This window comes from Cyprinus carpio, chromosome A22 (assembly GCF_018340385.1).
Source record: "Cyprinus carpio isolate SPL01 chromosome A22, ASM1834038v1, whole genome shotgun sequence".
In the NCBI taxonomy this organism is placed as follows: Eukaryota; Metazoa; Chordata; class Actinopteri; order Cypriniformes; family Cyprinidae; genus Cyprinus; species Cyprinus carpio.
This window is the reverse complement of record NC_056593.1, coordinates 12,409,096-12,481,184: the sequence shown is the minus strand read 5'-3', so window position 1 is coordinate 12,481,184 and position 72,089 is coordinate 12,409,096. Positions and strand designations below refer to the sequence as shown.

Below are 72,089 nucleotides of genomic sequence, written 5' to 3'. Positions count from 1 at the left end.
AATGGTGAATCAATTAACAACCATGACAACTAAGAAAAATGGTGTAAAGAATGAAAACACAGTCCAAGCAGAGAATTTTTTTTCCTTTTATAAAAAAAAAAAAATCCAGACTGCCAGAGAATGTCCAAGGGTCAAGAGCATGGATGATGAAAAGCTTAAACAAGTCTGACAACAAGTCTAATACAATCTTTCATGTCGTCCATGCCACATTTACAATAATCATCAAAAACACAAGTCTTTGAAGTAGCCTCAAATGCGTTTGATCTGAGCAGCCTCCATTATTTAAAGGCTTTTTAAACTTGGCTTTCTCCGAAAACACGCTGAATGACACAGCAGCAGTATAATGTGAATGTAAAAAGCTCTGGCGGAGGACTAAAACTTGTTAATTTATAAAAAAGACATCTCTCTGAGTGGGAAACATGCTCTCAGAAGACAACCTGTTCTGCACTTATTTTAATGAGACTCCCAAGTCAAGGCATCTTCTTTTATTCAGTGTTGAGGAAATGAAGGAAACGAGTTGGAACATGAATGGTAACTGTCATCAATATTGAGCCATCTTTCTCTCTCTGATCCTCTTATTAAGAGCACAATTACCAGAGACTCACTAAACTCGGCTGAATAAGAATGCGTCATTGTTTTTTTTGTTTTTTTCTCTCTGAAAACTAGTGTAATCTCTTCAAAAGCACCACACATCATTAGCTTCTGCTCCAGTGACAACATGTGTTTTGTACAGACAGCGGATTTTGTTTCACTGAAACGACTGTGTTAAGCTCAAGGGATAGCTCTTACTTGGGGTTAGTTGTTTTATTTTTTAGTTTCTTTTTCAGTATATATTGAAAAAAAAAATCATCTGTTATTCTCTTTACTAACACATTTATCCCACCCTCAAGCAACTCAGTGCAAGCATGCTACATTCTAGTGAATCACTGGCACATGACCCGCAACATTTCCTGGACGTTTGGCATTGACTACAAGCTGGAATGGAAGCGATAATGGCATTGCATTGTGGGAAGCAGTGAGCTCTGGTTGTTGCAAAGAGGAAGTTATTGCATATAGTATATCATCAGGAGGAAATACCCTTCATACAGACTATGCAAAAATACATGCCTTTGCATTATTATTTACAGTACTACTCCTAAAAACATTTTATTCATTTATTATTATTCTTGTAAATATTCCTTATTTGCTTCATAAAAGCAAGCAAAACCAACTCAACACAGACACCAGAACTTTCTAAAACTGTCACTGCACAATAGATTCAGCCGTTGACATAAAGGTCAGAACAATTGACTGAAGTGAACCAGAGCTTAAGAACTGAGATGAATTCACTTGTTGTTGTAAATATAGTACAAAAGCTTCAGTATATTCAGAGATATACAGTAATAGTGCTACTTTTACATTATGCATGTTTACAGCTTGTTCTAGTCACAATACATTCAGCATTTTTAAAATGCTTTTTGGAAACATGATTCATAATTAAAACCAACCATATTTTGTTAAAAAAAAAAAAAAAAAAAAAAAAAAAGCTCATTTGCAAATCAAAAAATGTAATTACTTTCAAAAAGGCTTTGAATAGAGCATTCCTTTTTCTGTGAAGACACGCTGTTTGGTCCTGATAGGAGCAGAGCTTAATTTGAAACTAAAACACTTTGATCTCTGATGCATGCTCAGTTGGCATACGCTTTCGTCCAGAAAATTGCTTAGTTTCTCTTTATGAAAGAAATTAGGTAGTATTTTATAAGTGACAACAGTGATAACCAGTGATTAGCTGGTTTTATTTAGTATTAATCTCTATAAATCCAGCTAGCGATAAATACAGTACCAGCCTTTGAGGAATAATTAAGAAAAAGCAGCAGCAACTGCTTTAAAGGAGTAGTTCACTCAAAACCAAGTCCTCTATCCATAATATTGCTTTCTCCAGTGACAAAGTCGTCTCGTCTGAATCAGGAGAGAAATAGGCACTGATTAGGTTTACAAGGGAAAACAATCCAAAACTTTTTTTTTTTAACAAACATGTCGGTGGATTTAAAGTTAAAACACCTTAATGATGGATTTGTTTATTACAAACACACAGCTTTTCACATCACAAAACATTAACTGATGGACTGGAGTGGTGTGGATTATTGTGATGTATTTAACAGCTGTCTGGTCTCTTTTTCTGACGGCACCCATTCACTGCAGAGGATACATTGGTGAGCAAATGATGTAAAGCTACATCTCTCCAAGGCTGTTCTGATGAAGAAACAAACACATGCATATCTTGGATGGCCTGAGGGTGAGTACTTTTTCAACAAACTTTCATTTTTGGGTCAACTATTCCTTTCCTATAACATACATTACAATAACAACACCTCTCCATCTCTCAAAACCTCTCTCGCCAGAAAACCGAGTCTCTCTCTCTCTCTCTCTCTCTCTCTGTATAGTTTCCACATGCTCATATAATCTAGTCTGCAACACTGCGAAATCAGTCAAGGAAATGTCTTAATTAAATACACTTATATATAAATGAGATGATGAAATTACTTGTGATTTTTGTCTGTTATATTACATATATCTGCCAGTGATGTATAATGCTTAAAGCCCAATTTACCTCATTTTTCAAGGACAGAAGAAAGCAAAGCGATGTCATTAGAGCGGGTACAGTGCTCTTGAATTATTGCTTGGCTTTATCCGTTTTCTGTGATGTACTGAAGCACCGGCAGAGTACAAAAGCTCTTACATGGTTAAGCTGGAGAATAATTTGGCTGGAACTAATTTATTTATTGAAACGACAGAATGATATAGCACCGCTCCAGTGGAAGGGGGATGAGGCAGGTACGGATCAGGCAACTGGAACGTTCAAGAATAAATGATGGTGAGGAACGAGAGACTGGGAAAAACAGCCTCCACTGACACCCACATCTCAAAGCAATTGACTGTGCAGCTGAGTTATTAACAGGTAATATTTTGGTAAGTGCTGGTGTGTTCACATCATGTCAGAATTACCATAATTAAGAGTTTCAAACTTGTCAAGTCTTTGTGAAACTTGAAATTATATGGTGCAAACGTACGAATCTGATGAAAGTGCTGGCTTTTCTAACTTGACCATTGAGAAAAAAGGCAGCAGCTTCAAATGTTAAAAGTAGCTGAATACCTCTAAAGATGTATAGAAAATATTAATGCAAAATTAATTGCTACATTTTTTAATTTGACTTTTTACAGTAAAACTATCTAAATATCTTTTAAAAACATCTGAATTTACCTGAGAAGCAACAATGCTTGAGACCTTGCAGAAAAAAAATAAAAAATAAAAAAAGATAATATATATATATATATATATATATATATATATATATATATATATATATATATATTCAATTTTCACTCACTTTAAATATAACTTAATATACTTAAAACAACTATCACTGCTGTGTGTGTGCACTTTGGATTTGTTAAATGCAGAGCATGAATTCTGAGTATGGGTCACCATACTTGGCTATACGTCAAGTCACTTTTCATACTTTTTTTTTTTTTCAATCCAAGGCTTCAGAATCATACCATGCATATCACTGGTGTTTAATATAACTTTTTTATAAAAACTGTTTTAAAAAGTGGGAAAAGTAGACAAAATACACTCAAAATAGTCATAAGAGCTTCAAGAAAAAATCTCTAGAAATATATATTTTGACTGGAAATTAGACAAATTTGGCAGTGTTGCTGCCATTTACTGTGGCTTTAAGTGTTGTCATATATATATATATATATATATATATATATATATATATATATATATATATATATATATATATATATATATATATATATATATATATATATATACATATATATATATGTGACAATACAGTATATAGATATATATATATATATATATATATACTATATATGTATATTCATTTATTTATCTTAAAGTACTCTTTTTGACTTGTTTCCCAGGAAAAATAAAAATAAAAAATAAAAACAATATATACAGTGGTGTGAAAAAGTGTTGGCCACCTTCCTGATTTCTTATTTTTTTTTCTCCATGTTTGTCACACTTTAATGTGTCAGATCATCAAACAAATTTAAAATATTAGTCAAAGATAACACAAGTAAACACAACATGCAGTATTTAAATGAAGGTTTTTATTATTAAGGGAAAACAAAATCCAAAACTAAATGGCCCTGTGTGAAGAAGCCACTGTGTGTGTGTGTGTGTGTGTGTATGTATATATATATATATATATATATATATATATATATATATATATATATATATATATATATATATATATATATATAGATATACTGTATATAATATATATATATATATATATATATATATATAATATATATATATATATATATATATATATATATATATATATATCAAACTTTTTTAAACCCACTAAAACTTACCTGAGAAGCAAAGATGCATTAGATATTATAACAATTAAAATATATATCTTTATGTTTTTATAATACTTTTAAAAAATATATGACATATAGGCTACATGTAGATTCAGCAGCCTGTAGATTTAAAAGAACCTAAAAATGGCTTGCTGACAAAATTGGTTCGTTACACTAGTCAGAATTGATTTAGTTAAGACTATTAAGGATTACTACTATCTATTCCTGCGTTTCCCAAGAAATGGTCAATGAACCTCATTTTGAGGGTCATTAAATCCTGTTAAATAGATTATATGCTGTTGAAAATCAGCTGGGTGACGGTGAATCAGTGGAAAAGGATTATCCCAGTTCATTCCATTAGTAAAATAATAATGTTTTCAAACAGACATAATCCAAGGCTTCAAAATCATACCATGCATATCACTGGTGTGAATGAGCGAGGACGGTAATACAGAAAATGTCTTCCATTACACACTGTACTATCAATAAACGCTCTTTTTTGTGACTGCAATACTTCGGCACTGCAGATCAATACATGGAGCGCATCTTTAATGAGCCTGACCTTTAAAGACAGGCAAGGAAGAGCAGACCTCAACAGGGTGCACATAAATATCTCTAGCACCTCTCTTTCTCTCTCTCTTGGTCCAATATTCCTCCATTTTAAAACATCCAAGGTATGTCAACTGCTGTAAAATACTTTTTGCAATACTGAACTGTGAGTCACCAGTCTCCGACACATCTGTAATTTTTCTGACACAGTGACAACACACCATCGAGCTGTGCAGAGCACCCGGGGACGGCACCTCCCAGGAGTTCACAGCCTGCTTTTAGCAGCTCCTGCGCAGGACAGTGAGATGAGTCTGTCTGATAATCTATGGAAAGTGATTCTTTGCCCTAAAAAGAGTAAAAGTCAATTCTCCTAGCACAGCAAGAGAAAACAACATGTTTTTGTAAGCATCTATGTTTGCTTCATAACATTATATTTAGACCTGTACTATCAACATCTCACAGGGACTGCAATGATTCTTTAATGGTTTCCATCAGAAAAATAAAGGCTTCATGAATCATTTGGAAAAACGTATCAGTCCCCATCACATAATAGTAAATTCTGAAACTCACAATAGAAGTCTTTCATGCCAGGTTTAATGTCAATGATGCTAGTGATGCTGGATGCATGAATGAATTATTCGTTTGAGTCTGATCTTTTCAATAAATTCACAAAACCAGTCTAAACATATTGGACTGAATCACTCAAAGCTGTTCCTCAGAGACTTACTGAATCAAGGACAAAAAAAAAAAAAAAACACAATGCTAATATATTTTTATCCTTTTGTTGTTTTTATGAGCTGAATCATGGCTGCAACAAACTGAGAAAAAAAAAAGTTTAGTGTACATGCTATTTTTTGTTTTTTTGACTTCCACAAACTGGAGGAGAGAGAGAGAGAGAGAGAGAGAGAGAAAACAGTGTAAGGCTAATTGTTTTTATTTTTATTTATTTTTTATGAGTCGAATCATGAGTTTTTTTTTTTTTTTTTAAAAGCATAAGTGTAATGCTATTTATTTATTTATTTTATGAGCTGAATTATGACTTCAACAAACTAAAAAATAAAAGTTTAGTGTAATGACAAGTGGGTTTAAATTCTTAAATTCTTACATTTTTTATTTATTTATTTTTTTCCTAAGGGCTACAGCAAACTGAAAAACAAAACAGTATTTTACAGTAAACACCTTCATTATTAAAATGTAATATAAAAATTTTAATAAATTGCAGTATGTCCCTACAAATAACTTCATCTGAATCTAAATAGCTATAGCATCTGCAAAATGGATGGAATATGAAACAAAAAAGAAAATATGCATAAAGATTTGCACAACAAAAACAACAGCATAAGGGTTTGAAAGAACATGAATGTACGTAAATAATAAGAGAATTCTCATTTCTTGGCACACGACTCGTTTAATGTCTTTCTCCCTTACTGTGTTTGTGATGGCTACTCTGGCACTCCATCAGGAAAAAGCTCCTGCGTCAAACACAGCTGCGTAATCTAAAGAAACAGTCACACATGTTCAGCACATCCTGACAGGTCTCACTTTTCTTCTTTACGGTTGATAAAAACACAGCTTGACATTAATGCTATAAGATGAGCCTATTGTAGTTTTAATGAGCCGCATATCTTAAACATAATGTCTAAAGGCGTTTCCCTTTGATGCGTGTCGGACAGCAGCATGCACATTCATGACGATTGTCTTTTCTTTGCATATTTTCACTTGGATTTTCCACCATTTTTGTCATGTGGTTTAGTCAATCATCCTGAGGCGCTGATGCAAAGTTTCGCAAAGTTCCCGAGATCCCCTACCTCAACTGTGCCCTTAAGCAAGACGCCTAACCCCAGGTCGCCCTGAGGGATCCCGACTCCTCGTCGCTTCCAATAAAAATCACCTCGCACATGTAACCGAGCAACACACTGGAGTGAATAAATGCAGTGACTTCTTAAAGTGTGACAGGAAGGCAATTTTCAATCAGCTGTACATGTTTCACAGCTCTGACAGGGTGTCATGTCTGAGAAAAGGCATCTGTCTTCGCGATATCCTCGAGGACGGGGTGATGATTGGCCGGCTGGCTTTATAACTCCTTATGAAGTCTGACTGATCCCGACCTCTCATTCCAAGAAGTTGCAATCACAGCTGAGCCCGTCTATCAGATCTACCACCCAAATATCTAAAAGCTTAGCTCAGAGATCTGTTTGTGGAAGGCCTTTGCCCTGCGTCGTACATCGATCATTTAACACCTCTGTCTCTTCTGCAGAGGCAAACCGAGGGTGAGAGGGTTCAGACTAAAATTGGCAACGAGACTGACAGTTAAGGGAAATCAGACACATAGACTTGTCTGTTTACATCAGGCGTGTTACCACTCAAAAGTCAACTTATGAATTTGGGTCGCATTTAACAACGCTGCCAAGTTTGGAGACATGCAAATGTTTAAAACCCTTTGAGGTTCACAGAACATTTAGTGTATTAACTCATGTGCATTATCTTTTCACTTCTACTCTTTAAATATTTATCTAATATTATTTATGTATAGTCCATAATGGGCAACAGTTTTTTTTTCTTCTATTATTTCTTCTATATTAATATAATGTGCTATATTATTTATTTTACTACTTTTTTTTTCTGTAAAGCTGACTCTGAGAAACGCACAAGAATCCTAATACTGTAACTTACCTGTGCTAGTAATAATAATAATAATAATGTTATTGTGTTTATAATGAATTAGATTAATTAGTTTAACACCATCAAATTATTTTTACTATCATATATTTTTGATGATATTTAAAGACTGGTTGGAACCATTATGACAGCGCACACACTCATAAGGTTGAGCTTTGATGATAATTAGATTCATACAAAGACTGCAAATTATTATCAGGCCCATCTGGATTTTGTTTCTAAATAAATTTGCCTTGTTAAATTAAAAAGGTCATTTTCTGACATTTCAATGAGATCCAGATGCTACTGTCAATTTTCAAACAGCTGTTAAAAGATTAAAGATTTATATGTACAGTATCTGAGGATGTTCTTACCTTCTGTTTAATATGGTCATTATGTATATACCTTTGCGTACAAAATAAATTAATGACGTTTTTAAAGAAATTAATAGTTTTATTCAACTAGGACGAATTAAATTGATCAAAAGTGAGAGTCAAGACTTTTAAAATGCTAAGAAATAAGCATGTATTTCAAATAAATGCCGTTCTTCTTAACTTTATATTCATTTAAAAATCTTTAAAAAGATTGTATCATGGTTTTCAACATTATTAATAATACAAAATGTTTCTTGAGCAGCAAATCAGCATATCAGAACGATTTCTGAAGGATAATGTGACACTGAAGACTGGAGTAATGATGCTGAAGCTTTGCATCACAGGAATAAATCATATTTAAAAACACATTTAAATAACAAACATTGTTAGCCATCAGTTTCAATGTCATTTTTATCCTCAAAATATTTGTCACAAGGTTTCATGGGATAATTACAGTTATAGTACAGTAAAGATAAAGCTAGGACTCCTCTCATGTCCAATTCTTCATTCGTTTCCATGGTACTAATGTCGAGACCAGTGAAAGCGAGCCTGCTGTAATTGAACACACTTGCAGGAAAATCAATCTGCCGCTGTTTGAAGTCAGAACCCGGAGTCCAATCCGCACTCCCTCCTTAGGAGTACTTTCATCCCAGCTCCCATTTCATAGTTATTATCACTCTCCCACTCTGACATTGGCGTGAAAAAAAAAAAGCCTTGTCCATTATCGACTCAAGTGTTGAGAAGTAGTTTTATCTGCAGAAAAAGCAGCACGCTGGTTAAAACACACCAGCCATTTGATGAATCTTTAGCAGTCACTGATTTATACACGTAACCATTTTAAATTTACATTCACTGCAATAAAACTATCTAATTGACAAATGTCTAAAGCTGTTTGATTCCAGACGTTTGGAATAAACTCAATATAAAGTTTTTAGTGGATTTTTATTTTAATATACAAATTTTAAATTAGTGCTGTTATGGTGTTTTAGTCATGCACAACTGTGTTTCTAAACCAACCAGTATCACTGAGGTTCAGTTTGTTAACAGTTAATGCTTTAGGCATCATCTAATTTAGGTTAATGTGATATTATAAATATGCTATGGTTTATTGGTATTTTATATTTATTCTACATTTATACAACTTGAAAATTAAGTACTTTCAAAAGTGTTACCAGCAAATCTGCTGAGGGAATGAATGAAAGAAGCACTCATAATTGTCACCTGCAGAAAGAGTCACTGAAACAATCAATGAACGAATCTATGAAAGGTGTCTTTTTGGTGAACTGAGTTAAAAGATTCAGTGAGTCAATCAAATGAATCAAATTCCACCTACAAACGACTTCCAAAAATCAAAAAAAAAAAAAAAATTTTTACTACCCTCAAACTAACTAAAAGGGAAATGTTCTTGTTGCATTACATGTAAGTCAAAGGTGTACATAGTCATGACATGTTTTTCAATAAAAGCTATTTCTGAGGCGGAGGGTAATTAGCATGAGGGTCTGCTTTGAGTGATTTTACACCATTGGACTGGCTTTTAACATCCAATGTCATTAAAGTTGAGGCCCACAAAATGATTACTCAGTGATAAACTTTTAATCGCTCGGCAGTCTCCAGGCAGAGACGGTGGTTGCAATTAACGAATCCAGGGAAAACACAAAGCACTGCAAAGCCCCATCATTTTTATCTTCTGGAGAAGTGTCACATACTGTGGAGAAGAAACTCAAATTGAATTTGGCTGTAGCGTCTCCTAATCACCACAATACAATGCAGGAGAGCTCTTTTGAATGGCAGCTATTCAAGTCGTATGTCCTTGATTACGGATGCATTGTTATACATTACTGGCAGACTTCAAAATACCTCTAGAATCTTAATAGGCAAAAATGGTGAGGGAAAAACTCATATTTGTGTCATTCACGCTGCCTTCTCCCTCTGCAGGACTCCAGCTGTAATTGCGAACAGCACTTGCATTACTGCCATGTTTTCGCCTGAAACATATTGTCGTTTTTTAAATCCATCGAGTTGAACCCTGCATAATGTATTTAAATCCATTAGGAAGCATAACACAGTCTATCTTAAGTTGTGTAAATAATGTTAAAATAACTGAAATGTAATGCTTTCAGAAGTTTGACTGTATAGTTAGCTTTCTTCCTTTTAAAGATGGATATTGCTGAGTCCCTCTTTTCTCATCAAAAGAACCAGCCCCAAAAGTACATCTCAAGATGGCTATACCTCAAGGCAACTTGGTTTCCTGTTTTGGAACAGAGCAAAGCTGCAGGCTGGGCTGACTGATTCTCTTTAGTCTTCATTCCCCAAAAAAATAAAAAAATAAAATGCGTACGGTGAATCATCCTGTAATGCACGACCTGTACTCTGTTCCAAAACCTACTGAGAAGTCTGCATAGAAAGCACTTAAGGTTTTTAGTACACTCTCAACATTGTTAAAGCCAAATAATACGCTGAAAAATTCAAGATGGAGGACAAGGTGAGATAAATGTTGTTTATACCAACCTGACTTCATGAGAAAGTATAACCCTTCGTAAAAAAAAAAAAAAAAAAAAAAAAAAGTACTGAGTACATATTGGGAATGTGTTGATAGCCTGTGCCAGGGGTATTGCTAGACCCTTTTTATGCAAATGAATCAAACTTTTAAAGGATAGGCTAGCAATAGTAAGCTAGCTTTGAAAGCATAAGATCCCACCCTCATTGCAAATCACTCTCCAAAGCCACGCCTCCTCCAAAACGCATAAACGCACACAGGCAGACCTAAGGCTAACCAGTGATACGATGAGACACGACGTTGGTTGAGAGTTGGATGCAATGCTGTCAGATTACCTCAAACACTACAGTACAAAGTGCATAATATTATAATAAGAAAGCCTTCCGTTCTCGCCCGGTCTGCAATAGTGTAATGGAACGTGCTGATGATGTATCATGTCTGCGTGAACAGGGTGCGAAGAGGTATGCAAATACATATGTTGACCGGCAGGTGGGACATTTAGTACTGTCCTGAATAAAATTTTACATTAAAGAAGTTTACATGTAATAATAGTTGATATTATAAAAACGACCCCTTTAAAAGTTTACATGCCCTTGAATCTTAATACTGCGCGTCATTCTTCTTGTTCGTGAGTTCCTTGTTTGTGCTGAACAGTTAAACTGCCCACTATTCTTTAGAAAAATCCTCAAGGCCCTGCAAATTCTTTAACAAGAACAAACTGTCAAATTTAAAATGTACTGCATCAGCAGTGTACAAAATATTTGAGGAGACCGGAAGGATTCTTCAAATGTAGGCCTATTTTCTTGTTTCTGTAAATCAAATAAAGCTTGTCTCACAGAAAACAAGAGTTCTCCACTATAAAATCTGATCAGGGAAATACTCTCATGCAAGTTTTTGTTTATTTTACTGGGTCTTCTTCATCCCAGTGGTCTCAGATGTTATGCTGACATTTATTGCCGCAGATGCACAAGGTTTATGAACTGTTGCCAAGCTGTTTGCCTCTTGCTTTGTTCCTTTTTGTTTTCTTTTCTCCATTTCATACTACATAGATCAATGAAATGGACATTCTTTGATTCAAACCCAAGTACATTTTGTCCATTGTTAAAAGATTGTTCAATGCTTTGGCACATTCGCAAAACCTAGACTAGCCTGAAGAATAGCAAATTTTGAGAAACAAGCTAGATTAACGTATAACTGCAGTCAGAATTTTTGACAAATGTTTTTAAAACTTAATTTGATTATTTTTTTTTCTTCTTAAAAACAGTTCATTTTTGTGTGTGAGTAAAAAAAAAAAAATAAAGAGTGCAACTTCACAAAAGCACTGCATGCTTTTTCTAGCTTGATTGATAGCTGTCACATGTATGATCTGTTTTAGTTTAGCTTTCTGTGTTTCCGTTGCCTAGTTAGTTTCTATGGTTTAGGATTAATAACTCAGCTGCACAGTCAATTGCTTTGAGATGAGCGCCACACCTGTTTCTGTTCTTCTTGATTACGTTCACTAAGTCTTGTGTTCTCCCCTGATACCTTTGTCTGCTATTGATGTTTTCTTCGTTTGGATTTGTGTTTGGTTCCAACCAACCACCACTGAAAAATATTAAAAGAGCTCTTTTGATTATACTCCTTCTTGTGTGCTTTATTTTGCACAACAACATGTGACAATAGCAAAGATTGATTTTGCCAGCCAAGCAACTACCATTGACATAAATGGTCCAATACCAGAAAGGGAAAAATATAAAACTTTAAAAGATTTTATTCCTCCAACTATGTTAAACCATTTCAATTTGATTCAATATGACTCAGAGGAATGATTTTGAACAAAACCCACTTACAATTCACCATTTACAACTATTCTGAAAATGCAGTTTTTCAGCACAGCCATTACATGCTACAATAGTAAAATTAGTTTTCAAAGCCATATATGATTCTTTATTTCTTTCTTTCTTGTTATTGTAGTACTTTTTTCTATTTACCACTAAAGACTTCAGGATGTTCACTTTTGCTACTAGCAGCATTAACTGTTCTTATAGATACAAATACACAGTCTTGTAAATTTTCAGATGAAAAAGCAGAAAACAGTGCCTGATATACCAACCGCATGTAGATATTAAATTATTGAGCATAATAAATGACTCTAAGGATTACAGACACCTGAGAAATAGTGTAAAACAAGCTGTCCAAGAAAATGATTACATTAAGTACGTCAATTTATCTTCCTTATAACATTCGTGTCTAAGATCAGTCTGTACAAATGTAACAAAATGTCTTTTTTTTGCTGGTAGCTTTGCTGCATAATATGAACCACATTAATAAACTAAATAAAAAAAAGAAAAAAAATATTCTTTCACCAAACATATAGAAAGAAACTACTGAACACTTTCATAAAATAAATAAATCTCTCCATTCATCTAACAAACAAATAACAAATAACACTAACCAACCCACCAACCACCAACCAGTCTCCAACACTCTACTACCACAACATCTTTCCTATCAAGCACTCTATTGTCTTTCCTTCTCAAATAATAAAATAACTAGAACTCAAATCAATACTTCATGTCCACTTATTTACTTGTTCGTTACTGTAAGTAAGCCATGTAGAAAGCAGTAAAACTCAAAATAGCCTGATCATTATCACAAAATAAATCCAACTAGGTTTATGCAAGTCCTGATTAATAAGTTTATTTTGCAACTACCTCATCCTTACTTAAAAGTTTTGAGCATACAAAAAACATATTAATAATAATAATAATAATTCTCCCACCTCAAACATCAGTTCAATCTGATTTTGGTTGTGCTTGCTTCAAAACATAATATTCCCTCGGGAAATTACTCAGGATTGATTGTATAATTTAGTTAGTGACGAATTTCAGAGACTATGAAAATGCTTACTCCACCATTGTATATTGATGTCTGCAAAGATCCATTTTACCAATGTGTTTGCAATGTCCTGTTATAGGCCAGCAGCTTAAACTGACCTTGGGTTGGCTGCAGTATATTCCTTTAGGACACATGAAGAGATTCTGTGCAACTTGCATATAATATTTACATTTATATTCTCAGCATACATCTTCCTACCAAAGTGACTTACAATAAGTGAATAAGTCACGTTAAATGCCAAGTACCAGGGCGGGTAGCTGATCATGCACAACATTTGCAAGCCTTAAAGGGATAGTTCATCCAAAAATTAAATATTCTGTCATTATTTACACACCCTCATGTTGCTCCAAACTCATAAGCACATTTTTTTTTTTTAAATAACTAATTACTAATCAATAGATGATTCCCAATTTAACAGAACCTATTGCACTACGGGTGTTAATCTTTCATGTCAATTCAGTTGTCTAATGCAGGATATTTCAGTGTTATACTGAGTCTTCACTCTGACAGCAATCAGCAGGGACATAGCATCCTGAAGTCATTTATTTTCAACACGAGTTGGTGACTCAGTCTCCTGTGAGATGCTTTTAGTCAAGAGTGGGCAAGACGGAGAAGTTAATGCTACTCTGAGTAATTTCACTATTCTATAGGATTTGTCTCCTTCCACATAAAGCAATATAATAATAATAATAATAATAATAATAATAATAATAATAATAATAATAATAATAATTGTGGAAAACTGCACAAGAACCTGCCAGTATTCTTTATTTGTGCATTGATAATCGTTCATCTTGTTCATGACATGATGCATTGCACACTGCTGCAATCTATACACAAATGCATTCCCTGTAGAATGTTAATTCTGGCGAGTAACTAAGCAATACAAAATATATAAATAAATAAAATCATTATTTTATTATTTTTAAGCTCTCTTTTAATTCACTTTCACATTATAATGATTATTTATAAATGTTCAATATAGACTAATACCAGTAAATTAAAAAATAACATTTAATGTCTGCTGTTAACTGTATGGTGCATATCCAATTTTTATGCAGGTTTACTAATCAAACCCAAAACATAGTTACATTCAGACTATAATTTAGTAAGAATGAAATACAAAGAGAACACTCCACTATAGTCGTGCATATTTAAAGGCTGAAGATTCCCCAAAAAAAAAAAAAAAAAAAAAAAGATAGTTAATTCAGTCATTGATCTAGATATTTCTTTACCCTTAAGATATCTCAGAAACCAATTTATCAGTAGCTTCAGCAGGTTTGACATGTCTTAAGCCTCGATGACAGAAAATCAATGAGCCTAATTAGGGTTATCCGTAATTTCTCTGAGAGATGATGACTCAAATAATAAGAACCTCTGAGATTAATAACCCAGAAACTAATACTTAAGGGATTTGTGAGCTAGCGAGAGGTAAAACTGCAGTTAAAAGAGTATGTCTAATGATACAGCAACAGAACTTCCTACCTTTGTGCCATTTAACCAGTTTAATTGGTGTTAAATTTAATTGGCTTTCCTGTTGCTGACACTGACAACACAATTGTGCATAAATCCCACTGAATTACAACATTCATGGAGATAATGTTTTGAATAAGCTTCCAAAATGTGTGAAAAAATCTAGATGTTTCAAAGCAACTGATTGTGACTATGCATTATTTGCACTGCTTCTGAGCTAGCATGATAATTCTTTATTTAAATAGGTGTTTATGAAGTCCACAAAACCCCACTCGCAGAGTCAAAATAAATGCAAGATTATTACAGCTGAGCTGCAGTGTAAATATGCAGGAGGCAGGGGCAGGAGTGGGGTAGTGCTTCATTATCTATCTGTCTGGCCTACACGCGGCCCTTCTTCAATCATAAAATATTGCAATTGCTGTCTCATTTCTGACTATCAATCAAGAGAGCCACAGTTTGCTTCGATAATGGACTGCTCTGACTGATTCTTCTCTGTGCAATCATCTGGCATGGCAGCATTACGAGTCATGGCAAATTAAATTACTGCAAGCCAAACTTCTAACACTATTTACTGGGCAAAAGTGATACTGCGGGCACCGGAGAAATGGGGGTTGTGGGAATGTCACTCAGATTATTTTGAGATATCATTAATTCATAATGCTTACATGGCCAAAGTGCAGGGGAGTGTATCAGAGGGATGCATAAGTCATGTGATTGTCAGAGGCAGATGGTGATGCATGAAGTGGGGGCAGGATGCGAGGTGCTTCAGGCAGGGGGTGTGTCTGATAGGGAGAGAGGCCTCCCTAATTCTATCCGCTGGTCTAATGTGTTTTTAATGCAGCCTGTGACTTATGTTCCTGTCAGAGCATGCTGCCGCAGAGGGATTCCCAGACAGTAGTGGGCAGCAGGCGAAGACTTGGAAAGTTGGCAAAGATTAATCGACTAGCAGGGGTAAACGCAACTTGATCAAATGTGCATTGATGAGGAAAAAACACAGAAGGGGCAAAACCTATGGAGTGGAGATGAGACACTAGAGTCATCTTAGCATTTCTTTAAATGGGCCTGTTGTTCCACTGTGAATTGTCACTACAGTGCTGATTGCCTTGCTTTGGGTCCAAACAAACATCCACAACCCACTTGTTTCCTAAACACACCAATGACGTACCTTGCTTACCAAATCAGCAAAATATTTTTGACCACAAAACACCTTATGCAAACTTTCGAGACTCACTAATACACCTTTTTCCAAGAAAATATTGTTGGTTTTTGTATCGAAGCAATCAGAAAACTGGGGGAACCATTCTCTGCTCTAATAAAAGTAACAGGAGTTTAAGGTGATAGACTATGATTTGGGAACAAATTTTTGCATCAGTTTTGCATCAGTCTTGTCAGACCTGCTAGACTGAAAACCTCACTTGGTAAGGACATTATCCTGCCTCCAATTCTGTGATGTTTGAGGTAATGTTGGGGTACTTGATCCCGGACTAAGGATTAAGTACGCCAAGCGACTCAAGTGCAGTTATGAATAACCTCTGACTTTCCACGCATTTGGGTAAATTTGTACTCTAACATGACATGGAATTTTTACGAGTACAATAGAATCCATGTCATGTGCAACAAGAAAGATAAAAAATAAGTAACAGTATAAAATTAAGATTATAAGACATTAGTGAAAGTCTACCAATCAGACTTGACTGGTTAAGGACTTGGATTCGACAAGGTGGACTGAGTTCACTAGTTACCTGCAGGGGACAGAGAGGAACAAATCTTTCTGGCCCAGGACTACCAGTGGAAACACATTGAACTTTTGGCACCAGCACCCTAATGGTGGACTAAGGGAATAAGTTTGCTAAAAATATTCTCGTTGCAGCACAGTGTGAAGTATACCTGAAATGTTTGAGAGGGACTTCGCTTACCTCTTTGATGTGCCTTCTTATCTCCCCGACCTGATAATACCCTTCCACTAATCATTCAAGTAGGTGCAGCAAGGTGCTTGGTTTCAAGCTGGGTTTTAAAATGCATGTATTCCTTTCTCGAAGGCCCCAGGGATCATCCTTCCCAGGAAGCCGAAAAGTCCAATAAAACTACACACAGAGTAATGACATGCAATACTGCTGCCTGCATGCATGTGATAGATCAGCTCCTGAAGGTGAAAGCAGACCAGGAAAGAAAAAAAAAAGACTCCGCCACTGCTCTACATCTTCAAGCATGCAGCAGGAGAGTTCCAAAGGTGAAGGCTTCACAGTCAGCTGTGGCTTGCACCATCCTCAAATATGATCACAAATTTGCACCCTTCTCACAGATGAGTTCACACTAAGAAAGGTCACTCACTGGCTGTGGTTTTATGGTGGATAGATCCAAATCTGATACACGAGTGCCATTGTAGATGAGCACTATAGACTGCTTTACATTATCTCTTGTCTATTATCATACAGATGGCACAGTCATGATTAGTGTTAGACTGATTTATCGACTAAGCAGATGGTAGAAATGATCAGATGAACTTAACACTCTGAGGTCACCTGCAGGTCAATAGGTCAAAATTATACTTAACTTAAAACTATACATATAAACTGCAGTATCATATACAAATCTAGCATACCAATATCAATTTACCCTTGTTTATTATTCTGCGAAATCGACAAATTGCCCCTAATCGTTTGGCAACGTCTTCTTTAATGTTCCAAAGCAAAATATCAGTCGCCTCATTGGGAAGGGTAATTATGCCCCGTTTTTGGACCCCGTCAAATTCACACAAGAACCAATATCAACCCCCCACCCCCACCCCTCCGCTCTCCAACTGGCTCATCTCTCCACTTATGGGCCATATGCTTCCAAAACCCATCTGAGGTGCAGAGGCTGATGAGCCATGTGGAAAGACCAAGCACAGTCATTCATTTAGAAATGAAATTACAGAAGCCCGGCGCCCACACTGCCTAGTTCTGCCTTTTTCCCCCCTTTCTACTTGTGCAGCCAAAATGTGCCTTAGCATTTCCATAATTGGATTATTCCCCTACATATTCACACCCATTTCCCCACTGTGATATTACATTTGATCTAATGGTCAGTGCAGAACTGCAGGTTGCATATGGAGAACGGTAAAACAGACAAGCATAGTTTGATGAATTCCTGAACAGTAGAAGCTTTTGAAGTATGATTGCATGTGTGTCGAAGCAACAATGGTGCTGGGAAGGGCTAAAGGTTATAAATTGGCCCGTGTGTGTGTGATATCGCTGGAGGCATTTGATCCCAGTGCTGAAATACAAACACTTTTTCTTTTTTGTTGTTTCCCTGCTTTCATATCAGAACATGATATTTGTGTTTTATTGATGTCTTTCTTCTCTGTATTACTCTTGTTGACCTCCTGGGACAGCTTAGTCAAACCTGCCTGCATAATTCAGAAACAGCAGCTCGAAAGGCCCTAAGACTCTAAAAGGTTTGTTTCAGAGTAAATGTCTGTAAAGAAATAGTGATATCTGTAGCATAATTGTGGCCATATATGATGCTGAAACACTTAATAAATGACAACTGAGAAACATTAAGGATGTTTTTATGTGCTCTTAAAATTTTATGGAGCACAATGAAAACAAGCTAAAAAAACCTTATCAAACAAAATTGCAATTCACCCCTCATTCATGATACGAATGGGTATGGGTGATACGAATGGGTTACTTTCTGCACCATTTTCATTAACATCACTATTACTGTTGCTTAGACTTATAGGTTAGAGATTTAAACAAACTCTCAATCCTAAATATTAAACTTCGGCATGTGGGTAATAACTGAAATTGTGTGATTTGTACATCGCATGATTTGCATGATGTACATTAAACAACAAGACAACACAATCCCATACACTTCCACTGATGGAGGGAGCCATATCTAGGAACCAGAGAATTGGCGGTGGAATCTTTTAGGACCCCAGGAGACAACTCAAGCACTCTTTCAACCTAAAGCAACTCTGAACAGCTAGGCATCCACATAGTAGCACCCTGACAAGCACCCCAACAACCAAGAAATAATAAATCAAAAAATCTAAATAATATGCATACTAGCATTAAAAACATTTTTTGTTGATAAAACAATAATTTTATATTTAATCACATGCAGTAACTATTTCCGTTTGTACTAATAGTACTTAAATGACAGAACTTAACTTTATTTGTATTATTATTATTATTGTTATTAGCGCTAAACAAAAACAAATTAATACAAAAGGTAAATAAATGAAACAAAATAAAAAACAAATAAAAAATAAATAGAAAATATTATAAAATTACAATTATTATTATTATTATTATTATTATTATTATATGCCCTAAATAAAAGATAAATACATAAAGCAAATAATAATAACTAAATATATAACACAAATTCAAAAATAATAATAATCATAAAAAATAAGCAAACTAATGTATAAAGGAAAAAGATAAACTAACAAATAAACAAATACATAAATAATAATAAGCAATTAAAATAAAATAAATAAACATAAAAATAATACATTGCACAATATCAGCTTCACTTCAGTTTGAAGTGGGCAGCACTCTACTTTGCCACATTTGACAAATTCGCCATCTTTCTTACATGTTGCATCATCGTAAAGGCCACTAAATGTGTTCAACCTCCCTGAGACACAAAAATGCCGCAAACATGCAGGGACAGGGTCGGATCTCAATTAGGTCAGTGCTTGAGAATGATTTAGATAAGCATTGTAAAAATAAGCAAGCGGATATTCATATATTCTCTTTGATGTGTAACCTCGGCAGAGAATCAAACCCCACGATGGCATATTTTGAGTTCACTGACGGAATGTTGCACATGTTTTGTGTAACCCTGGAAGTCTATTGCTAATGAGTCACAGGTGAGCTCAGCCCCGAGCACCCTCGCCATCACAGGTTACCATGGTTATTTCTGGAGGTTAGGACACATGGACACACACACACAGGCATTTGTGACCTCTCAAACACAAACGCACACTCAAAACACACTTATTGACAAGTATTTCAACGGAGTGACTCACATCTGTTTGCACACATTTCCCAGCTGCAGTCACCTGATCACCAAGCACAACACATACACTGACGCTTAATAACTCAAACATAACTGGACAGTCAAAGGTTCAGACATCCTTACAAGGTGCCTTTAGTAATGTTGTTTCATATTTCAAAGCAGGCTAATTGATTTTTTTAGGTGCAAAAACAGACATCTCAGATGTCTTTCACAGAATTCTATCCAGAAATCCATATTTCAAGAGCCGTCGGAAAGCAGGAAACCTGCTATATTGCTTTTCAAATCGACCTCTGTGCTTCTTAACATTTTACAAACCTAATAGGAACTCATGTACATGTGGATAGGGTTTGCCTTGTCCTTGCTGATCTCACAAAGCAACTGAAGATTCCATTAAGCTTATGTCCTCACCTATTATACTGAATATATGTATATACACACACACACACACACACACACACACAATTGCACATATTTCCATATGTCTCCTATCTTGTTATTTGTATATGAAAAAGTGTTAATTTTATTTGATTTCAGCAATATGCAAACATACTTCTCACATTCTGCAACATACATTTGTGTTTTCCATTTTTATCCATCATGCTTATGAATCAATATCAGAGTAGTCTTGAAGTCTGCAGTCAGACCTTTACGAATCCATTTTTTTTTTTTTTTTTTTTTACCTGCTGTTTATTTTGCAACACTGTAAATAATTCATATGACCAAAAACTTTGTAGTCTTACACAATTTGTAATATATACATGTTGTCTTTTAGCATGTATGTGAGAATGTATTACAGGAAATGGCCTACTAATGAAACTGAATGCTAATGAAAAACAAACAAACAAAACATGAAATGGAACAGTGCCAAAACTGACTGTAGTTAACAGTTGGCTTTGCATCACTGAACTGTTTGAAATTATATGCCGTTTGTCCTACGGTAATGCATTCAACTGCCTGAAGTTATGACTGATGGACCATTCACCCTTCCTGCCACGAATGGCAATAATGCATTGATTATGCTGAATGATCAAATTATTCATTCAACAATCAACAGCTGTTTGCAGGCAGATATGCTTTCATGTACCACAAGAATACTGCCTTGGGCAACATTGCATATTTATGGACTAATCACGTGATTATGGTTCACATGCATTCTTATGCTAAGAAAAACACATACTTTGTCAAGATATTACAGCCAAATAAGCAGAAACCAACACAATGCATTTTATATTAGATGTCACATTCGCTCTGCACAAGATATATTAGTCTACCACTTTTAAAATACATGGTGATGGCGTTATTTATTCGGTGATAGAGTTGTTTATTCGCTGCCTGTGTCATTTAAGCAACCAGTTCAGTAAAGGAATTATGCAAATCAGGTAACTGCAACCCCCCCCCCCCCCCCCCAAAAAAAATAATCTGCGCTAAACACAACTTGCTTGCTGCAAAACCCCATCATTATTTGATTAATATCTGCCCCGTCAACACTTAACATTGTACACACATACTCTTATAAATAACTTTTTTCAGTCTCTAACTTTTTTGGAATTTCAAATAAAGTGCAGTAAATAAAATGCCTTATTTAAATAAATAATAATAAAAAAAAAATCTAAAGTGATTTAATTTAAATGGCTCATTGCAATTCCAGTGGTGGTTGTTGTATAAAGCACACAGTTTTGACTCAAGCGTTGCCTCACAATTTTGTCATTGATGTCTTCAAAGGAACGCTATTTATTCACTCATTCTTAAGGTTTGTTGTAAGTTAAATTGAATTTGCATTTCTCTCCAGTAGTCACAAGTCTTGTCTCCATTCAGTCCTAAGATAAGTCGCAAAATATTTAATTTCACGCCTTTTACGATGGCAAGAATAGAGTGGAGGACATGTTTCATCATTCTTCTGGCTTCACATCTCCGCTTTTGAATTTCTGTCAGAGTTCACTGTAGCATTTCTCAGCTGAGTGTTTGTTCATTTCGAATGCACTCACTCCAGGCAGATGTCTGGATGCTTGAACGCTGCCATCTGTTGAGTCAACAGCATGGAAATGTTCAAAATGCAGAGGCCGCAGCACACGCCTCGTCAACTGGAAAGCCGGGAAGCTCAGCTACTGTACGTTACATCAATATGATTAGTTTAGAATCATTCCCTTTGGTAAATGTGGGACACCCAGAATGATTTAGCTTTCACTTGCTCTATAATGAGACAATTTGAAGATCTCACTGAAACCCCTTAGCACTACAGTAGCCAACAAAAAAAAAATAAAAAAAAAATAATAATAATAATAATATCACTTAATGTTATATCACTTTCTGTATGGACAAGAAATAGAAAGAAAACAAACAAGCAATTAAAAATCATTAAAAAAAACCAGTCATTAAAACCTTACCGAAGTATTTTCAAAATGAATCATCAAAACTGGGTTTTAAAATCTTACCTGTATCCATGAAGAGCTGTTGTTGCAATCCATTGGGAGATGGCAGTCATTTTAACGTGATGAAAAAAAAAAAAAAAAAAAAAAAAACTTGATGACTCCATGTACCATGGACATGTGCAGTTAAACTGATCATTATAGGCGTGCAATTATTTATATCCAAATCAAAACCCTAATATGAAAATAGTATTGAAGAACACCTCCAATTAGACAGTGCATTACAAATAAACCTCAAACAGGGTTTTAACAACATTTCTAGAAACAAACAATATTATCTTCAGCTGTTAATCAGTTTGTTCAGATTGTTTGCTCTTATATTCCTTTCATATTTGAAAGTTATTTAGTTATTAAGCAGGTTTGAGTGGTGTTTTTTTTTTTTTTTTTTTAATGAAAATTAAACCAAAATCAAAAATGTTATGCCTTGGAAACTAAATAGGTTGTTCCTATGTTGATGCAATACATTTACATGGTTATACTTCAGTGTAATAAGATTTGTTGTTTAAAGCTCCTGTTCTAAAGTAATTAAATATCTTTCTGCAGGCATTATCTCCTTTAATTTCCCTGCTGCTTTCATTATGGATTGCTTTAAAAAGCAAGTATTAAATATGTCTTACTGCAATTCATATTAAAATCAGAATCAGACAACTGTCTGTTCAAAAGAAAAGGAAAGTGTCACCACACAGAGAATAGGCCAATAAGAGTGGTTTAAGTATGGTTAGTTTAAATCTTAAACTTAATATGTAAAATGTTTTATATATATATATATATATATATATATATATATATATATATATATATATATATATATATATATATCTAGATATATATATCTATATATATATATATATATATAGATATAGATATATATATATATATAAAATTCTGTTTATTGTTTGCTTTAGGTACTAATAAACAATGCCTAAATGCAAATAGCACTGACTTTCGTAAATAAAGCACAATTTATAATGCTAAGTGCAAAAATGCTGCACTTGTGTAGTGTATTTGCCACTGTGTGTCTTATTGATTTTCATTGATTTCAGTTTGCCACTTAACACATACCCCACACTCATGCAGGCAAAACAAATATCCTGGACTAAACCCTTCTACAGTTGAGTCCTAGACTTTCTATGTGAAGCAAAGAGTCATGGTTCATAACAGGACCTCGTGCTCAACCGTTCTGTGCAACTAGTTCCCCAGGGCTTTGTACTAAGTCCTGTGCTGTTCACCTTCCAAACGGCATTGCTCAACATTAAAGCATAACATCATTAATTCTTCCTTTTTCAGCGGTATTAAAGCATAACATCATTAATTCTTCCTTTTTCAGCGGTATTGGACTCATCGCCCGGAATGAATGATGTCTGGTGCAAGATCAACTTAAAGGGATACTCCACCCCAAAATTTAAATTTTGTCATTAATCACTTACCCCCATGTCATCCACACCACAAGGATGTGCTGTTTCTACATGTATTTAGCCTTGTTTTGAAAGAAAACAGTGCATCCTTGTGGCGCGGATGATACAGAAGAGCATACACAGCATACAGTGATATGGAGAGACACAGAGGAGACTGCTTACAAAGGAATTATTGAATAAAGTCGTTATTTTTGTTTTCTTCACTTACAAAAAGTCTTCCTGTCACTTCATATAACCTAGACTGCATGTCTGATGGCAGATGGAGTATTCTGACGACGACTTTCATACCTTTTATGGACCTTGACACTGTTATTTACTTGGCAGTCTATGGGACAGTCTCAAGCCTCCCGGTTTTCATCCAGCATATCTTAAATTGTGTTCCAAAGACGAACTGAGCTTTTACGGGTTTGGAACGATATGGGGGTAAGTGATTAATGACAAAATTTTCATTTTGGGATGGAGTATCCCTGTTATGACAACAAAACAATAGACATGGTTGTTTACTGCACTACTCCTGAATTTCAAGAGCACACAAAAAAAAAAAAAAAAAAAAAAAATTCAAATAAAAAAAAAAATTCAAATTTCTTCCAAAATAAGACATTTTCACATTTTTAATAGCCCTCCAAAAATAAGGCACTAGCAAAAAATAAACAAAATATAATAAAATTACATTTTTATTAAAATAAACTTACAAAAAAAAAAAAAAAAAAAAAAAAAAAAAAAAAAAAAAAAAACCTACAACAAAAACAGTTCATGGATACAATTTAATTGTGATAAACAGAGAAGGAAGGTTTTTTTTTTTTTTTTTTTTTTTTTTGTCAGCATGGTGGCTAAGTGGCCCATGCTTACTTTGTACAGCAATTAACACTTGAAAAGATTCCTAGAGTGTTTTAAAAATACACAATCATTTAAATGTACATTTTAAAGGAGAAAACATAGGCAAAAGAGCAACCACAGTGCCAGAGTGCTTAAACTTACAACTTTTCACTTTATAAATTGCTTACAGTACTTTTATTAACTCTGGATATGAAATTGGGACAAGCAAAAGTATTTTAATGTCGGGGAAAAATTATAGACTTCAAGTTGTATATAGGGCATTTTATCCTCCCAGCAAAATTATTTGTAATTTAATCATTTTGAAGTGGCTGTGTCTTTTTGTTACAATAAAATTACAGAAATACAGTATCTGAATCAAATAAAAATAACATATTTTGCACTAATTGTATCTTGGGGAATATGTATTTCTTCGTTGAGAATGCAATGATATTTTTCCCTATGACCTTCATTCCTCGTTTTCCTGCCCGTGACCTGTGATAATTAACAGCTACACAGAGCCCTCCAGAGACGTACAGATGTACGCTGTCGATTTCGCACTCTTGTTTTTTGCTTGTTCTATTGGTAGTGTGGAACAGGCTGTAGGCAGCCGGCAAATTAGAAATCCTCTGTAAGCTCAATAATTAGCTGCACACCTTTGAACCTGAGGAAAACTTGTCTGTGACACAAATGAATTGAAGCTTTTTCCAGATATCTTACCCAGAGAGTGCGGTGTAGTACCAACAGATGTCAGTCAAAACTGAGCTCACCAAAACATTTCAAGGACGTTTGGACACAGTGGGACAGTATGTGCTATGCTACGTATATGGAGCACATTATTTTATTCAAAAGAATAAAAATGAAAATATAAGCTGTAGTTAAAGCTTCAGAAGAATGTATTAGAGATAATCCAGACCTTTACTCTGTCAGAATGGTAAGGAGGGGATTTACAAAGCATTTGGCAACAATTTACACAATGTGTACATGAGAAATAAATGTCAGAATATAAGATTACACTAAGAAAACAACTGACACAAGCTCAGAGTGGAAATTTAACATAATTTTGTAGTGGATTTCAATATAGAATTACATGAGGGAATGTAATGAGGGAATTTGCGTTAGGTCTACATCCAGAAAGCTAATAAGCTTAAATCAATATTTTATGTTTAATTTATTTATACGTTAGTAATCAGTGGGATAATTGATCAGATTGATCCTTGAGCCCGTTTGAACAGCAACCCAGTTCACACCAACAATAAATATAACGATAACAATATTAGCATGCATACCAAAAAATCATAACGTTGTGCTTATTAAAAACCAAATCTGCAGCTTTAAATGTTCAGGGTATTTTAAGCAGGGTAGATTCTGATTGGCTGTCAATGATTTTATCGTTCATAAGCTGGGGAAAAAAAAATGTTGATAGTTGAAGTGTGGACTCTGCTATTCTTTTAAAATTAGAATGATTTTTTAAAATATATCTTTATCGTTACATTGATAAAGTTATAGTCCGTGGTGTGAATGGGCCTCAAGTGAAATATGAATTTGCTGATAATAATAATAAAATATATTCCACACAGTCATGTAATTTAAAGAGTCAATTTTATGTCATTTTAATTTTATGTCAATTTAATTCATTGAAATTTTGCTACTCAGTTGGTGGTCCATATATTCAGACACCCTCAAGTAAGGTTGTTGTTAGAAATCACTTTTTCTAGCTTACCAAGAAGCCACTGAGGTTTGCTAAGGGTTTTATTGTACCTCTTCATCAGTGCTGTCTCTTTTAGATAGGTTGCTCTCAAGGTACTTGACATGCATGGGAAGTGCACTACAGATACGTTTCCACAAGTTTAGGACTTCAGTCTTTGATGGACAGGACAATTCTGAAGTTGCAGTTGGTGGCAGAGAGATTGTACTCCAATGGGTTCAGGTCTTTACTAAGCAACAGACTGCTGTGGCCCTATGATTATTGTTTTTTTTTTTTTTAGCTAAAATACAAAGAATTGCATAGAACAGTTTAACAGCACAGGTTTAATATAGAAATCAACAACAACAAATAAATTATATGTAATGTATAATTATGTAGAGATGGTGAACTGATTATATGCATAAATATCTATAATTTTTTCCAGGTTTATGCATATTGTGGATCAAGATGTTTTGCATGAACCATATTTTAAAAAGTAACTGTTAAAGTACCAAAAAAATAAATTAGCTAATAAGCCCTCAGGCTATTCAAGATGTAGATGAGTCTGTTTCAGATTTGGAGAAATTCAATGTTACACACCAATGGATCCTCTGCAGTGAATGGGTGCCGTCAGAATGAGAGTCCAGCTAATATAAACAACACAGTAATCCACAAGTAAACCATGTAACTCCAGTCAATCAATTAACATCTTGGGTCGGGGACTCTATCCATAATATTGCTTTCGCCAGTAAAAAAAGACGTCTTGTCTAAATCAGAAGAAAAATATCCACAGTTTAAGCACAATTTACAAGCAAAAAAGTCCAAAACAGCTGTAAACAAATATATCGGTGGATTTTTGAGAGGACAACAGGGGATGAACATTTTAACTGCATTATTATTGATCATGGACTCATATTGCCAGAAGCGAAAGCAATTAACAAAAAACACATTCTGAGACTGCATGTAACATTTTTCTATTCAACAATATAATTTGCATTAAATCATTTGTATTTAATTAAAAAAGAATGCAAAGCGGCCGCATTTTGACTTGACTTTGGACCCCACTGTAAATAAAAATGCATTAATATGCTGAAAATATAAAAGATCCTGACCTCATGAATCTCCATTGCTTGAGATAGAGGAGCAGCCCGGCATCTGATCCGGTGCTTTAGCTCTGGCTCTGCTGGGCCTTTTCATCTGATGCCATCACTTTCTAAATTGCACTGGCGATAATGGAAGCGAATACAGTCATTTTCAAATGGACTTGCACTTATCATTGATAGTTTCATTTGCTATGGATGTTACTTCTCGCATTGTCATTCACCTCACGCATCAGTCTGGTGGGCTTTTGATCACTGGGCTGTGGGCCAGGTCAAGAGTGTGATTTAAGGTTTCTTTCATAGTTTAAGAACTCCCGGTACATTGGATTTTAGTGTGCCGAGTGCTTCTGGAGGTCATCCGTGTGAAAAACGTGCTGCGTGTCTGCTGATGCCAGCTAACACATCATTAGAAATGCACACCACAAGGATGAACTTTGATAGATGGTTTTAATAAGCAATAAGCCACTCGAGGCCATGCATTACAATTAATTTTACCACAGTTTAGGGTTGTTAAAAAGCCCCTTAATCATGGTAAAAATCAATGTAACAAACAGGTTCAAGTGCCTTATGGCTTTCATTAAACGGAAGCAATGGCAGCATGATAAAAGAGACCAATGTTCAATAAGCTATTAAAAGAACAAAAAAAAAAAAAAGAAAAGAAAAAAAGATAATAATAATAATTTGCCAAATCATTTGTTGGTGTAACTCTAGGCTGCTTTTGGTGCATTGTAAATATAGACGTCAGCTGATGTGCTCACAGTTGTATGAATATCAGCTATTTTACAATGATTGGAACATGCAGTCACAAAGATATAATATTTAGAAAAAATAAAATGTTTAGAAACATTTTTGTTTTTATTGTGACAAGAACCACTTCCCTTAAAGTTTATATTACTGCAATACCAAAATACTGTAATACCATTACTGTACTAAAGTCCCCTTTTCCAAACACAATTATAGTTTTACAAAAAAAAGAAAAAAAAAAAGAATTAAATTCCATAAAATAAAACAAAATTAAAAATAAAATAAATAAAATAATACATTATTACATATCATGTAAATATAAATTATTATTTTATTACTGTTCATATTATTCTCTTAATTTGATATTACAATTGAATCTAATTAAATTAAATTTACAGTAATTGTGTCAGTAATGAGGATATTTTAATTTTGATTAATAATAATAATAATAATAATAATAATAATTATTATAATAATAATATAACATTGCATTAATATAAAAATTAAAAACAACAAAAAAAAAAGCTTAATGGTTTAAAGTAAAATACATCTGCCTTCTAGTCCTTCTGGGAAATAATTATTATAATAGCATGTGTGTACAAGGGATTTTGATTGAAAAAGACTGTGTTGAGATATTTTATGTTTACTATATTTCTTCTTTTTATTTTTCAAGGACGCTCAAAGGAGACACATTAGTTGCAAATGATATAAATGATGTTGTGAATTATGTTTCCTCTGTGTATTTCATCCTTTGTGTACAGCCAGAGCATGATGGGAAATGTAGTTTAGTCTCAAGCTCACAAGTTTGTGAGCTCATAAACAAGCTAAATGAGTATATTCTGGCAAGCTTTATGCCTATTCTTCATTAACAGTATAGAAAATGCACACAAAATTATTCACTATAACAAAATTTAAAATACCAGTTCACTTTACATTACGCACTCCCAACTCAGAGCAGCAATATGGTTTCATATGTGCTCAATTCATAAATAAAATCATTCCACTATTACTTGACCTGGTCAGTTTTTAGAGAGATTCACTAAACTGTGGCCAGACCTCATAATGGCAAGTCCACAAGAAGAGAGTCCCTTTAAAGGCAGCGATAAACAAAAATGTTTAGGAGTTGCTGACAGCTTGGAGTAGGTGCATCTCAAGATGAAGTTTTTTTTCATGCTACAGTCCATAAAGCTCCAGGGACGAGAAGCCCGATGAACTGCTCAGTATCACGTTCAAAGAGCAGTTATCTCACTTATGCTCTGTAACATGCTGTAAGCAGACACACAGCTGTCATCTGCTCTGACAGTAATCCCTTATAAGTGCCACTGTGGGTGTGTGTATCAGGAGCTACATATGTCAAAAGGTAGAAACTCCCACTGCGTGTTTACGTTGCTGCAGCTCATGGACTCTACTATCATGTCAAGAATTAAACCAACGGCTGGACAAAAAATATTCTGAACACTGCAAATTTTAATGACAACCAAACCTGCACATGCTCTGTTAATCACACCAACAAAATGATACCGAAAATGTGCAATGTGAGGATAACTAACAGACTTAATTAATAGACTTCACTGTGCTTCTAATCATTGATAAAGCCTTTGAAATGTTTTTGCATCCATCTCCTGACTTGTGCCTGTCCACAACTTTATCCCAGAGATCATTTGACAGTGCCTTGCCACTTATAGTTGATTGTTTGCTTCAGTTGCACTACCAAGAACTGAAATGCTCCAGGAAAGCTCTTTTCTGAGCTATTCAAAATGACCACAGCTCATCACAGTTGAAAGTCAAATGGCTTTGTGTTCCACACCTGATTGAGTTTACAAGTCATTTTTAATAGGGGTATCTTGAGTCCAAGCTCAAAATAAAACGCTATGGATTACTTGTACAGAGCTGTATGAACCACTGCAGGCTGCAAAGTAAATAGGAAGTGTTTGTCCAAACTCAACTGGTTTTTACATACCATTAAAAATTTTTTTTTTCATATATATATATATAAAAATTTATATAAAAATGCATATAAAAATGTATGTTTCTATATTTCTATAATGTCATATATATATATATATATATATATATATATATATATATATATATATATATATATATATAAATATTTAAATAGAAAAATGTATGTTTCTATATTTCTATAATGTCAACTATGAAAATAGTTATGTTTTTTTTTTATCTCAGTTGGACTGTTTCTTATTGTACTTATTTTTTTTAATTTATTTATTTTTTTTATTATTTTTTTTTGGGAGGGTCATAATAAACAGCAAGGTTTCACTCAGAAGTACTTTAAGTACTAATTCCTCTACAACAGATCTCAGTGCATTTTTTTTTTCACGCTCACTGATTTTCCCATCACTGGTGTAAAGTTCAGCCATGTTTAGTTGCAGTGTCATTTTTCCTGTAGCTAGAATCAAAGGCTAAAACCATCCACAGAGGCCAATTTAACACTGCAGGATACAACGAGAGGATGGAAAGTGTCTTTTTTTAAACTTCAGGTCTGTGGCATGCCAGATGGCCCTCTATGAGATCTGTACAAGTGAGGCTGCTGGGGAAACAACAGTCCTGGTAGTAGTTTTAGCATTAAAATGTGCATATATGACATTGTCCTTCCGCTCATAGGTGCTCCCAATCTCATGTTCCTGAATATCGTTGCAACATGTGCAGGAAATGGTTTAGATTAAGCCGAACACACTTTCAATGCCCGCATGCTCATCAAACAACCAAGCAAACTGGATCAAACTGGGTCTTTTGCACAATATTTCTCTTTCAGGGGTTGGGAAGTGAAGGAAAAATGGTGCAATGCAAATGGACTGAGCGGGACAGATTGAATTCAAGTTGAGCTGCTGTTTTAATGATTGGTTAGAGCAACCCTTATGGTTGCATTCGAGCTTAGACATGCACCGCAGAAGGAAATGAGAAGAGATCCTTTAAACCCAGCTGCTATGTCATAGTTCATTGTTCCACATCCGTGAGAACAATTTGAGCACATCAAGCTCAGTAAGTTGACCGAGGAGTTTTTTAGTAAGCCCAAATAAATACAATTTCCTTTCAATGTGACCTAATAATTGAGTTTAATAGCACAGAAAAAAAAGAGAACTATTTTTATTATTACCTTATGCATCAGCAATCAAATGTGAATTTGAAAGAAGCCACACTTGCAAGTTTGAAGCAATCTTTCATTTTGATTCAATCCTATTTCCAAGACATTTGTTGCATATTTAATGCAAGTCCTCATTCTGAATGAGGGGAATAGCTAATCAGGATATGAATATTTAATTCCTTCAGTTTATTCACATTGAATCCCAATTTACAGGGCATGGAAATACACTGACGTGCAATAATTCATATAATTCCTGATTTTCTTTTTTAAAGCACTTTGTTCTATGATTAGGTTGGGCAAAAAGAACAATAACAGAAAGCTATCAGGATACGTTTCTGCAAAACAGCCAGGTTACGAGCAGCTTTCCTCGTGCACCTGCTGTTTCCATGGTGATTGTGATTGGATAGGTAGTGGGTAGTTAGCAGCAGACTCAATCAGGGTCTATTGGCGGGGAGGGGTGCTGTAAGACAGTTAGCCAACACGCACATGACACTTCGATAAATCAAACGGTGGGCAATCAGAACATGATCTGGGACTAATTGCTCTTGGTGAGGAAGAGACATGGAGAATCAATGGATGCAAAAAGCCTTGTTAGACCTAAGTGAGGTTAGCATCGCATGATTCATATGACTTCATTATAAACGTTACGTTTATGGTGAAGAACATGAATCATTGACACCAACAAAAATGAAACAGAGCTATAACAATTTTATAAAGGTATACAATTGATGCATTGTGACAGAAAAAAAAATAAGCACGTGTGTGTGTGTACATCTCTCTCTCTCTCTTTCTCTCTCTCTCGCTATGCATTTGCAATAAATTCCTCAGACACTGTAATTTCTCTACAAATGTAAGCTTTTCTGAAAATCCAAAGTTAAATTTTTTAATAACAAATTAAAAGTGATCATGTCAATATATAATTTAATATAACTGATCTATTTTATTATATCTATTTGAAGCCTAAAAATAAAACTGCAATAAAACATAAAAATAACTGTTATGGTCTTATCCAGTGTGCAAAATCAGATGACAGAGAGATTCCTGTCAGCACAGAGAGACCACTGACCCATAGTGGGCACTGATATCACTATAATGACAAGCTTCCATGTCAACAGCGCTGGAGAGCACTTGACTGCGAGGGTGAGTAAGAGATGGCCTCGAGGCCTGCGCCAGCACTGTGTTTTTCATTTATCTAAATGAACGGAGGATGCATCGCACTCTCGAATTTGCATTCCTGCCCCACTCTGCTGTTCATTAATGGCTGATGAATGCAGCTGTGTACGAAAAATGTTTGTTAAAGTCCTTTAGCACGGTTCATGAATACTTTCTGGCTTTCATTTTCTCTCTCCTCCTCCTCCTCCCTGCCATCGAGGCGGTGTCTAATGTAGGTCATCTGTCAACCACCCACCCATTATTCTCTGTTACCTTTATGGCAGAGAGTGAAGCAGGAGTTTTCACTTTGCCTCAAGCCAAAGGAAACCTTTAGACCGGGTCTGACTCTGAGGACCACTGTAGCCCAAACCGTGCGCAAGTACCTCCCACGTCCACAGCTGTATGGACTTTGATGGAGCCATTAATCTTGCCCCGCATTTAGCATTTGGCCTTACTGTGCATTACTTGGGCCTGTGTTTGTTGGGCTAAATGTAAATTCATACAGACAAATGAAATGTAATCTTGGATCATAGGTCAACATAAAGTTCTCTTAGCAACCCTAAAACAGGATATTCAACAACAATAATAAAAAAATATAACAGGAATATATTTTATCCTTTGAAAACTGATTGGATCTACGACTGACAAATATATTTAATTTTTAATTATTTTTTTTTTTTAGTTAATGCCTAAAAGAGTTTTACCGCCATATATCACATATTATTTGCTCGTCCAAACAATAATACAACAAATACATTCACAATATATCTATATAAACAGTGAAGCATTTTATGACATGCTACTTTCTGTGGCACAGATACTGTGAGTTCTTGTGGCATCTGGAGAGAGCCCGAGGAACCGATTCCAAGGGTTATTTCTGCCCTCTAGTGGCGAATATAAAGTATTACAACAGCAGTAATGGGGAAAAGACAATCTAGCTTTCCTTATAGTGTATCCACAACAAATAAGCATATTTGGGGTCCTTTAATAATGATGATGATAATAATAATAATAATAAAAATAATAATAATAATAATAATAAATCTATAAAAGTCTATATCTATAATAATTATTGTCATGTTTGATTTTGTATACAACTTTGGGCTCAGATTATTATTATTTATTTATTTTTTTGATAAATTAATAATTTTATTCACCAAGGATGCTTTCAGTTGACCAGCATTTGCAATAATGATATAATATTACAAAAGTTTTTAAAATAAATTAATGATGTTAATTAGAACTCTTGATTCATCAAATAATAATAATAATACTAAGAAGAAGAAGAAGAAGAAGAAGAAGAAGAATTATTACTGTTATTATTATTATTATTATTATTAAAAGATCCACAAATTATAAGGCAGCACAACTGCTGCTAAAAATTTAGCTTTGCCATCACAGGAATTAATTATATTTTAAAATATAATAAAATAGGAACCTGTCATTTTAAATTGTAATTATATTTTGGAATATTACTGTTTTACTGTATGTTTGATCATATAAATGGAGCCTTGGTTAGCTTACCAAATAAGATGGCTTCCACATCAGCCAACAGAAGCTGATTGCACTCTCAGGGAGTGTAATTTTGTCCATGGGACCAAAAGTAGGGACACAGTTTAAGAAACAACCTGATATTCATGTATCAGCTGGTGATGCAACCAGATCAAAGTTCATAAAGGGCTTTAATTTCTCCATACTTAGTATTGTGCCGTGTGTTGACAAATGTCCTAGATCATCTTGTTTGTCTCCCACTGAATAAACTTTAATTTGGTTGCATCACCCGCTGATATGGTTGTTTCTTATGATACTTTTTGGTACCTTTACCAAATTCAATGAGAAAGCGAAAGAAAACAGAGAAAGAAGAGAAGACTGCAGTCATTTTGGATCTCGTCCTTTGTTCCTTCCTGTTATTGTGTGAGATGAAAGTGTGAATCAAGAAGTTTGACTTCTCTTAAATGTAAACATCAGATAAATCTTTATTTTCTTTTAAATGAAAAATCCTTGTGGGCTGTCACAGGGGCGGTCTGGTATAAAAGCTTTCTCCATTTGACTTTGGTAAATGATTCACTTTTTGATCCCCCACTATACAAACAGAGACAAAAAAAAAAAAAAAAAAATTTTTAAAAAAAACTACAGCTCAAGTCAGTTTGTGAGGTGAGCTGAAAATGAGAGTTCCTGTACAAATCTTCCTCTTTTCCTGCTTCCTGTTTTCTGTTACCTTTGTGCAAGGTCAAGGTGAGTTTTTTAATTTTCATATGTAGAATGCTATACATATTATATGCACTTCCAACAATTTTTACTGACCTTAAGTGGTTTTAGAAGGTGATGACTAGTTCATCTTTTTGTGTGTTATTTGTGCTTCTCAGAATGTCTTGGAGAGGACATTACATACGAAAACACACAACCAGTTTTAAATGTTTCATACGCTGATGGTGAAACAGTGAAAGTGAACTGCATGACAGGTTATATCGGCTTTTATAAGTTAAAGTGTAAAAATGGACAATGGCTGACATTCATTGCACGAAGATGCTCAAGTAAGAAAACAGCCAGTGTGACCACATCATTTTTTATTAACTTAAAATTTGCACCTGAACAGATTTGCACTCATCACAGTAACACTTGCTTGATTTCTGTAGAGAAAAAATGTGGTCACCCAGGGGAAACACCAAATGGTGATTTTAAACTTATAGAGGGGAGAGATTACACTTATGGAGCAACAGTGCATAATACTAACAAAACATAAAAAAACAATCACATCATCCTCCCTCCGTCCTCTCTCTCAAATATGTCCTCTCAAACATAACATCTTCAACTAAATAAAAACTTAAAAACTTTGTGTTTGTAGGTACGAAATGACAAGCAGAATCAATCAGCGTCAATGTAGAATCAAAGGGTGGGATAATTCTGTCCCTGTCTGTGAGGGAAGGCTTTATTGCAAATCTGTTTGCACTGTTGTCATTTGATTCATTAAGGTGCTGTAAGCAATTTTTATAGCATGGTACATGGAAAAATGATTCTAATCACTGAATGATAGCAATGAAATATTTCAGGCCAGCTCTGTGACAGCCTAGTCTATGTAAAACAAAAGCATCGTTTAGACAACCAGAAGGTTTTTGAGGCGCTTTCTGCCTGTCAATCATTTTGCGCATTCAAAGCAGGCACTTCATATTTTGTTGGAAATCGTGCACTGAGAGTGTAATAGATCAACTTGGAGTGCTTTGCATGAGTTTGGACAATGAGAAATGTTTATGAACAATGGACAATGAGCATTACTACAGCTTCTTTCACGATCAAGTGAGACGAAAGCTCCAAAGCATTTTAAAACAGATGCTGAGCTTGAGTTGCTCCTGCTTAACTTGGTTGCGCCCAAAAAGGTGGGGGTTGCAGAATTAGGGGGGCATGTCAGTGACAAAAGACCTGCTAACATTACTTACAGCACCACAAGGGTTGCCAGATTTCCCAAAGCACAGCGTAGAACGTTAGCAACATGCTGGTTGGATTTAGGGAACCTTTACACAATAACGTTTCCAACTAAAAACTGAAAATTTTTATGCATTTTGGTCATTCAGTTACACAACTACAACGTTTTGGGGGCACAAACTTTTGAACACAGGTTTCAAAGTGCAAGTTTTTAAAAAAACGATACTAGTACTAGTAATTTACAAACATTAGTGAAAAGAGTGGCTTCATGCACAGAAGTATTACATGTTTAGTATATAGGAATGTATGTGTTTCTTTACAAAGTGACATCACCAACTAATGGCCTGGCATGCGTAACATAACATTTTAGTCATTTTCGCGGATACTTGTAAACAGGGATCATTGTGACAGCGTTGCCACCTGTACGCAAAACTCTACAAAAAACGCAAAGGGAAAAACTTTTCTGTTTTGTAGTGCATCATTGTTGTGTAAACGTACTCTTATCCACAGCAGATTTCTCTGAATCAATGTTATCAAAGTAGCAAATAAAAATGTAGTAAATAAAGTAACTGTAGTAATAAAGTAGAGCATAAAAATGCTTTTTTGTAAAAAAAAAAAAAAAAAAAAAGAGTAACTTAAGAGCAATTTCTACTCCACATTCTGTGCATACCTAATATGTCTGAATTTAGGCTACATATGTAGACCAGCTATAATATTCCACTAAGAGCAGTCAAGGTGTGATATAATTGTTTTTAATCATTTTAATTATTATATAGGTCAGCTTATAATAATAATAAAATCAATAATAATAAATAAAAAACCTGTTAGCAAAGTAAAACTAAAAAATCACTAAAAAAGAAATAAAAATGAAAAATAATCACAAATAACCACCAAAAACTATTAAAAAAATCAATAATAATAATAATAATTATTAATATTAAATTTAAGTTGTAAATAAAATGAATATTACTGGAAGATGTTTTCCAAGAAAATACTACAGTCTTTCTACTTTCACATTTAATTCAGTGTGTTACTTGCATTTCTTTGTATTAACAATTTCTTTTTCTACACAATTGTTCTAGTGTGATCTCTCTTCCCCATCTTCATCCTCTTCATCTTCCAGTGGCAGGTTCAAATCTGCTCCAGCCTTGCGTGTAGCAGGACATTTAAATGTTCTATCTATTCTATATATATGTGTGTGTGTGTGTGTGTGTGTGTGTGTGTATACATATATATTAGTAGTCTATAGACGGTGTATTCTGTAGGTCGCTGCAATGCAGTAGTGCAAAATTTTCACGTTGGGGAGATAAGCATCGGAAGAAATCAGTAGAAAATTGGGACCTGACAGCTCCCGTTAACGATGTGTTTGAGTTGTACTTAATAGTGAGCGGTCTACATGTTGGTTTGGGAAACAGGCATTGCTCCAATGTTAAAATAACATTTCATGGAGAGCGATTTATCAGGAAACCCAACCTAAATCCATTTATTTATTTCACAGAGGTGAGATGCCCTGTGATTCACACAGATGGGGATGTTACTGCATCGGGCAACACAAAGGAAGGAACTTATGGCGATGTTATTCATTTTGAGTGTGTATCTTCTGACAAAAAGCTAGACGGAAATAGTAACATTCATTGTATGGAGAACGGCGTTTGGAGCGGGCCTGTTCCACAATGCATAGGTTAATACCACAGTTTCTTGATTTATTTAAGGCTCAGAACCTAACATAATTAATCCTGGAAACATCATGTATAGCATGAATACAGTCCGAACATACACAAAGCAGTAGTCCGATGTATAGTATGTCTGAATATGCAGTATTCATAAAACAGCAAGCAAAATTTTATTACAGTTTCACAAAAATTTTTGACATACTTGACATTTATTTAAACTTAACTGTGCATTATGTCTTTACAGTAACTTGTCAGCTTGAGGTAACCGAACCTGAAGTAATAAGAACCATTCCACTGGGAAAAACAGTTTTCAAAGCTGGAGAAATGGTGTCGATTATCTGTTCTGGCAAAAACCAGGTCTTTAGTAAACAGGAAACATTTGCTTGCACAAACAATGGGAAGTGGGATTACAAGCCTACTTGTGAGGGTAAGATTGTAGAGAAATACTTCAGGATTTACTGCTGAATTCATTGTGTGTTATCAAAAGCATGTGAATCTTGTTTCAGAGAGTAGATGTGAAGTTCCAATCAACCAGCATGTGTATCTCCCAAAATATTACTTTAGTGGAGATCTGAATTTGGGAGCAAAGAGATCGTACAGTTGTGAGTCTGGATATCGTGAAATAGCAGCAGTGGCCACATGTACACGAGACGGATGGACACCAAAACCACTGTGTGCTGGTATGTTCTGTCCTATGTTAAAATCTTCAAAAAGTAATATAATTTAAATTCTGTGATTATTCAATTCAATTCAATTCAAGTTTATTTGTAAAGCGTGAAGTCCTTTAAAGTTGTCCTAGTTGTAGAAATGAAGTCCTTTAAAGTTGTCAAATTTAGTAGTAGCTTATCAGTGGTGACTGTCAGTTTATGTGTATACGGCAGAAATGTTCAGAAAAATCAATAAAAGACGTAAACAAACAGACGATTAACACTATTAACAGCAATTATGCAATCAAACTTATAGCAAAATGTGTAGTTAATTCAAGAATACAATATAAATTATGTGGATGTTTGTTTTCTAGAAATTATGTGTGGCCCACCAAGACTTCCAAATGCAGAGATTGTGGGACCTCAGAGACCAAGCTACGGAATCAATTCAAGAATACAATATAAATGTCGTCCTGGATTTGAACCAGAGGAGCCTGTACAAATCACCTGTAATCCCCAGGGCCAGTGGACAGGCATACAGCAATGCACTGGTATGTTACATCTTGATTTTATTTTATTGCATCATAAATCTCTATAAATACTTTTAACTTGTAAGATGCAACATACATTCTGATTGAATGATCCATGTTTCAAGTTTCATGTGTGCAACTGTGACCACACATCAGTTGAATTTTATATTAGCGTAATACTAATAAAAATGACTAATGTATAATGTATTGTTGGGTATTCAAAAATAATTTACCTTCTTATACACAGATGGTACCTGTCAAGAGCAAGAACTCAAAAATATAGAAATTCTATTTGCATATCCGAGCATTGCGTTACCTTATACACCTGGACATATCTTAGTTTTTCGATGCACTGATAACAACATGAGGTTTTACGGCCAACGTGCAATTGAATGCCTGCCAGATGGGAGGTGGAATTACCCATATCCACAATGTGGAGGTACAGTCATATTCCACTAACTTTCTGTTCTAAAATGTGTTATAGAGTTCTATAAATCAGAATCAAAGTGTTAATCAAATTTAATAATTGATTACCATCTGAACTACCATCAACATTAACATCTTACATTGAACTAATTGTATCTTGTATATATTTTGCTTCTTCTAGGAAAGGTTCAGTGCTCCCAACCAACAAAGAACTTGCAGTTTGTGACACTGTCAGATGAGAAAACTGAATACAGCAACTTTGAGGTACTGAAATACACGTGCAATAAACCATACAATGAAATTCCAAGAGGAGTTTTGATGTGTCAAAATGGAAAATGGAACGGAACGTTTGACTGCAAAAGTGAGTTGACAAGAAATTTTGCATTCATATTCCATTCCGTTTAATCACAGTTTTAAGTTACTGCAGAAAGATCTGAGACAAACATTCACACATTATCAGAAAATTGCCTACTTCCCTCTTCTGAAGTTGTCATTCGTGTACAATTTTGGACTAGGAAACTTGTTTTTACGATAATTCCAAAAGCATGTGAAGGCAGCATCAATCCTACATTATAGGCTATTTTCTGATGTGAGAACCCTAATGTGTGTCAGTATACTGAGTCTGTGCATTAGCTCTTAAAGTGACAGCAGCCTAATATACCTGCTGCTGTCTGTCATTAAATAATAATTAAACAACAAAGGACAAAAAGAAAATCACTCACAGCTCTTGGCTGAATAACTTTTGTAGCATCAACAAAGATTAACAAATATTTAATTTATAGAGTGAAGAAGACTATACACTGTCATTTTATATTTGATTATTCAATTTTTGTTCCTGAATACTACGAGTCAGATTTAAAAACTTATAACTGTTTATTTAATTTGTAATGTCCCTTTGTTTTGTTGTATTTATTTGTGCTACTGCTACTTTTTTTTGTGGAGGGACCAATGAAAATTTAGATGGGTCAACTTTGACACATGCCCCAGTAAAAAATCCAGTAAAAAATTGTGCTTAAAACATCAATGACAGCTTTAACTTGTCAATGCTCATAAGTGACCATGTTGAGTGGGATAATTAGCTGCGCCTCAAGTGTTTCTTTGTCTCTACGTTGTGAATTAAAATTGTGTAATGCATAACAATAGCTATGGACTATCCCTTACATATATGAAATAACTGAAATTCTGTAAGTCTCCATAAGAATGAAGTGTACAAACTTGCATGGACACTAAAATGCTGGATAATGGATGTAAATGTAAATGTAAATGTGATATTGCTATTTGTTTAGGAAGATATGTCCACCTCCTCCATATCTTCAACATGGAGACTACAGCATCAACAGTACAAAAGATGAAGTGATCACAGCAGTATCTTACACTTGCCAGTCTTACTATGTGCTTACCAAGCAACAGGACGTTTATAAGTGTGTGGATGGGAATTGGGAGACTCCTCCGAAATGCCTGAGTGAGTCATTTTTGTCATTTTAATTTGTAATAGTTTTGTACTGTTTTTAATGTTATGTTTATGTTTGTCTGTGTCGTAGGACCTTGTGAAATTGATGACATTGTCGAGAAGTACAATCTACAGCTTCCTAAAGAAAAGGTCTACATAAGGCATGCAGAAAAGTATAGACTGAACTGTAGAGATGGGTGGAATACTGGAAGTGAGATGAAAACATATGTGGACGTGTCGTGCTCCAATGGGAATCTACAGATTGACAAAAGTTGTGAGTATTATTTCATTTTCAGAACCTGAATTAGTCATATTGGTGATCCATACAATTATTGATTTATTATTTATTTGGTTGTTTCTTTAGGTAACTAGGTATAAACTGGAGTGGTGACCGAGGTACCCCATTCAGTAAAAATAAATTTATTTTTATACAAAAAAGGACATCCCTAAAAGGAGGTCTCAAGAGATTTTGTCAGGTTTAGCTCACTTCCGGTACAAATTTGCCCCATAATACAGTTAAGTATATACTGTACACACACAAATAAGTACATGTATCCCCTTCAGCTACAAATGTAACATATAAATATTATCTTGCAGAAAATGTATTTCTTTGTATTTCTTGTCTGTGTCAACATTCCTTCAACAAACTTTTTTTTTTTTTAATTAAAAAAAATATTATAATAATAATTAGGCTGACTTTGGTGTGGATTTTTAGTTCAACATATTGCTCACATTGTGTTTTATTAAAGCAAAACATATTTTGCTCACAATTTTGAACCAAAGTGACACACTCATGACTGTCTTCTGTGGAATACCAACTACCTTGCAACCTTTATAGTGTCACTGATAGAAAACAGGTGTGGTGTGATAATGAGTTCTTAGGCAGGGGTTATGGTAAACTGGTGTCCGGAGAAAACAAAGATGAGACCCACTGTAACATGTGTACTGTTTTCTCCTCCTTATATGGGTACAGTTTTTCTTCTCATTGAGTGTGTTCACTTTAAATGACTTATATAATCAAATAATGCACACACAATATTTTGGACTATTTTATACTTTGTGACATTAGGAGCTTAAAGGAATATTTAACACAAAAATAAAAAAATTACACACTCTCAGGCCATCCAAGATGTAGATTAATTTGTTTCTTCGTCTAAACAGATTTGGAGTAGTTTACTATTGCATCATTTGCTCACCAACGGATTGTCTGCAGTCAGTGGTGCCTTCAGAATAAGAGTCCAAACATCTGATAAAAACATCACAATAATCCACAAGTAATCCACATGACTCCAGTTCATCAATTAACATTGTGAAGTGAAAAGCTACATGTTTGTAAGAAACAAAACCATCATCAAGATCTTTTTAAACTTCAAACTATTACTTGCAACTAAATATGAGTCCTTTATTCATAATATTGCTTTCTCCTGTAAAAAAGTAATCTCATCTGAATCAGGAGAGAAATACGCACAGATCAAGCATTTAAATCAAACTACTTTCACGTCTGTCCTATCACACCACAGACTGGATCTCTTGTAAATGTTACTCTTGCACCTCAAGTCATCAAGTTCAGAGAAACCATTCTCAGAGAACTCGAGTAAATGTACTGTTGTAATATTGTTGCAGTTTTTGTTGTGTTGCTAGGCATTGTGTTTTGTGCATTGTAATAGACTATATAAATGGTGAGATGAAATATTTTGATATTTTAACTAATCAATATTTTGTGTCCACATATTTATTTGGCAAGTAGCCATGCAAAAAGAGGAATAATATAGCCTACAGTGAATCAGTCATTTTCGCAGAATGGACTCTGCCCTGTAATTATAATTATTACAACACTGAAAGTTTAACTTAATAGTACATTGTAGGTGTAACATCTATATTCTGTTCTGTTTTGGTTTAGTTTCTTTATGTTCCTGTTTGCGAGTTTCCTCATTCGTTTCCATGGTTTCTGATTAATTAGCTCCTCACCTGTTTCTGTTCATACTGATTAATCCATGCCTTTAAGCCCTTAGTTTTTCATTAGGTCGTCTGGTATTATATTTGTTTCTTTGTGACTTCCAGTGCTTTCCTTGTGAATTATTATTAAGAAACTCTTGCTTTTGAATTCTACTCCTTTGTTGTGTGCTTAATACAGTGACATGTAACAGTAGGCCTACTTACAAAACATTTATTTTTCCTAATTTATCAGGAAAAAATAAAGCTGGAACAAAATGTATACTTCAGAATATAATAATATCATAAGACACCTATTTAAATATCCCTTTATGATTTATAATATCTAATTTATAAATGCATTTACAAAAGCTTGGCTGATGCACAATAGCAATGGACATAATTCATTAGAAATGCTGACTTCTGCTTAACCAATAAGAGCCAGTAAAATTTAGGGAGTGCAGTGAATTACTCTAAATTACACCATAAAAAAGATTGACATGATTAAACCTTATCTTTCACAATTGATATGTAATTGTCTTACTTTTTTTCGTCTGTCTGTCTGTCTGTCTGTCTGTCTCCAAACTTCTCACAGGAACCACTTGGTGGTGTAGTTGCTTCATGTAGTATCTGGTCACAAACAAACAGGCCTGTTCATCACTATCACACATTCATGAAACTTACTTTATGTTAAAGCACCAAGACATCTGTAACCGAGTGACAGAGATGTGAGGTGAACGTATCCATCTGTGAGCTATTAATAAACATGGTCTTAACACAGACAGGGTCGAAACAGTAGCAAAGCGGTATGGCATGGGCAAAACACAGGAGTAGTCCTAGGGCAAGTGGGGATCTTCGATCAGGGAACAACATCCAAAGGGCTTGATAAAAGGGGAAATACATAAACATGAGCGATAGTCCAAGCTAGGAGCAAACACAGTCCAAAAAAGCAAGGTAAATGGGTAAATCCAGGATACACAGGCAAGAATCAGAAACCAGGATATACGAGACTAGAATAAGAACTAGACTGGGAATGGCTAGACATGGCTCCGTAATGTTGTTATCGGCTAAAAGGCAATAAACAAACAATACTCGGCAGCTTGGAACTGAATGGGTGTTAAATAGACAGGATAACAAGGTAACAAGGGAGAGGAGCTAATCAATTACCAAGGAAACTGACAAGATAAGCAAAGGAACAATGGAAAACCAAAGAGTCCACAAAACCAAGACAGGGGAACATAGACTGGGATCATGACAACATTATAGTCATAACATTATGATTTTTACAAGGCTGTAATGTCAAAAACTCTATACAAATAAATTTACTTGAATTACATTTACATTTAATCATTTAGCAGACGCTTTTATCCAAAGCGACTTACAAATGAGAACAATAGAAGCAATCAGATCAACAAGAGAACAACAACAGTATACAAGTGCTACAGTATGACAAGTCTCAGTTAGTCTAGTATAGAAAACGTAGCCAGGGGGTTTTTTTTTTTTTTTTTTTTTTTTTTAGAATATGATAGAAAAGAAAAGGTAAGTACTAGTATTAGTTGGTTAAGAGCAGGCGAAAAAGATGAGTCTTTAGATGTTTTTTGAAAATGAGTAAAGACTCAGCTGAGTCCGTGAGAGATTTTGAACCTCTTTGGGATGGCACCACAAGGCGTCGTTCACTTGCAGAGCGCAAACTTCCGGAGTGCGCATAAGATTGAACTAATGACCTTAGGTATGTTGGTGCCGTGCCAGTGGTCGTCTTGTAGGCAAGCATCAGTACCTTGAATTTGATGCGAGTGGCTACTGGTAGCCAGTGTAACCTGATGAGGAGAGGAGTTACGTGAGCTGTTTTTGGCTCATTGAAGACAACCCTTGCTGCTGCATTCTGGATCAGTTGCAGAGGCTTGATAGTACATGCAGGAAGGCCCGCCAGGAGAGCATTACAATAGTCCAGTCTGGAGAGAACAAGAGCTTGGACAAAATGTTGGGTGGCTTGCTCTGACAGGAAGGGTCTAATCTTCCTAATGTTGTATAAGGCAAATCTGCAGGACCGGGTCATTGTAGCAATATGGTCTGTGAAGCTTAACTGATGATCCATCACAACTCCTAGGTTTCTGGCTGTCCTGGAAGGAGTTATGTATAGAGCTGTATAGAGAAGTTGTGATGAAACGATGGGTTAGTTGGAACCACCAGCAGTTCAGTCTTAGTAAGGTTGAACTGAAGGTGATGGTCATTCATCCAGCTAGAAATGTCACTCAGACAGGCTGAAATGCGAGCATCTACCGTCGGGTCATCTGGTTGGAATGAGAAGTAGAGTTGAGTGTCATCAGCGTAGCAGTGATAGGAAAAGCCATGCTTCTGAATGACAGATCCTAATGACGTCATGTAAATGGAGAAGAGAAGTGGTCCAAGTACTGAGCCTTGAGGAACCCCAGTAGCAAGTTGTTGTGACTTAGAAACTTCAGCCCTCCAAGACACCATGAAGGATCTATCAGAAAGGTAGGACTTAAACCACTGGAGTGTGGTTCCAGAGATGCCCATCTTTCTGAGGGTGGACAGGAGAATCTGGTGATTAATGGTGTCAAAAGCAGCAGACAGGTCCAGCAAAATGAGTACTGAGGATTTTGAAGCTTCTCTTGCCAGTCGCAGGGCTTCAGTAACCGAGAGCAGGGCAGTCTCAGTTGAGTGGCCGCTTTTGAAGCCAGATTGGTTGCTGTCCAGGAGGTTGTTCTGTACAAGAAACATAGAGAGCTTGTTGAACACAGCTAGTTCAAGTGTCTTTGCAATGAAAGGAAGAAGGGATACCGTCTGTAGTTTTCTAGAAGTGTTGGATTTAGAGATGGTTTCTTCAGCAGTGGGCTTACCCGAGCCTGCTTAAATGCTGAGGGAAATGTTCCAGAGTGAAGAGAGGAGTTGATAATGTGAGTAAGTGAAGGTATGACTGAAGAACAAATCGCTTGAAGGAGGTGAGTGGGGATAGGATCAAGTGGGCAAGTAGTAGGATGACTGGACAGGATAAGTTTGGAAACGTCCATCTCTGAGAGTGGAGAGAAGGAGGAGGGAGAGAGTGTGCATTAGTCGTTGTGAAGTTATCCTCAGTTTGCGGTGTGGAGAATTGGTCACTGATGGTTCTTGTCTTATTTGTGAAGAAAACTGCAAAGTCGTCAGCTGTAAGAGTCGATGGAGGAGGAGGTGGAGGCGGATTAAGAAGAGAAGAGAAAGTTCTGAAGATTGTCCGAGCGTCACAACAGCTGTTAATTTTGTTGTCGTAGTATGATGTTTTAGCAGTGAAGACATTTGCAGAGAAGGAAGAGAGGAGAGACTGATACACACTGAGGTCGGTTTTTGTCTTGATTTATGCCATTTCCTCTCTGCAGCCTTGAGTTTAGAGCGATGTTCACGGAGAACATCGGACAGCCAGGGGGCAGATGGGGTGGTGCATTCTGGTCCAGATGACAGTGGGCAAAAGTTGTCCAAGCAAGAGTTTAGAGTGGAGCAAAAAGTGTCCGTAGCAACTGTTCGTGTCCAGAGCTGAAAAACTGAGAGAGTGAAGTAAGTGAGGATGAAACCACAGAGGATAGGCGAGATGGAGAGAGTGAGCGTAGGTTTCCATCGAAAGGTGACCTGCGTTGGTGCGTGGTCCGTGTGCCGCTTCAGGAGTAAGTGCTAGGTTAGCAGTAATGAGGAAGTGGTCTGAGGTGTGCAGTGGAGCAACTAAAGAGTTGTCCAAGGAGCAACAGTGTGTGTAGATGAGGTCCAGCTGGTTGCCCGATTTGTGAGTCGCTGTAGTAGACACTCGCTTGAGATCAAATGAGACGAGCAGAGAGTTGAAGTCAGCAGCCTGAGGTTTATCTAGGTGGATGTTGAAGTCACCAAGCAGTACCAGAGGAGTACCATCTTCAGGATAGTTTGATAGCAGCACATCCAACTCCTCCAAGAAGTTTCCTAATTGACCTGGGGGACGATAAATGACCACAAAGTGGATTTTAACAGGGTAAGTTACAGTAATAGCATGTGATTCAAATGAACCGTTACCTGTAGGTGATGGTTGAAGATCAAATTTCCAATCTTTCGATATAAGGAGACCAGTACCTCCACCTCTCCCAGTCGTATGAGGGGTGTGGGAACAAGTGAAATTAGTGGAGAGGGCTGCTGGAGTGGCAGTGTCTTCAGGTTTGATCCAAGTCTCAGTCAGTGCCATGAGGTTGAGACCGGAATGAGTAGCAATAGAAGAAATGAAGCCTGCTTTGTTAACAGCAGACTGGCAGTTCCAGAGACCAACTGGAATAGAGAGCATAGTAGTAGAGGTCAGAGGGACAGGCCGTAGATTTGTCTGGCAGGCCTTCCTACGACGTACATAGCGTGCTCTCCGAGTGTTAGTAGTAATAGTAGAAATCTGAAAGCACATAGTGACAAGTGACCAAAATAAGTATTTGAGGACAAGCTGTACAAAAATTGAAGGGGACAAAAGCAATATTCAAGTGCCCTGTCGGTGTCCTTGCTCGGTGGAGTCGCGCAGGTAGTCGATGGTCTTTACACAAGGAAGCTTCACACGAGGGCTGCCGCGACCGCTGCCGCGGTGACACCTACCACTTTTTTATTTGCCTGATTAGCTGTGATTGAAGTCAGCTGGTCACGCCTCCCTATTTAGCAGACTGAAACTGGCCAGTCCCGCGATAGGCAAACGCAAAACCAAGCGCCACTTCAGCACGTATTTACCAGGGTAAGACACACAGTAAATAAAGCAAAGTTTTCCTAGCAACGACGATCACGCAGTAGTCTAATGAGAAAACGAGGCAAAACACTTACAAACTGCTGTCCTTATCTGTTGCTTGACTGAATTTACCAGTGATTGTTTATTTTTACCCCTCAAAGGAGTGGCTTCCAGACATTCCAAAAAACAAAGTACCAGTCCAGGAGGGTGGTGGACCAGAAGCAGAAGGGGGAGGTGGAGGAGGGGATGGGGACATAGGGTCAGGTCTCCATGGAAGTGGAGAAACCGAGGACTGAGGCAGAGCCGGAGAAATCGAGGACTGAGGCAAGGCAGGGAACCATGGCAGAGCAGAGAACCAGGGTGATGCTGGTGGAGCAGAAGACCCCCATGACGGAGCAGGAGACCACCACGGAAAAGCAGATGGAGCAGAAGACCTCCAGGGCGGGCCAGACTGATCAGGACACCATGGTAGAGACTGAGACCTAGAAGAAGCAGAGACAAACAATAAAGACTGAGCATTCACGGCCCCAAGGGCCGAGGCAGGGAACACAAGAAAAATCAATAGGTTCACTGATTGAGACAGTTCATAGACAGGATCACTGACTGAAACGAGACAGGCTGACAGTTTAAAATTTGGATTATTGCATGAAACTGGACCTGGTGAGAGTTCATAAACAGGATTACGGACTAGGGTTGGTAAAGCAGAGGGTTCAGACACATTTTGGGGAACAGAACAAGCAGACAGTTCATAAGTAGTCTCTATGGCCATGACAGAGTTAAGGTAAAGACATGGGGTGCATTTATAGACTTTGGCCTCAAGACAGGCAAGGTTAAGGGTTCAAAAGGTGGGTTGTTGAGCTGTGACAGACAGGACTGAAAGTTCCATAAGAATTTAATTGAGCGGCAGGACAGACAAACCATTTGGTATTGGGTATATTGGCAAAGGCTGATTGGGTTGACAGTTCACAATTAGATGCAGGAGTAGGTTTAAAACAGAAAAGACAGTTCAACATCAGGCTCTAAAGCTACATTTGTGCAGACGGATTGTTCATAACCAGATGCATCAACTAAAACTGGACTAGTAGAGATTTCAGTGAGGAAAACATTGGCAGACAATTCACAGTCAGACTCGTTCATTGAAATAGAACAGATAGATAGTTCAAAATAAAGAGCATTAGTGACAACTGAACTGGTAAACTCCAACTCATAGGTTAAAACCAGACACACACCTGAGAATCAAATTCATTTATAGGAATGGCATAACCAACCTGCTCATTCCCAGGCTTACTAGTCGAAATTGGACACACAGATAGCTCGGGATTAAACTCTTTGACTGAAACTGAACAGACAGATGGTTCATTAATTTTTTTTGGCAATGACAGGGTTAACAGGGCATGCAGAAAGTTCATTTAAGGTTACCATGGCAATGACAGGCCTGGATGAAAGTTCCTGAATGGCCCCTGTACTCGAAGCAGGACAGTCGGGAAGTTCATGGGCAATATCCTTTGCTAGTTTATAATTGGCCTCCATGGCCGGTTCAAAGCAAGGCAGGGGTTCGCAGGCGGCTTCCATAGATGTGACCGGACAGGATGAAGATTCACTGACGGCTTTCATAGCAGTGACGGGACAGGCAACGAGCAGATGAGAGGATACCACTGACACTTCTGGAGGTTCTACAGTGGTACCCACAGAAAACAGCTGAAGTTCATTAACAGTCTCCTTAACAGGGTAGAAACAATGTTCATCAATGGTTCCTTCGACCGTGACATATTGGGCTGAAAGTGCATTGCTGGACACCACCACACAAGGAGTTGAAGCGAGCACCGCTGCCTTGGGAAGTTCTGCAGCATCTGCTGCCACCTCGGGAGACATTACCATGGCCGCTACCATCTCCGACAATTCTGTGGTGGTGTACACAGCCCAAATGCAACAGAGCGATCCCCATCATGGGAAGCACTTCAAACTGACTCTGGGAGGTCACTTTCACTTTCAAACTGGGGAATTAGTTCAGGAACAGCTAGATTCAAAGGGATAGGTGATGGTTTAGGAATACCAGCTGCTTGTACTGACAACAGCGGTGGATCCTCCACACTGGATGCCAGCCTGGGGTATTGAAGAACTGACCTCGGAGATCTGGGTGCAACAAACGGGAAGTGAGGTGACTCTGGATGATCAGCTGTGACCTGACGAGACTCTGGATGAACAGCTGTCATGCAACGAGACTCTGGAAGATCAGTTGAGACTTGATGAGACTCACAAAGATCAGCTGGGGCTTTATTTGACTCCTGACATGTAGCTGTAATCTGACTTGACTCAGAAAAAGCAGCTGTGACTTCACTTGACTGAGATCGTAAAGGTTGATTAAGGTAATCACAAAAAAACTAAATTAAAAGACAGTCTGGTACAGTAGATCAGAATAGTTTGCAATGGCTATAAATTCATGGATATAGTTCTCCAATGGTCGCAGGCCTTGCTTAAGGGCTAATAATATTCTAGCAGTGTCCTTACCTGGCCAGTGTCCACTTGAACAACTGCTGGATCCTTGTGGGGCAGAGTATTCTGTAACAGAGTGACAGAGATGTGAGGCGAGCGGATCTGGGAGCTTTTATTAATAAACATGATCTAAACACAGACAGGGTCGAAGCAGTAGCAAACAGGTATGGCACAGGCAAAACACAGGAGTAGTCCTAGGGCAAGTGTGGGTCTTCGATTGGTGAACAACATCCAGAGGGCTTGACAAAAGGGGAAAAACGTGAACATGAGCAATAGTCCAAGCAAGAAACCAGGAAACACAACAGAGACTAGACTAAGAATATAACCAAACTAAACTGGGAACTAGCTCCGTAATGTTGCTATCGGCTAAACAGCAATAAACACAAACAATACTCAGCAGCTTAAGCAGGAACTGAATGGGTGTTAAATAGACAGGATAACAAGGGAGTATCAAAGTCTTTATCTCCGTTTTTCCCACTGCAGTATTGCAATTGCAGTTACAGATATATTTTGCAATGTGTTATTGCAAGCTTGTTTAATTCTTAACAATCAAACTTGTCACATTTCTTTCTTCACAATGCTTTGTGGGACAGATCAATTCTTTTGCAACTTACTTTTTGCTTCCTGTTTAACTGTATGTTACAATAATGTGACTTTAGAAGTTTGACCTCTCAAACTTGTCTTTTGGTTTGTCATGTGAATTGCAGCAAATATTGTTGTACACAGAGAGGTCTGGGTTAAAAGCGATGTCTTTTTGTTGATCCGCAAGCAAGGAAGAGTTTCAGAGACAAAGAACAAAAAGTTATTTCTTAAGTGAACTCAAAACTAGAGTTTCTATAAAAATCTTTAGCTTCATAGTTGATTTCATTAGGCCTGTGGGCCCTGCTCCTGTGAGAGCTCTCCGACCGCTGCCACAACGTCAGGGCCCAAATCCTCCATCTGCCGTAGGTGAACCAAAAACAACTGATAGCAGCTCTCAGTGATATGTGTTGGGTCCCCACTATAATAGCAGCAACATTTACAAATGTTTACAGAACAACCGTGAACCCAGTGTGCCTATAGCTTTCTCTATTTCTGTTTTACCACATGATAGAAAGTCTAAGGCCTTCTCAAAACGAAGGGCTAACTCATCTAATCTGCGGCCTATTGTGCATCACACTAAGATTGCTGTAAAGACACAAAGCACTGCCATCAAGTTAGCATTTTTAAACATTTGCTCACTAAAAAATAAATAATTTCTAATCAATGACTTAATAACCACAAACAATCTGGATTTTATGTTTCTAAACGGAAACATGGCTAGAAGACAGCTGCAGTGCAACAGTCCTCAATGATGCAGCCCCTCCTAACTCTACATTCATGAGCATCTGCAGGACTGTTAGGAGAGGTGGAGGTGTAGCTGCTCTATTTAAAGATGTCTACCAATGCAAGCTAGTGTCATTTGGTCAGTAAATGTGTCTTTTGAATATCTAGGGATTGTGCTGAAAGGTGCCCCACGCATTCTGTTTATCATTATATACAGGCCTCCAAAATACTCTCCAGCCTTTGTTGAAGAGTTCACAGAAATGTTATCAATGATTTCCTCAGAGTTTGACTGTTTTGCTATTGCAGGGGATTTTAATATTCACATAGATAATGCAGAAAACAAATCTACAAAAGAAATGATAACGGTTTTAAACACTTTTGACCTGATTCAGCATGTGCATGGACACACTCTAGATTTAATCATCAGTAGTGGTCTAAACATTTCATCCATTGTTATTAAGGACGTAGCACTATCTGATCACATATGTTTTTTCTTTGATTTATTGATCTCTGCTACCACTATATCTAGGTCTGTCTCTGTCAGAAAGAGATGCATTAACGAGAACACTAGTGTACTATTTATGGAGGCAATATCTTTAACACCAAGCATTTCTGCAGACTCTGTTGATCTTCTCCTTGATTCCTTAAACTTTAAAGTTAAGAATGTTATTGATGATATTGCTCCTGTAATAGTCAATAAGAAAATTAGCAGACAGAAATCAGTTTGGAGAAAATCAACAGCAGTTGAGAGTATGAAAACACAATGCAGAAAAGCTGAGCGGATGTGGCGGAAGACAAACTTGAAATTCATTATAGCATCTATAAAGACAGCCTTCATGCTTTTAATGTGAAACTAGCCACAGCTAGACAGAGTTTCTTCTCAAACCTTATAAACAGTAACTTAAACAACACTCATACTCTTTTTGCTACTGTGAGACTGACAAACCCCGCAAGTCAGATTCCCAGTGAAATGCTCTCAGTTAGCAAATGCAATGAGTTTGCCTTCTTGTTTTCTGAGAAGATCATCAATATCAGGAAGGCGATTAGCACATCCTCAAGTAATGCAGAGGTCAGACAGATTCGGCCGCAATATCAAAAAGATACTATGTCTATTTTTGAAGCAATTGATAGCAAAATTTTGCAGCATCTAAAATCGTCAACCTGCTATCTTGACACACTTCCCACATCTTTTTTTTTCAAAAGTGTGCTTAACTGTTTAGAAGCAGATCTCTTAGAAGTGGTGAATGCCTCACTTCTTTCTGTGACATTTCCAAACTCCCTGAAAACTGCAGTTGTTAAGCCCCTCCTGAAAAAGAGCAATCTTGATAACACCATTTTGAGCAATTATAGACCAATATCAAATCTTCTTTTTATAGGCAAAATTATAGAGAAGGTCGTTTTTAATCAGCTGAACAAATACTTAAATTCAAATGGATACCTAGACAATTTTTTAATCTGGTTTCCGACGGCATCACAGCACAGAGACAGCACTCATTAAAATAATAAATGATATTCGCTTAAATTCTGACTCTAGCAAAATATCAGTGCTGGTATTGCTAGATCTCAGTGCTGCGTTTGACACTGTCGATCATAACATACTAATAGAGACACTGGAAACTGGGTCGGGCATTCTGGGATGGTACTCAAATGGTTCAGGTCTTACTTAGAAGGGAGAGGTTATTATGTGAGTATAGGAGAGCATAAGTCTAAGTGGACGTACATGACATGCGGAGTCCCACAAGGCTCAATTCTTGCACCGCTCTTGTTTAGCCTGTATATGCTCCCACTAAGTCAAATAATGAGAAAGAACCAAATTGCCTATCACAGCTATGCTGATGATACTCAGATTTACCTTGCCTTATCTCCAAATGACTACAGCCCCATTGACTCCCTCTGCCAATGTATTAATGAAATTAATAGTTGGATGTGGCAGAACTTTCTTCAGCTAAACAAGGAAAAGACTGAAGTCATTGCATTTGGAAACAAAGATGAAGTTCTCAAGGTGAATGCATACCTTGACTCTAGGGGTCAAACAACTAAAAATCAAGTCAGGAATCTTGGGTGAGATTCTGGAGACAGACCTTAGTTTCAGTAGTCATGTCAAAGCAGTAACTAAATCAGCATAATATCATCTAAAAAACATTGCAAGAATGAGATGTTTTGTTTTCAGTCAAGACTTGAAGAAACTTATTCATGCCTTTATCACCAGCAGGGTGGACTATTGTAATGGTTACCTCACCTGCCTTCACAAAAAGACCATTAGACATCTGCAGCTCATCCAGAACACTGCTGCCAGGATTCTGACTAGAACCAGAAAATCTGAGCATATCACACCAGTCCTCAGGTCCTTACACTGGCTTCCAGTTACATTTAGGATTGATTTTAAAATACTTTTACTGTTTATAAATTACTCAATGACCTAGGAGCGAAAAACACTGCAGATATGGTCACTGAATATAAACCTAACAGAGCACTCAGATCAGTTGGATCGAGTCAGTTAGTAATACCAAGGGTTCACACAAAACAAGGGGAGTCCGCCTTTATTTACTATGCCACCCGCAGTTGGAATCAGCTTCCAGAAGAGATCAGATGTGCTAAAACATTAACCACTTTTAAATCTAGACTCAAAACTCATTTGTTTAGTTGTGCATTTATTGAATGAGCACTGTGCGATGTCCGAACTGATTGGACTGTATTTTATGTATTCACTGTATTTTATGTAAAATCATTTTCTATTTTTAACTGTTTTAAATTCATTTTAAATAAAGTCAACAATAATCAAAGTTTTTAAATTCCTTGTTTTACTTTGTTATTATTATTATTATTATTATTATTATTATTATTATTATTTTCTTTCATGATTATTTTACTTTCTTTTATGTAAAGCACTTTGAATTACCATTGTGTATGAAATGTGCTATATAAATAAACTTGCCTTTCCTAGGTTGTCAACAAAGTAAAGCCAATTTATTATTTGTGATGTCATTTTTCTTTTCAATTTGATTTTATTTACTTGATTTTAAATGTTATACATTACTGTAATGCACTTCTTAAAACGTAGAAATATACTCAACTTGCATGATACCAAAATACACTGATATAACCTCCTGTGTGTTCAGTTGACTAATGTAAACGTCAGATAAATCTTTTCTTTTAATCAAAATATCATTGTGCATGTTCATGGAGTGGTCTGATTTAAATGCATCCACCTTTTGACTTTAGTAAATGATTAACTTTTTGATCCCCCATCATACAAACAGAGACCAAAATCAGAAAACAAAAGCATTTGTGAGATGAGCTGAAAATGAGAGTTCCTGTACAAATGAGAGTTCCTGTACAAATCATTAGTTTTTTCCTGTTTTCTGTACCTTTGCGCAAAGTCGAGGTGAGTTTATTAATTTTACTAAATAGAATACTATACATATTATATGCACTTCCAATACTTTTAAGAGTCATTCTATAATTAGGGGTACATCTCATGTCCATGGACTCTATTATCATATATAACTTTTCACTTCAAACAATGATCACTTTTATATCAGGGGACATTTCTAACTCATTTAATACAAAAATCCAACCGATATTCATCTTTTATCTTGCAAAAAATGGCATATTCTATACTGGAATGTGCTGTTTTTGTGATGTCCGATTTGGTTAATGTGAGGTTTTGCTCTTCAGATTAGCTCTAAAAATACATGTTTCTGTATACATTTCTTATAAATATTTGTCCAAAATAATCATTAAATTATGAGAAAGATGTTTAAATATTATTATTATTATTATTATTATATTTATTTATTTTTATTTATTTTTTTGCTAATGCATCTACATTAAATCATCCATTTTTTGTATGTCCAAGAAATCAGTGTCATCTATGTTACTCCCTATAAAACCCCCTATAAAACTTCTCCTCTTCAATATTTTATCTTTATTATTGTCTGCACATAGAGTAGATTAATTGGCCGTCAACTGTTTTATCAACTTGTTCTGGTGAACTTGCGTCATATGTTATATTTATAAATATGTAGAGAAAGAATATAAAAACAAAAGTTAATCAAGGTCATGTACTAACTATTCCAAGGTCAGCAGTTTGCACAAGGCACCAAAAATGGCAGAAATGTCAACTGTGTTACCTGTCAACTGTGTTACCCATCAACACAGTTGACAAGGATTAACACGGTTGACAATGTTGGCAATTCAGTGTCAATTTATGGTCCCACTGAGTGTTGTTGATAAAAAATAAATATTCACAACTATTGTCATTACACAGAAATTACATAGGAATTGCCTAAACCCATGGAAAACAATGGATAAACTTAACTTATCTAATTACGGCTACACTTTATGAACTCCATATCCATAATATTATATACATATTATATTCATATTTGTAAAGGGTTAAAAAGCATTCAGAATTCCTCATGATTGACATAAACCTATATAATATTATAGATTTGGCATATATACATTTCTGCTTAGTCATGACTGATAAAGTGTTATGATATTATTGTATAAGTCCTTACAACTTAAACTGTCATGATGCTTTGTAAAACTTAATTTACCTTTGTAATAATATATATACTCAGACACCAAATGGCGATTTTAAACTTGTAGAGGGGACAATGTATGTTTATGGGGCAACAGTTGTGTACATTTCCTGTAATGATGTAGAAAGGGTTCAGTTGTTTTTTTTTTTTTAAGCCACAACACTCGCATTCAAAGTGTGTGATATGGCTAAACATTATTTTTAGGCAACAACTAAATTAGCTACTGTAATAACTACTTACTACAGTGATTATATTATTCAAAACACTAAGAATTTTTTTATCATTTTAATTGTCGAAAAAGTAACAAACTTCACGGGAAAGCAATTCAAACATTTGAAAATAGCTACTTGTCATGCTACCTTAATTTTCAGTTAATACACTACCTATTATATCATCGTCATGGACCAAAGGTAGTTCAAAATACTAGCTAGAGCAAACTGTTCCACAAAGCTTTCAATATCAATCTCTCTTTAACAATAAACTTAAAATAAGAATAAAACAAAACCCTCAACAGAAGAATAATCCAGAACCGGCTCTACTATCTGTTTACTAATTGGTGTATTAATTGGTGTTGTTTGATTTAGGGACAGTTGTGGCCTAATGGTTAGAGAGTTGGACTTATAACCTAAAGGTCACGGGTTTGAGTCTAATACCGGCAGGAATTGTAGGTGGGGGGAGTGAATGAATACGACTGAGGTGCCCTTGAGCAAGGCACCGTACCTCCAGTTGCGCTGCAGCAATGGCTGCCCACTGATCCGTGTGTGTGTGTGTGTGTGTGTGTGTGTGTGTGTGTGTGTGTGTGTGTGTGTGCAGATGGATGGAATAAATGCAGAGCCCAATTTCCGAGTATGGGTTACCATACTTGGCATCACATCACTTTCACTTTCATTTTCAACACCATAGCAAATACAATAACCTAAAAAATTTTAGTTTGACTTCTCATTCCCTTCTCCATGACAAGTGAATGTCAGAAACCATGTGAACAAAGGTTATTTCTGCTTTTCTGTAAGCGCTACCTACTGTCAGATTGTGAAATAGCATTTTCATCCAGTTTATTGCTTATGCATTGATCTGACTCTGAACTCAAATCAAGATAATCAGGCAAAATTTGATGACAAACATTTGCTAGTAGATCTCACAACTGATTATAAAGAAAATGGCAAGTGACACACTGAATTAAACATGAGTTTCTGAAATAGAAAGACTGAAATAGTATTTTATTGTAAAATATACTCCAGTAATCTTTATTTTATTTTATTTTTTTTTAAAATATACTCCAGTAATCTTTATGTTCTTAGAAATATAATTATATTCTTTATATTCTTTTTTGTAGTGTAGCAAATACTGTATATCTAATAGTTCTCAAAACAGAAAGTGTGCATCTAATGCTTAAATAGGGACAACACATTATTCTCTGTTCATCGAAAGCTATCTTTTCTATTTATTTATTTAATTTTATTTTAGGATTGAAAAAAAAAAATCAAAAGAATTCAATCCTTCAATAAAATAATTCAGTCCTGTTTCATCTCTTCTTACCATTTGTTCTAATTATGTCTTGTACAGCAGTAACCTTGCCATCCTTGGTTTCACGTCACTTTCACTTTCTTTTTCAACACCACTACAAATACAATAACCTAATATATATATATATATATAAATATATATAATATATATATATATATATATATATATATATATATATATCGTGGTGGGCATAGATTAATTTTTTTAATCTACATTAATCTCACTGTAATCTTGGAATTAATCTAGATTAATCTAGATTAAAATGGCTCATTTGAATTCTGCCGAAGGCATTCAAATTATGTTCAATAAGATGTACTTGTTAGTACTGATAGAGCTGTGCTGCACTCAAACATAGTAGTTTACATTGCGCTACATTGCTTGGCCCGGCATCTTCCGCATTAGCTAAGGGATGCTTTGCGTTTAGGTGGTACTTGAGACTGGAAGAACTCCTACAGTAAACTAATTCTGCATTGCACAAGTTGCAAACAACCTTACGGCTGTTTCACACATACTCCGTCTGCAGTGCGTATGCGTGTTTTTTTTTTTTTTTTTTTTTTTTTGCACCCATGTTAACAGATTCCAGCGTTCACGCGGTTGTGGTCCGTCAGTGCGTTGCAGGAGTGGTGCATCTGCAGCAGTGCAGCGATCGTTTACGTACCTAATTAGTCTATTTTTTGCGGTGCTGCATGCGCTGAATTAAAATGACAGCGCATTGTTCATGGTAAAAATTAACATGGATTGACACGGAAATGCAGTAATTTCACAATAAATGTATACTAATTAAAGCCTACTGATTTTCACACGCAACACATGGGTTTTGGCTAGGTTTAAAACAAGAAAAAGAGCACCTTTAAATAAACGAGGCAACATGATATAGGCCTATACACTTTTATGGAAGCAGAAAAACAAAGTTCATTAAGAACCGTGCGATTGCTTGTAATAAAGATTTAAATATTGTTCTCATTTGTAAGTTGCTTTGGATAAAAGCGTCTGCTAAATGATTAAATGTAAATGTAAATTTAAATGCAAAAGTCACGAGAGTCGACTTCTGTCAACGGTGCTTTCATTTTAAATATTTGCGATATTCCAACAAGAAAAGTAGGCTAATTGTTGTGTTTAAATGTTTTGCCGCTTGCTTGAGTAGCTTACTGCAAACGCGTCCTGTGTGAAAGCACAATGAGTCCGTGCTGCTTCTGCACCACACATACACGGACTGCATACGCACCGCAGATGGAGTATGTGTGAAACAGGCGTGAGTCTTGTCGAGGTTTTTTTTGGGAACCTTGGTAATTTCACAGTAGGCATACACACAGGTTCGAAGACTTGTTCTCGCCCCCTACAGTGCATTTCGTCTAGGTATAAATCCGCTCTAAACTATCACGGTGAAAGTCATCATAGCTTGCGTAGTATAGACCCAGCTCCCAACCCAACTTTGAGAATAGATTAACGGCGATATTTTTTTATCCCCCGATAAGAGTCTCACGTTAACGCAGCACGTTAACGCCGATAACGGCCCACCACTAATATATATATATACATACAGGTCCTTCTCAAAAAATTAGCATATTGTGATAAAAGTTCATTATTTTCCATAATGTAATGATAAAAATTAAAACTTTCATATATTTTAGATTCATTGCACACCAACTGAAATATTTCAGGTCTTTTATTGTTTTAATACTGATGATTTTGGCATACAGCTCATGAATACCCAAAATTTCTATCTAAAAAAATTAGCATATTTCATCCGACCAATAAAAGAAAAGCGTTTTTAATACAAAAAAAAGTCAACCTTCAAAATAATTATGTTCAGTTATGCACTCAATACTTGGTCGTGGAATCCTTTTGCAGAAATGACTGCTTCAAATGCGGCGTGGCATGGAGGCAATCAGCCTGTGGCACTGCTGAGGTTTATGGAGGCCCAGGATGCTTCGATAGCGGCCTTAAGCTCATCCAGAGTGTTGGGTCTGGCGTCTCTCAACTTTCTCTTCACAATATCCCACAGATTCTCTATGGGGTTCAGGTCAGGAGAGTTGGCAGGCCAATTGAGCACAGTAATACCATGGTCAGTAAACCATTTACCAGTGGTTTTGGCACTGTGAGCAGGTGCCAGGTCGTGCTGAAAAACGAAATCTTCATCTCCATAAAGCTTTTCAGCAGATGGAAGCATGAAGTGCTCCAAAATCTCCTGATAGCTAGCTGCATTGACCCTGCCCTTGATAAAACACAGTGGACCAACACCAGCAGCTGACATGGCACCCCAGACCATCACTGACTGTGGGTACTTGACACTGGACTTCAGGCATTTTGGCATTTCCTTCTCCCCAGTCTTCCTCCAGACTCTGGCACCTTGATTTCCGAATGACATGCAAAATTTGCTTTCATTCGAAAAAAGTACTTTGGACCACTGAGCAACAGTCCAGTGCTGCTTCTCTGTAGCCCAGGTCAGGGGCTTCTGCTGCTGTTTCTGGTTCAAAAGCACACGCCTGTGCATGGTGGCTCTGGATGTTTTTACTCCAGACTCAGTCCACTGCTTCCGCAGGTCCCCCAAGGTCTGGAATCGGTCCTTCTCCCACAATCTTCCTCAGGGTCCGGTCACCTCTTCTCGTTGTGCAGCGTTTTTTGCCACACTTTTTCCTCCCCACAGACTTCCCACTGAGGTGCCTTGATACAGAACTCTGGGAACAGCCTATTCGTTCAGAAATTTCTTTCTGTGTCTTACCCTCTCGCTTGAGGGTGTCAATGATGGCCTTCTGGACAGCAGCCAGGTCGGCAGTCTTACCCATGATTGCGGTTTTGAGTAATGAACCAGGCTGGGAGTTTTTAAAAGCCTCAGGAATCTTTTGCAGGTGTTTAGAGTTAATTAGTTGATTCAGATGATTAGGTTAATAGCTCGTTTAGAGAACCTTTTCATGATATGCTAATTTTTTTGAGATAGGAATTTTGGGTTTTCGTGAGCTGTATGCCAAAATCATCAGTATTAAAACAATAAAAGACCTGAAATATTTCAGTTGGTGTGCAATGAATCTAAAATATATGAAAGTTTAATTTTATCATTACATTATGGAAAATAATGAACTTTTATCACAATATGCTAATTTTTTGAGAAGGACCTGTAGGTTGACTTCTCATTCCCTTCTCCATGACAAGTGAGTTTCAGAAACCTTGTGAACAAACATTATTTCTGCTTTTCTGTAAGAGCTACCTACTGTCAGATTGTGAAATAGCATTTTCATCCAGCTGATTGCTTATGTATTGATCTGACTCTGAACTCGTATGAGATAATCAGACAGAATTTTGATGGCAAACATTTATGTTGGTGTGAACAGGCCTTTACTCAAGTTTTATGTCTTGTACAGAAGTAACTTGTAAGTTTGAGTCAGCCATATTGGGATTAAAAAGGATCAACCCGGTGGGAAAAACTGTTTTCAAAGTTGGAGAAAGTGTGGTGATCTTCTGCTCTGAAAAACACTTATTTTTACAGCAGAAACCAACAAATCATTTACATGCCAAATTAATGGAAAGTGGGACAGGAAACCTGTTTGTGGTAAGATTATAGAGAAACCATTTCTGGAATTTGAGCTGAATTCATTGAATATTATCAAAAGAATGTAAATCATATTTCAGAGATTACATGTGAAGTTCCACGAGACCTGAATGTGAGTAGCCAGGAATATTCTTTCAGTGGAGATATGAGCAAAGAGATCATACAGTTGTGAGTCTGGATATCGTGAAACGGCAGCAGAGGCCACATGTACACCAGACAGATGGACACCAAAACCACTCTGTGCTGGTATGTTCTGCTGTAAAGTATTACAATCTTTGCTAATCATAAAAAAATCTAAATCTATATATATAATTTTTTATTATTATTATTTTATTTTAGAAATGATGTGTGACCCACCAAGAATCCCAAATGCAGAGATTGTGGGAAGTAAGAGAATAAACGACAAAATCGGTTCGAGAATAGAATATAAATGTCTCTCTGGATTTAAACCAGAGGAGCCAGTCCAAATCACCTGTGATTCCCAGGACCAGTTGACAGGAATTCAGCAATGCACTGGTATGTTACAGCTTGATCTTTTTGATACCCTTAATCACTGGGGTTCTTTAGGGGGCTTCCCCCTGGATTTGGCATACCCAAATTTAAATGCATTTGTAACCCGTTCTGGGGACGTTGTCAACTTGTCGATGATCATCTCGAATGCCTGTTGGCAAGCGGGAGTCCAACGGTTCAGAAATGGTTCTTTGGGGTGGTAGTATTGGCCACTCCTTTCCTTGGACTTTGGGTGCTTCCTTGGAGGTGGGTAGCCAGATGTTAAGTTGTTCAGCGGTTTTCATTATACTTGAATACCTTTAATGAACTTTCTATAATACCCACAGAATCCAAGGAAGGCTTTCAGCTCTTTTAGATGCTGAGGGACTGGCCAGGTCTTTAGCGCTGCAATCTTTTCCGGGTCGGTCCTCTCTACTCCCTGCTCTGAACCACCACATGCCCCAAGTACCGGACTGAGGACTGGAAGAATCTACATTTTTCCGGGGACAACTTGATCCCATACTCCTTCAGGTGGTTGAGAACCTTGGTGAGTCTGGCTTCATGATCTTCTAAAGTTTTGGAGAAGACTATCAAAGTCATCCAGGAAAACGACAACTTCCTTCAAGTTCATGTCTCCCATGCACTTTTCCATCAGTCTCTGGAAGGTACTTGGGGCATTTTTTCACTCCCTGAGGGCATGCGATTAAACTTCCTCAGAAACCAAGTGGGGCATACGAAGGCAGTCTCTTTGGCTTGTCAACCTCGTCGAACTTTCGATCTGATAGTAGCCAGACTTTAGATCGAGGACGCTGAACCACTTGGAACCGGAGAGTGCTGTGAAGGTGTCATCCATCCTCGGAAGTGCATAGGCATCTTTCACCGTCTGCAGGTTCAGTTTCCTGTAGTCAATACAAAGGCGTACCTGGCCATTCTTCTTCCTGACTACAACGATTGGAGAGGAGAATGGAGACTCACTTTCACGAATCACCCCAGCATCGAGAAGCTCTTGAAGATATTGACGAACAGCTTCTACGTCGTGTGGGTGTATCGGCCGAGCTCTGAGTTTGAATGGTGTTTTCAATCGGACAGTTTGATGTGATGCTTGACTTTGTCTGTCCTTCCAAAGTCAGTGTCGTTCTGAGCGAAGACCTCAGGCATGCTATTCAATTTTCGAGTAATTCTGTCTTTCCATTCTGGAGGGACCGGCGACTCACCAAAGTCAAAGGTTAGGTTAGTTGCCTTGGAGGGTTCTGGTTCAGATGAATTGGTCACGCTCTGTTTGTGAGACAGAATGACCTGCATTGCACTGAGCTCAGCAATCACGCTCTTAGCTGGGATAATAATGTCGTGTTCCGACTCATTTGAGACCCACAACTGGTAGTCTGCTGCCTGGTAGATCAATGAGACAGGGCTTTAACTAGCAGCCCTCCAGGCAGAGAAGAGGATGAAGGGTACTCCATGATAGCAGACCTCTCAGTATGGAACTCTTTAAAAAAAAACTTGATGCCACTCCCTCCAGAACAACTGTTCCTCCAGCTGGAATGAGTTTTCTGTCTCTGCCTTGCATCCTCACCAGTCCGATGTTACTGTCATGGCTTTTCCTTCCTGTCTCAGCTGAAGTACTTTTAGCACCATTCTGTAGCCGTTTGGGACAGGATGGTAGCTTGCTGGACTTTTCTCTCTGCACATACCATATGCTACATCGAGTGTGTTTGTACCAACAAGTATCTGGTACCCTGAAGTGCCGCTGTCTGGAACAACCAAGGCCAATGTTGGGACTTCATATTCAGCTCCAAGGAACTGTTTTGGGAAGGTGATTGTGACTTTCAACATATCCAAGGTAGGGCCACAGATTGACCAATTGGCCCCTTCAACTTCCAGAAGGTTATAGAGTGGTTTGATCTGTTGCTCATGTAGGTATTCGTCCATAGAAAGAATTGGTGACTGTGGTTACTTGTGAACCTGTGTCAAGGAGACAGCTGAACTCTTTGCCTTGGATGGTAACTTGGGCCTGTGCTTTTCGTGCCTATAAGTTTGTGCGGAACTATGAAGGGGTGTTTTCTAACATTAGATTGGTTCAAGGCAGCACTGAACTTGGGTTTTCGAGTATCACTTTTATCCTTAGCAGGGCGTTGGTGAACTGCTCCAGCTTCAGTTTGCCCTGCAACTGAGACTCCATCTAAAAATCCCTATTGTCTGGTGAGGGTTCTCTAGCCTCCCAGAGGCGCCGCTTTTCTTTCAATTGATCTCTTTTTTCATTGACGAGAGTGGGGTTTGGATTGTTACTGCAAGCTGAGGAAATGTGACCGTCCTCACCGCAGTTTGAAACAATACCAAGGTCTCGGCTGGGTGCTTGTCTTTGAGTTGGTAGATTTCCAGCTTGGTGCTCTGGGGCAAAGTTTAGATACTGGCCCACCTGATTGATGCTCAGGGTTCCCCTTGGTCTTTGGGACCTTCTTGGCTTTCTTAGACATCAGCGTGGTGAGCTGGCTCTGCAGAGACGCCACCTGCTGTTTAAGCTCGGTCAATGGGTCGGATGGGGCTGGAATGCTGCTTGTTGACTGCAAACGCATGCACTCTGAGAACTTGCCATAGCCCGCTGCCGGTGTGAGCCAAGGTGCTTCTTCATACGTGTGGCCTTAGCTGCCTGCCTATCCTCCTCAGTGCGGATTTATAACAGGAGCTCTGAAAAATGCTGGTGGGCTCCATTTTTCTTTTCTTCGAGGTTGAGGTCAGAGAGCAAAGGGTTGTCCCAACACCCGCGACAAAACTGTTTGAGAATGTGTCTATCTGCTTCTCCAGCAGCAGCTCCTCCTCTCTTAACAGCAAGGTTCAGGGCAGCTTGAAGGCGGCAGAGGTAAGTAGAGGCCTTTTCACCAGGATCCTGAAGAGTATTCATAAACTGGGCGAAAAGCTCCTCGCCGTCCTCAACAGTTCCAAAGGCTGCGTCCAGCAGTTGAAGGTAGGTTTCAGGAGTAGCTTCAGGGCTTAGTCTTTTGACAATATCTGCTGCAGGGGAGAGCAAACTTTCAAAGATTTTCCGTGATTTCTGAAGATTAGACAGGGTGGGGTCTTTCCTGAGAAGCTCAACATGTGAACGCCATGTGTCGTAGTCTGTCTCACTATTGGGTCTGGGGAGCTTGCCTGAGAATGAACGAAGCTTGATGGGAAAGTGTGAATGTGTGCTAAATTCATCTCTCCTCACAATGTGCTCAACAATGACCTTTTGAATTTCAGGTGGATTCAAGTCGCTCTCCACAACAGACAGAGTTCGCTTCACATGAGCTGGTGGGGATGGCTCAGCACCACTATGAATTAACCTTTCCCGAGAAGAATCTGGGAGCAGCTGGGGGTGTGGGGGTTCAAATGTGTCAAGAGACGTGTTGAGCTGTCTGGCTCCAAACTCATTATCACCAATGCCATCAGTCTCGATTGTCTCACTGATCTCTGACATCATGTCTTTCAGCACCTCTTCGAAGCCTCGTCCACTTAGTTTTCGCTAACTTCTTTATCTCATCAAGGTAGGCTTTGGTAACACTGCAGCCAATTTTAGTTGTGTACACACTTGCCAGAGCTTGAACGTAGTATTTTACATCTGGATTGTCCTTAAGTTCATGTGTGCAGGGCAGAAGAGGGGCTAAGGCTTCAATAGCAATGCCATCTTGATACTCAATAATCAGGTTTTTATAAAACTCTGAGTTAATGTCAGTAACTGGGACAAGTCTCATGGAGCCATACTTCTTAAGGAAGTCTATGATCTCCTCATCTTCTGGTGATTCAAGAAAACCACTCACCATTACTGCATTGGGGACTTTAATACCTGAGCTCGTTATGAACTCCATGTTTGGTAAAGAGTGATCTATAAACGTGACAAATAGCTTACACACTTGAAAATAGTTTCACACACGTGTAATGTGGTTCACTGCTAACACATAACCAGACTCCTGGCTGGGCTCGCCACTTGTAACCCGTTCTCAGGTTAATGTAACTGATAACTAATTTAAGTAGTAAAGAATTAAAGCTGGGCTAATATCAGAAACTCTAGGTACGACTACGGAGCCTGAAATAGTAAAAGGTCAGCAGAGAACAGACAACACAAAACGGGTAAATTTGAGAAATGTATTAAACAAAATGAATGGTAGTTATTTACATTCCCTGCCTACCTAAGCCGGCTTCCTGAGTGCACAGCGCACAATAAACCCAAAATAAATAACCTCAAATAAAAAAAAGAGAGTCCATAAAAGTTCTTGGTGTGTGTGTGTTTCTTGGAGTATGTATGTTCTTTTCACTACCCGGGTAGGTTTACATGTGTTCTTATCTGTATTTTAAATGAAGGCACAGGATGATGATGGTTCCAAAGATGCCACGGCTGGCCACACCAGGCTCTTGGTCCGTTCACTTCTGCAGTTGGCTCGCCACTGACCACCAGGGTCAGATTCAGATGGTCTATCCCTTTCTTAAACCAATCTATACATACAGTACAGAATGCATTAATTACAATTGCCTCATTTCTGTTCAAATCTAAATCAACATTTCTCCATTCAAATGTCAAATCAATTATAACAAATTGTAAAGGATATAAATACTCTAATCATTATGCAAATGAATAGGTACACATCACACCATATAACATAAGTCAGTTCCAATGAACTACAATCATTCATTCAATCATTGTACTTCCATCTCACAGTATAGAAATAAAATCATGAGATTTCTGAAACCAGATATTTATGTTTTTAACCTTTTAAATCTATTTATGCATCTTAATAACATTTTAAACATCACATTTTAATATATTTATCCTTTTTTAACAGTTAAGATGAACTTCTGCTCCTCATATACATATCAAACATGTATATTAGCAATTAAATGAACTAAATCACCCTTATTTTACATATTATATGAAAACAAGAGGATAAATACACCCTCAGTCAAATGACTTAAGCCAACAAAACAGTATAAAGGCTCCTTTAGATCTGCTACAGTGGTGACTAGCTTATCTGAGCTAACATAAACAAATCAAAACATTTGTATTTAAATGTTAACGATTAGCACGCGGCTAGCGCGATTAGCGATCTTTTATGAGCATCTCAAACAACATAATACAATCTGAATCAGTTTCTATATGGTATCAAACAGCAAGAATCAGGTTCACAACTCCGACTGGTTTTAAAAGAATAGTATTTCGCGCCATAATGGAGCTAGCACAATCAGCATAACACTCGCATTAGAATTAACATCCTTACCGGAGGTATCTTGAGAAGCTTAACTCTCTCTCACACAGCTTTCCACCTAATGGACACACCATATTTCAATATTTGGTACGAGATTTTTCTTTGAATTTCTATCCTTCAGAGGATACTTTTCATACCAGTCCTTGTTGCTTTCTAGCAGCGTCTTCACCGGAAGAAAGGCGTTTTCTTTTTATTTAATAGTAAATCTGCTGGGGCTTACGCGCCACCCACAGGCAGAGTAAACAGTTGCACTCCAGTAACCTTGTGCCGGTTACACATTTGTAAACCCCTTGAAATATAAAATTAGATTGTAATTCTTCATAAATAACATTAATAAATAAAATAGGTGCTTTTTCATTTTTTATTTTTATTTATTTTTTCCATTCCAGAATTTTGTATTTGATAGTCTGTTATTCGGGTTCTGTTTGCAGCTGTTATCTGCAACTTCTATTGTTTGATACCACTAGGGTGCCAAAGTGTACTGAAAAAAATAAAAATAAATAAATAATAAAAAACAAAACCTTACCGCTCCTAAACAGGAGTAATTGAATTATAACTGACGAGCGTAAAATTGTCTCTCTTTTTTGGTCTTAAAGTGTCCTTTCAGTTTCCTTTGCAAAAACAAGTTTTATAAAATACATTATATATTGACTATGTGCCGTAGCACTTTCTTTGATGACTGATTTAATTATTTATTGTTATTATTTTCTAGTAATATACAAAATGGCATAAAATAATTATATCAAATATAATTTTTTGTGTGTGTTTTATACAATCAGTTTTATTCTTTCAGGAGACACAAGACTCTATAAATGATCAAATCTATGTGGTCTTTTACAACCTAAAACAGAATCCACATCCTCCAGTTTTATATCATTCCTTATATGTGCATCATTTTTGTCCCCTGTGTTGAGCATCACCTCAGCATCCACCTGAGATGAGATGCCAGCTGTTTTCAACAGAAACTGAAATCAAGAATTCACTGTTTATACACACTGTTTTTGCATTATAATAATATCCATTTCACAAAATCAATATGTATATTTACTGAAATTGTATTTTTATTAATTTTTTATACTGCATCCTGTACTGTACTTTTCTATCCAAAAAAAAAAAAAAAAAGGTTATCAGGTTGTTTGCTTTACTTTCACATTTCCAAATAACAATAATTCTATAAAAACAAAGATTTTAAAATGAGTACAAGGACTGTAAATGCATATAGATGCGCTTAATGCAGGGTCCAAAAGCAGGGTCCTCTGCTCTCCACGGCGTCACTGTCCAACATCTCTTTTTCTTTCAGTTTTGCTTTCAAAGATTCAATATCGTTTCTGGGACAGATGCATTTTAAGCTTAATTTTACTTATGTATCATAAAACCAAACATTATGGTATTCTTTGAAAAAGATTAGAATCTAAGCTTTCAAATTATTCAATATGTGGGCTGATAGCATATAAGGAAGCCTTTAAAACGGAAGTGAAAACATTATAACATCGATTTTAGCAGTTCTGGACCCGTATCCGGGTCCGGAGATAATAATTAAAATCAATAACTCTAAATTAGTTCACCTCATTAACTTCTATGATTACTTTGCAAATTTTCAGAATGTTTCATCTGTTTTTGTCCATGCAATAATAGTCATAGAAGTCCAACAGTTTCAAGCACAAAAAAGGATATTAAATTAGCATAAAAGTAATCCAGCAATATAATCAAAGTTTTCTGAAATTATGTGACCACTTTGTATGATAAAAAAAGTGAAATTCAAATGTTTAAATTCACTCTCAAATCAAATCATCGATCAGCTTATGTTTGCAGGGCACAAATGTAACGTCAATAACATTAAAACTTAATACAAGCACCAGTGACATTTAATGTTATCCGGTTATAATTAACATTATAATAATAATAATATAATAATAATAATAATAATAATAATAATAATAATAATAATAAATAAAAATATTAAAATAACAAATAAAATTACTATTAATACATTTTGGGTGTTATTAAATGTTTAACTTCCACCCTTAATACATTCCTTCCTTTCACAAATAAATTATTTATTGAAAATTAAATCCTTAACTTCCTTCCTTCCATCCCCCCTCACATTTTATTCCCTCACAGATGGTATCTGTTAGGAGCAAGAACTCAAAAATATAGAAATGTGTGTGTGTGTGTGTGTGTGTGTGTGTTTCTGGATTTTCACAAGAATGTAAGTACAGTAGAGTCACATTTTTCCAGGGAGAAAAGTTTGAAATGTTTCTATGCATCAAAATCACATAATGACTCAGCACATATTAATTTACTACCATCTGAACAACTGAACAAATGTATTATTTAATAAATTCTGCATTGAATTGTTCCTCTAGGAAAGGTTCAGTGCTCCCAACCAACAAAGAACTTGCAATTTGTGACACTGTCAGATGAGAAAACTGAATACAGCAACTTTGAGATACTGAAATACACGTGCAATAAACCATACAATGAAATTCCAAGAGGAGTTTTGATGTGTCAAAATGGAAACTGGAACGGAACGTTTGACTGCAAAAGTGAGTCGCCACAAAATCTTATTTAATTATCCAGCAGCAAATCTGAGTAGATCTATGATGATTCAATCACAAATGTGGGTTGTTGGTGTAGACTGTATTATAGAATATTTTGCAAATAAGTGCACATGATGGAGTGTACAAGATTGTCTGTGGACACTACAAAATTCTGCTCAAAATAAAGAAAAAAATTTGTCTGATACTAATATTTGTTTAGGTAAGATCTGTCCACCTCCTCCATATCTTCAACATGGAGACTACAGCATCAACAGTACAAAAGATGAAGTGATCACAGCAGTATCTTACACTTGCCAGTCTTACTATGTGCTTACCAAGCAACAGGACGTTTATAAGTGTGTGGATGGGAAATGGGAGACTCATTTTAATTTGTAATAGTTTTGTACTGTTTTTAATGTTTTGTTTATGTTTGTCTGTGTCGTAGGACCTTGTGAAATTGATGACATTGTCGAGAAGTACAATCTACAGCTTCCTAAAAAAAAGGTCTACACAAGGCATGCAGAAAAGTATAGACTGAACTGTAGAGATGGGTGGATTAAGTGAGATGAAAACATATGTGGACGTGTCGTGCTCCAATGGGAATCTACAGATTGACAAAAGTTGTGAGTACAATTGTTTTTCTCTTTTTCAGATTTTTTCAGTGTATATAGATATTGTAATTGTTGCATTCAACTGTCTTAGGTCTTCTTTGTCGCATCTTCCTCTTTATGATGCGCCAAATGTTTTCTAAGTGAAAGATCTGGACTGCAGCACTGATAACAACTTGGGTTGTACTCTTTAGTCCGGATGACATGGCGTCCCAGTTTTCCAAAAAGAACTTCAAATCTTGATTCGTCTGACCACAGAACAGTTTTCCACTTTGCCACAGTCCATTTTAAATGAGCCTTGGCCCAGAGAAAACACCTGCGCTTCTGGATCATGTTTAGATATGGCTTCTTTTTTCACCTATAGAGTTTTAGCCGGCAATGTCGAAAGGCACAGTGGATTGTGTTCACCGACAATGTTTTCTGGAAGTATTCCTGAGCCCATGTTGTGATTTCTATTACAGTAGCATTCCTGTATATGATGCAGTGCCGTCTAAGGGCCTGAAGATCACAGGCATCCAGTATGATTTTCCGACCTTGACCCTTATGCACAGAGATTGTTCCAGATTCTCTGAATCTTTGGATGATATTATGCACTGTAGATGATGATAACTTCAAACTCTTTGCAATTTTTCTCTGAGAAACTCCTTTCTGATATTGCTCCACTATTTTTCGCCACAGCATTGGGGGAATTGATGATCCTCTGCCCATCTTGACTTCTGAAAGACACTGCCACTCTGAGAGGCTCTTTTTATACCCTATAATGTTGCCAACAGTCCTCCAGCTATTCCTTATATGTACATTTAACTTTTCCAGCCTCTTATTGCGAACTGTCCCAACATTTTTGGAATGTATTGCTCTCATGAAATCCAAAATGAACCAATATTTGGCATGACATTTCAAAATGTCTCACTTTCAACATTTGATATGTTATCTATATTCTATTGTGAATAAAATATAAGTTTATGAGATTTGTAAATTATTCCATTCCTTTTTTACTCACAATTTGTACAGTGTCCCAACTTTTTTGGAATCGGGTTTGTACATACGTCTACTATATACAGTACTATGCACTTGAAGAAACCTTCCTTAGGTCATCTAGGACACAACAACAATTTAAGCAGTATCAAACACTTTAGGCGTCAAACTCTTCTTCTGCCTCTATTTTTTTATCAGTTAAACAGATTGCTAAATTCTAATGGAACCTTTTTGCAATGGCAGTTACAGACATCTTTTGCAATGACTGTACTATTGCAACGTTTGAAGGCTTGAAAGTGTTGTGGATCTTTTTATATTTCACTCATTTTAATGGGACAGATTCATACATCACACATTCTGCTTGAATCAGTCATAATGTACATGAACCAGCTGAAAACATCTAACAGGATGAAGCAGTAAATATGGCAGTTATTATTTTGGAATCTGCCCTTTGCTTCCTGTCCATACGTTACCTAGACATTTGATGCAAGAAGTTTGACCTCTCTAAGGTAACTTTTTTGGTGTGTCCAAATAACAAAGATGATTAGCTGCATCAGATAAGGTTTTTTGTTTTCTCACTTACAGGAAATATTGTTTGTGCACAGAGAGGTCTGGTGTAAGAAAGACGTCTTTTTAACAAGCAGGCAAGAGTTTCAGAGACAGACCAAAAAAGGTAGCCTACTTGTGAACTGAGCTCAAAATGAGAGTTCCTGTAAAACTCCTCGGCTTCGGCTTTTGGTTGCTTTCCTTAAATTTTTCTCAATGTCAAGGCAAGTGATTTATTATTATTATTATTATTATACTTCCAACCATATATTTTTTTATAATGCAAAAGAGGTAGCATCACACATGAACTGAATCATTCTTAAAAAAAAAAAAAAGTAAATAAATAAATTAAATAAAATAATAATATTAATAAAAAAATAAGCCTAAATTATATCTGGCTAATTTGTGACTAAATTTGGTTTGTAGTTATTGAAAATGTTATATTTTCCAACCATTCAGGACAGTGTAACACTGAATTACACACAGAGATTCTGAAGTAGAAAGACTGAAATAGCATTTTCTTAAAATAAAAGTATTTTCGTAAAATACACTACAATAATATCTGTTTCTGTTATAACTTCGAAAAATAATTTTGCATTGTAGTTTAACAAATACTGCAATGTAGAAAATGTGCCTCTAATACTTACAGAATATATGAACAACAAAATGTATTCAGATTTTTTTTTTCTTTTTCTTTTTTTATGTCAGATTTTTTTGCTTCCTGCAAAAGACAAATTGGATCCAGTTTCACAGATTTTTGATGCTTCATGTCTTCTTAGTTCTATATAATTATGTCTTGTACAGCAGTAACCTGTGAGCTGAAGTCAACCACAATTGGAGTAAAAAAGATCAAGCCAGAGGGAAAGACGATTTTCAGAGCTGGAGAAAGTGTGGAGATCACCTGCTCTGAAAAACACTGGTTCTTTTTTACAAAAGAAAAGAGCAGATCATTTACATGCAAAGATAACGGGCAGTGGGACTATGAGCCTGTTTGTGCAGGTAAGATTACAGAGAAACATTTCTGGATTTGGTGATGAATTTATTGTATGTTATTAAAAATATGTGAATCTTGTTTCAGAGATTACATGTGAATATCCACGTGACCAGCATGTGTCTAGACCATACTACTGGGGAACAATGAAATTAGGAGAAAAACAATCTTATAGTTGTGCGTATGGTTATCGTAAAAAAGCAGCAGAGGCCACATGTACACAAGACG

General features: G+C 36.4%; 1 protein-coding gene and 1 long non-coding RNA gene across 3 annotated transcripts; both read left to right on the top strand.

Annotated features, from left to right (window-relative positions):
• The first annotated feature begins 34,363 nt into the window (after positions 1-34,363).
• Positions 34,364-39,389, top strand: LOC109057351 (complement factor H-like). Of its 2 annotated transcripts, none has more exons than XM_042711876.1 (7): positions 34,364-34,508; positions 34,640-34,807; positions 37,611-37,793; positions 37,873-38,046; positions 38,388-38,564; positions 38,791-38,982; positions 39,151-39,389. In XM_042711876.1, the coding sequence occupies exons 1-7, from the start codon at positions 34,439-34,441 to the stop codon at positions 39,372-39,374; spliced, it is 1,188 nt and encodes a 395-aa protein (XP_042567810.1). In that variant the 5' UTR covers positions 34,364-34,438; the 3' UTR covers positions 39,375-39,389. The 2 variants fall into 2 exon arrangements, with proteins under 2 accessions (XP_042567810.1, XP_042567809.1); XM_042711875.1 differs by lacking the exons at positions 34,364-34,508; positions 34,640-34,807 and adding exons at positions 35,117-35,195; positions 37,192-37,374.
• Positions 39,390-40,256: 867 nt separating this feature from the next.
• On the top strand, positions 40,257-41,337 carry LOC109046647. Its single transcript, XR_006153164.1, has 3 exons — positions 40,257-40,431; positions 40,511-40,693; positions 40,784-41,337. It is a non-coding gene; the product is annotated as an uncharacterized LOC109046647 (long non-coding RNA).
• Positions 41,338-72,089: the final 30,752 nt, after the last annotated feature.

Bases quoted from the DNA above. Each gene is read 5' to 3' on its own strand.
- LOC109057351 (XM_042711875.1), top strand. From the start codon at position 35,126: ATGACAAGCAGAATCAATCAGCGTCAATGTAGAATCAAAGGGTGGGAT. The intron at 37,375-37,610 runs GTTAATACCACA...ATGTCTTTACAG, and splicing joins GCCTGTTCCACAATGCATAG to TAACTTGTCAGCTTGAGGTA. The intron at 38,983-39,150 runs GTACAGTCATAT...TGCTTCTTCTAG, and splicing joins CCCATATCCACAATGTGGAG to GAAAGGTTCAGTGCTCCCAA.